At 42.9% G+C, this 72,089-nt stretch overlaps 1 protein-coding gene and 1 non-coding gene across 2 annotated transcripts; both read left to right on the forward strand.

The window, feature by feature from the left end:
* Positions 1-16,118: 16,118 nt before the first annotated feature.
* LOC102936199 lies at positions 16,119-30,362 on the forward strand. The gene is made up of 4 exons (XR_006289467.1): positions 16,119-16,205; positions 21,924-21,988; positions 28,589-28,661; positions 30,075-30,362. It is a non-coding gene; the product is annotated as an uncharacterized LOC102936199 (transcript).
* Positions 16,692-18,622, forward strand: TPBG (trophoblast glycoprotein). The gene has a single exon (XM_043542566.1). It carries the CDS (start codon positions 16,879-16,881, stop codon positions 18,043-18,045), a length of 1,167 nt encoding a protein of 388 aa, XP_043398501.1. The 5' UTR covers positions 16,692-16,878; the 3' UTR covers positions 18,046-18,622.
* Positions 30,363-72,089: the final 41,727 nt, after the last annotated feature.

The following is a 72,089-nucleotide window of genomic DNA, read 5'->3' on the forward strand; positions in this document are numbered from 1 at the left end:
TTTTGAAAGTCAGCCCTTTTGAAATCAAAAACCCTAGTTGCAGATTTATTTTTGTTAATCCTTCCATTCAGTTTGAACTGAATTAGCTCATGATCACTTGAGCCAAGATTATCCCCTACAACCATTTCCTCTATGAGGTCCTCATTACTCACCAAGACCAAATCTAAAATGGCATCCCCTCTAGTCGGTTCAGCAACTACTTGCTGAAGGAATCCATCAGCTATCGCATCTAGGAAAATCTGAGCCCTATTATTATTACTAGCACTCGTCCTCCAGTCTATATCTGGGAAGTTAAAGTCTCCCATGATCACACAGTTTCCATTAGTATTTACTTTATTAAAAACATTAAAAAGGGCTCTATCCATATCCAAATTAGATCCCGGCGGTCTATAGCACACCCCAAGCACTATCCCAGGGGAGGCTCTAATAGTTTTCTTCCCCAATTTAATTTTTGCCCAGACAGACTCAGTCATATCCATTTCATCGCTTCTTATTTCTTTACATTCTATCTCATCATTGATATACAGTGCTACTCCACCACCTTTACCTTTATTTCGGTCTTTCCTAAACAGCACATACCCTTCAATACCTGTAGCCCAGTCATGACTACTATTCTACCAGGTCTCTGTTATACCTATAATATCTGGTTTCACTTCCTGCACCAGTAACTCTAGTTCCTCCATTTTGTTACCTAGGCTCCTTGCATTAGTGTACAAACATCTTAATTTTTGCTGTTTGGCCTCACTCACATTCTGTACCCTATTAGGCACGGTTATTTTACTACCAGTATAACCTATTAGACTTGTATCTACACTGCCCTTCCTCCTACCTACGGCTGTATCCACTCTTACTTCATTTTCTTTCCACTCTATGCTAAATTCTGGCGTGGAGATTACCTGGACATCTCCCAACCATCTCCCCCAAATTCCTAGTTTAAAGCTCTCTTAATCATTTGTGCCAGCCTCCATCCTAGAAGTCTATTTCCTTCCCTACTCAGATGAAGTCCATCCCGAGAGAATTGTCCTCTATCCATGAATGCCTCCCAGTGGCCATACATCCCAAAGCCCTCCTTATAGCACCACTGCCTAAGCCATCTATTGATAGTCATAATCTTGTCACACCTTTGTTGCCCTTCTCTAGGAACAGGCAGAATCCCACTAAAGATCACCTGAGCCTCAATTTCCTTAAGCGTCCTCCCCAGCCTAGCATAGTCTCCCTTAATACTTTCCAGCGAGAATCTAGCCGTATCATCTGTTCCCACATGAAGGATAATTAGGGGATTCTTTCCCGCTCCCTTTAGAATCCTTTTCAACCTCAGGTCTACATCCCGTATCTTAGCACCTGGAAGACAGCACACCCTCCTATTTTCTGGATCAGCTCTGGTTACAGACCTATCTATTCTTCTCAGTAAAGAGTCCCCAATCACATAGACCTGCCTTTTCCTAGTGATGGTGCTATTCTCCAGTCTATCCCCTGTTCCCTCTGGCTGCAAGTTCTTTCCATTCCCATTCTCCCTTGTAATCCTTTTTAACCCATCCTGTATCCTCCTGGGGCTCATATTTGGTGTAATCTCCATTAACTCTTCCCCTTTTCCTATAGGACTAACCGCTCTTCTCTTCTTCCTTGCCCTGTCACCTTCAGTGACTACCTGCTGAGCCCCTTCTTCATTTTCCAACTCTGCAAACCTATTCTTAAGCTCTATTTCTCCTTCACTAGCCCGTCTTTTCCTCTGCCTAGTTCTTTTAGTCACATGCTTCCACTGACCACTTTCCTCACCCAGTCTCCCCTCAGAATTCCCTAGTCCTGCTTCCATCTGCAAGTCTGAGCTTTTCCCTTCAGATACCTCATGTCTTTGCTCCATAATCTGCTCAAACCCCTTCCTAAACTCTACCAGACTTTCCACCTGCATCTCCAAACCTCGGATCTTTTCCTCCATCAGCTCTATCAGACGGCACTTCATGCAGACAAAACTCTTTCCAGGTGCCCCCTCCAGGATCATGTACATACCACAGCTTCCACATCCAGTCATCTTCATTGTGTCATCTGCTACATGGGTCGTTCCCACTGCCACCTCTGTATCTGTCATAGCCTTCCCACCTAAATCCTGTTAATCTGGGAAACACAAACCACACCAAAACACCACCACCCACAGCAAAACCAAACCCCACACAAGCACCACAAGACAAACTCCCCTTACAAACTCCCACTCAAACTCCCCTGTTTACAGCTCTGTTTGCTGGCTCCTGTGCCGCTGCAGCTGCCTATCATTGAAAAGGTTATGATTTACTGAATATGAATGTATCATTTTGGTATCTGAAGTTAGGAATATTGTCTATGCATCTATTACAAATGTGTTTACACCTGGGGAATGGACACTAGACAGAATGCAATCAGTCTAGATGGCTAGCTGGGAAGGACCATTAGGGAAAACAACAGGTCTTAGAAGATGCTAATCTCCCATCAGGGAGCTTTCCTGAGGATGATACAAACAGCCTTCCAGTCATGGCTGCTATAGCCAGACAGAGACATGTGACCAAGTCACCTGATACTGCACTCCATCACGGAATACTAGTGTTTTTCCACTGAAAGGGGTGGGAACTAAAACTGGGAGACAAAGGGCTCCTGCTATCTGCAAAAGCTATTTAAGGCAGGGAGTGACATCATCACGGTTGATTCTTCATTGACTCCCCGCCCAAGAAAGAAGACTGCTGGAAACATCTGAGAAACAAAAGACTGAACTAGGGGAGAAGGGCTGAACCCAGGCTAGAAGATTTTCTAACCTGTGAAAGGAATACCTAGTGTTTTAAGCTGCAAGCAAGTATAGCTTGCCCTCAAGAATCTCTGCAAACTGCCTACAACAACATTTAGGGTAAGAATTTGCTACTTATGTCCAATTTCTTTAGTATATTAAGCTTAAATTGCATTTTGTTTTATTTGCTAGGTAATCTGCTTTGATCTGTTTGCTATCCCTTATAATCACTTAAAATCTATCTTTTGTAGTTAATAAACTTGTTTTTGTTTTGTCTAAAACCAGTGTGTGGAAATCATAACCGGGAGGCAGAAAGCTGTTGCATATATTCCTCCACATTGAGGGAGGGGGTGAATTTCATGAGCTTGCACTGTACAGTTCCTTGTGCAGTGCAAGACAGTATAATTTTGGGTTTATGCTCCAGAGGGGAGTGCGTCTTAGGAACTGGGATGTGCTGTTCCTTCCCATGCAAAGCTGATCTCAGTATCTGTGTGTATAGCTGCAGGTGGGTGTGTTCCTACCTGTATGTGTGCTGGTATAGTGCAATCTGAAGCATGGGGGAAGGCTTGGCAGGCTGAACAGCAATGCAGAGAGAGGGAGCCCAGGCTGGTGGGTCAGGCGGGCTCAGTGGTACCCCAGTTCCAAGTGGCACCCCGGGGGAACCTGTCACACCAATGATCTTCTTAAGCTAACGTTTGTAGCAGGTTCACACCCAAGAGTTTATTCAACAGTACCCAACAATGCAGTACTGCAATGAAAGAACATTCTTCATGCTAAGAAGAATGCTAAGAAACTATTAAAAAAAACCCCTCTTTCATTTGACTTCTTATTAAAGTTTAAGAAATTTAATAAACTTTTAACCTGTTAAACTTCACTGTGGAGTTGGGTAGAACAGTTATTATTCAGAGAGCATTTCATAACTAGAGCTGACTGAACAACTTTTTTTGGAGAAAATTTTCAAATTAAAAAAAAGGTTCTTTCAAAATGTTTCAACTGTTTGTGGGAAAATTTCAAAACAATTCACTTTAGATGTTTTATTTTAACTGACGTTTTTATTTTGAGTTGTTTTTGAAAACTGAAAAATTCTAAATTTTGGTCTTTATTTCTCCTTTCTCTTCCTTTTCCTTCCACCTATGCCCCGACCTCCACAGAGCACAATAGAGTGAATGATATCTAGGGACTTCCCCTCCCCCACTTTTTCCTCTCTCTTTTATTCTACTCTGACTTTTCAAAATCTGTCCCACTTTGAAAAAATTAGAGCGACAAAAGAAAAAATGAAGCTCTATAACTCTGACTTAGTTTACAGTTTCCCATTAAAAATAATGTTTTTTAAATCAAAAGCAATATTTTCCCACAACAAAATTTGATTTAAACCTCTTTTTGGAGGGGGGGGAGGAATTTTTCTGCTGAAACTATTCATAACTTTGAAGTACTGTTAACAAATGTTCTGGCACTCGTCTTTTCCGATTTATATTCATTCAGAATAGTTAGTAAATCAGAACTCTGGTAGTGTATGGAATGGAATCTAAGACATTAAACTAATAACTATAACAGAACGCTTATGAAAAATGCATGCAATACTATAAAAAGACCTATATAGTTAATTAAAACCAGGATTTTTATGTCAGTGGCTGGATAATAATTAGATACTCAAGGATCATTATTGTTTTAATCCTCTGTAGTAATCACATTTTTAAAAGATCAAATCAGGGCAGAAAGAATGAAAATTGAACATTTAGATACTAATTGTATTAGGCAAACAGAGGTAGAATAGCTTCTTCCTTTACACACAATTGCTGAGGACTTGACTTAGTGATTCTTGACGTGGATAGATTAGGAAAAGAGAAACCATTTAAAGGACAAGTGCTCAGAAACTGTATTTCCTGAGCAGTTCCTTCACACATTAATTCCTTCTATGCTCCCTTTAGTTAGTCCCAGATTTTTAAGACTCTCCTGTATTGTAGTTTGCACATTCTATTACTCCCAGAAAATATGTTGAATCTTCCATGACTGAAGTATCCTGGGCACAGTGCAATGCTGGAATTGTATTTAAAATTCCTTATGTGATAAAAGGCAATTACACCTGCCAGTTCAGGGGGAGTCTCAAAGGCACAGATGGCAGGTATGAAAGGAGCTAAGCACCTGTCACAGGGTGAACTCACGGCCAGACTGCCACCTTGTAGACACAGCGTTTCAGAGGTTCTTCTGCTCTAGCACTGCCTGTTGTCTGTCATCTGATGCCACAGCAGTCTGCAGCTTCCGTGGTGTAGCCCTCTGGCCAGCTCACCTTCTGGTTCAGTCTTCTTCCAGGGTAACAGAAAAATCCAAAGTTTAATGGTCCTTATGCCAGGCCTTCAGCCCCTATCAGGGACTAATAAATCTCTACCTCTTTTAATCCAGAGATTTGTATTCCCCTTCTTGCTGGGTGAGGTCTAGGGGAACCCAAGCCTAGCTTCTCCTCTAGGTTCCAGACCAGGAACCCTGTGTTAGGCAGCTAATGACTGTGCCTTACAATCCCTTGGGCACTTCTTGGACGGCTCCCACCTTTTCCCTCTTTGTCCACATCTCTCACAGGGCTGTGGACTCCACTCTCCCACCCTGGAGTTCTCCCTCCGCAGCTTCTTGCCAACAAGCTACTAAGGTACTTTCTCAACACCACTCTCAGCCTCTCTAGCAACAGCCCTTCGCCAACTGAGCTGCAGCTGTTATGCCAGTGCTGTTAATTGGCTGCTTAGGGTATGTCTACACAGCAATAAAAGATCTGCGGCATGGCTGCAGCTGGACCAGGCTCACAGGAGCTCAGGCTCTGGGCTAAAAATTGTATAGATATTTGGGCTTGGGCTGGAGCCCAAGCTCTGGGACCATCCACCCTTGCAGGGTCATCCCAGAGCTTGGGCTCCAGCCCAAGCTCAAATATCTACACTGCAGTTTTTCAACCCCACAGCCCAACTCCCACAAGTCTAAGCCAGTTGACTTGGGGCAGCATCAAGTTTTTTATCCCCTTGTGGACCTATCCTTAGTCTCAGCTGGAGCAGTAATTGGTCCATCTATTAATTCTTTCCTGGCTGTCACAGTGTGCGGTCTATGCACCCCATCAGAACGCCATTTGTGCCTTTGAGAATCTCTCGCTAAACAAATTACATGGCAGAAACACTGTGATATATTATATTTGCTTTCTCACAGGTTTAGTTAATCAACTTTTATTACAGAGAATGGAATATGAATTCTGAAGTACTTTCCTGAATTAGGTAAAGAAGTTTGTTTAAAACTCCACTGCTCGAGTGTGCCCATTAGGCAGTTCCACAGTCTAAGCAAGCTCATTTCTTGGTATCGAGTCTGAATTTTAATTTGCTTCATTTGTTCCCATTACGCCTACTTATTCCTCTCAAATCACGCTAGACAATTCATCTTCCTCCTTAGTGTTTACCCTCTTCCAAGTGTTTATAGACCTTTTGATATCCCCCTTAGTCTTTGTCTGGACAAGCTATACATATTTAAAATTCTTTTATATTGTTCCTCATAAGTCAATCCCACCAGCCCCTAATTATTTTTATTGCTCTTTTCTGAATTATCTTGTCACCTTTGGAGACTTGCTGGTACTGGAGTGCCAGAATGGAATGCGATATTTTAGGTGCAGCCTCCCAGGTACTGCACAGAAGAGGAATTATCACCTCCCTGCTCTGTGACAATATGACTCTTCTTGTGCAGCCCTCTGAAGAATCACACAGGCTTTCCTTCCTCCCCCAGATTATAAAGGTTTAGGTACATTTATGCAATGTACCTAAAGTATGCAATCAGTCCAAAGAAGAGGAGCTGCAGCTCCCAAGAAAAACAGAAAGAACTGATGGAGAGATGAGAGGGGAAGGGAAGAAAAGCAGAAGTGAAGGAGAGGAGGGGTGTTCAGTGAATGAACAGCAGGTATAACATGAAAGTGTAATATGGAGGTTCACAGTGGTTAACAGTGGATCACTGATCATACATGAAAAGGAAGAGAGGCCTTACTCTTCAGTGTCTTACTCCTTGTAAACTTGTGTACTCCTTTATATTTGTGGCTGTAAAACATAATTTTTCTTCTCTTAGGAATGTGCACTATTTTACTTGGTGTTGAAATAAAATTTGCTAGACAGTAATTGAGATTCACTTGTGTACTCCTTGTAAACTTTTACAAGTTTTACATCCACATTGCAAAAGTGTAAATAACTACACAAGGTGCAAGACAGTGGAGAATCATGCCTCATATGTTTTCAATTTCTTCCGATCTGTTCAGTCTTTTGTATGCCACCCTTTTCAAATCATTCAAATCACAAAGTTCACAGTCTAGTCCTCTATGCTTCAGATGTTGAGGCCCTGTATTTCTGCAGAACTTGGTTCTTAGCCAAGTTAGCCATTATGAAACCAGGGCAGAGTCAGCTTCTTCGCATTAAATGAGGTCCAGAGACCTTGGAATTACACTAGAATGAATAGCTGTGCTTTGAGTGGGACTATCGTTTGAAATATGAGGGAACAGGGCCCAAATTCAGTGCTGCACTAAGTTTCTACAGGGAAGGGGAGCCATCTGGGAGCCTGCTGAGACTCCTTGATTCTCACAGTAAAACTCCTCTCTGTAGACGCCTGGATACTGCTTTAAATTATGGCAGCTTTCAACAATCCCAAAGGAACCACACACCAGCTAGTTGGATCATGCTGTGCTCCAATCAGGCATCGTCCCCACTCACTACACTGAATCCAGGACAGGGAATGGCACAGGAGACAGGCATTTCAGCCATGACAGCTGAGAGCTCCCTCATGCCAGGAAAAATCACAGCTGGCCAGATCCAGCTGCTCTCCAACCCTTAGCTACACGTTGTCACAATGTTTAAAAGTAGGTACCTTGATAACAGCTTTCCAGTCTTCAGGAGCTGATTCCATTCCTCAGGTCTATTCACATCATCAGTATCTGCTATTTCACATTTCCTTTCCTTAATAACTCTCTGATTAATACTTCCTATCTGATAACCAGATTCTGCTACCCTTACACAGTGTTTAATCCTTACCCAATGAATCATCCCATTACTTAACCACTGCAGAACAATTGGAGCAGAAAGAGACAAGAGGCAGGGAATCCCATGAAGTTTAGGAGCTCACTATGGCCCGTCTCCCCAGTCTCTGTTTTTGCCTATTCCCCTAGGTTCTGTGCTTGATTCATGCTCTCATTTGCAGCTTTCCCTCCCTGTTGGCTTTTTAAAGTCCACAGGACTACTGCAGATTTTAAAGAGACAAAAATGGGACCAAGATGAAGAATCAAGATATAGAATGTGTGAAATCACGAAAAGGTAGGGAGTATTGGGTGGGAGGGGCAGATGATTTGTGTACAATGGGGCCAGAGAAAACTAATGGAATTTAGGAGCTTTGCAAACATTCGTTAGTGAGGGGTAAGGAAAACCCTGAGGAGTGTAGGATTAATTGGATCAAGGTAATTAGCTTCCAGCTGCCTGTGTAGATGTGCTGTGACTGGAAAAACTTCATTGTCTAAACTGTTCGTTGTTACAAGCATCTGGAAGAGTCTCCTCCTCCTTTGCAGTCACCAAAATAAATCAGTCTAAAAAGCAAGCCTTTATCATACACGACTTTTCCAGTCATGCCCCCAGTGATTCTGGGGTAGTCAAAGCAACTATAGCAGTTTAAAAAAAATCACCCAGTATTATGTATTTGTAGATTTTTGCAGCTGTCTTAATCTCAAACATACTAATGTCCTAAATCTCAGATCTGATCTGCAAACCTACTCCTTGTATTTTTCTGCTATTTACAATTAGTAATCAATAGATTCCATTGGTTTATTTCTATAACAGGTACTCTTCATTGCTTTCCCTGATGGATGCCTGCAAATCGAAGGGAAAAATACTTAATTTTGGTGAAAAAATCTGTTAAATAAACTAAGGAAATAAGATCACAAAATTGGTCTGAAATCAACAAGATGAAATTCAGCAAAGACAAGTGCAAAATACTACACTTAGGGAGGAAAAATCCAATGCACAAATACAAATAACTGGTTGGTGGTAGTACTGCTGAAAAGGATCTAGAGTAGGGGTCTCAAACTCAGTTTACCTTAGGGCCAGTGCCAGTCCTCAAATCCTCCCAGTGGGCCAATAATGTCACTCATGCCGCCCAGAACCCGCCCCCCAAAAACTCTGCCCCCCACCTGCCTAAGGCTCTGGGAGGGAGTTTGGGTGGGGGAGGAGGTCTGGAGTAGGGGATTGGGGTGCAGGCTCTGCAAGGGAGTTTGAGTGCAGAAGGGGTGAGAGGTTGGGCTCTGGGATGGAGTTTGGGTACTGGGTGCAGGCTCTGGGCTGGGGCAGGGGATGCGGATGCAGAAGGAGGGGGTGGGGTTGCACGCTCTAGGAGGGGGGAGGGGTGCAGGCTCTGGGAGGGAGTTTGGGGGTGGAAGGTGGTATGTGGGGAGGGGGTGGAGGTGCAGGCTCTGGGAGGGGGTATGTGGGGAGGGGGTGGGGGTGCAGGCTTAGGGAGTCGGTCAGGGGGTGCGGCGCTTACCTGGGGCTTCAAGGCAGGGCAGGCCGGAGGGCCTCTGTGCGCTGCTGCCCCCAGGCACCGCCCCCACAACTTCCCATTGGCCTCAGGGGTGCTCGGGGCGGGAGCAGCATGCGGAGACACAGCCCCGCCCCGCCCCAGGGAGGGGCCGGCAGATACGTGGACTGAGCAGGCAGACACCGCTCAGCTCTGCTGCATTGTCGGGGCCCCGGGCCACTGTAAATCGCCTTGGGGGGGGGTGGGGGGGGAGCGCCTCGGGGGCAGCAGGTGGGGCCAAGGGAGAGACCCGGCCCCAAAATGGCTGGAGCCCCGTGGGCCACATTGGGAGGTTCGTGGGCCACAGATGGCCCACGGGCCAGGAATTTGAGACCCCTGATCTAGGGGTTATAGTGGGTCACAAACTGTATATAAGCCAACAATGTGATGCAGTTTGCAGGCTAACAATGTGTAAGCAGAGTCAGGATGGGCTCCACCCTGACATCTGGTGGTGAGGTGTGGCAAGTAGTGGAAAAGAACTTCAGGGGCTGATCTCAATTTGCATAGGCACACCCACCCCGCCTAGAATGAGGCCATAACTGCCCAAATGGTCACTTTGGCTGTTGTGGGATCCCCAGTGTCTTTGTTATTGGGGCGGGAAGAGTAAATTGTTATTACCCTGATTATGGGAACTGTGCTTGGAACTGTACTTGGCCTTTTGTTATGATGGAGGGACTCACCATCAACTGAGTAGCACTCGCTAGGCAAGGGACATGGGTTCCAAAACTCTGTGAATTGAGAGAGACTTGAGACAGGTATTAGTACCTGGTGGTGTGGGCCCCTTTGTGAGGGCCTGAAGCACCAATTGCACCTCTGTCTCTCTCCACTGTGGAATGTCAGAGCTAATTTTGGGTCTATTAAGAGTCTTGCTGCAGGCACTGTGCTGCATTCACTTTGGCCTTATGGTGCACCAGCACTAAGGCCCCCACTACTATGAGCTGAAATCACTAAGAGCTGAAATCACTAAGAGCACTGTGTCAAGTAGTGGGGAGCCAGAAGATCTAGAGTGCAGTGGTGCTGTTCGTGAGACAGCGGCGTGTTCGTGAGACGGCGAGCTGAGCAGAGCTGTTCGTGAGACGGCGAGCGGAGCTGAGCAGAGCTGTTCGTGAGACGGCGAGCGGAGCTGAGAGGAGCTGTTCGTGAGACGGCGAGCTGAGCTGAGCGGAGCTGTTCGTGAGACGGCGAGCTGAGCTGAGCGGAGCTGTTCGTGAGACGGCGAGCTGTGCAGAGCGGAGCTGTTCGTGAGACGGCGAGCTGTGCAGAGCGGAGCTGTTCGTGAGACGGCGAGCTGTGCAGAGCGGAGCTGTTCGTGAGACGGCGAGCTGTGCAGAGCGGAGCTGTTCGTGAGACGGCGAGCGGAGCTGAGAGGAGCTGTTCGTGAGACGGCGAGCGGAGCTGAGCGGAGCTGTTCGTGAGACGGCGAGCGGAGCTGAGCGGAGCTGTTCGTGAGACAGCGAGCGGAGCTGAGAGGAGCTGTTCGTGAGACGGCGAGCGGAGCTGAGCGGAGCTGTTCGTGAGACGGCGAGCGGAGCTGAGCGGAGCTGTTCGTGAGACGGCGAGCTGAGCTGAGCGGAGCTGTTCGTGAGACGGCGAGCTGAGCTGAGCGGAGCTGTTCGTGAGACGGCGAGCTGAGCTGAGCGGAGCTGTTCGTGAGACGGCGAGCTGAGCTGAGCGGAGCTGTTCGTGAGACGGCGAGCTGTGCAGAGCGGAGCTGTTCGTGAGACGGCGAGCTGTGCAGAGCGGAGCTGTTCGTGAGACGGCGAGCTGTGCAGAGCGGAGCTGTTCGTGAGACGGCGAGCTGTGCAGAGCGGAGCTGTTCGTGAGACGGCGAGCTGTGCAGAGCGGAGCTGTTCGTGAGACGGCGAGCTGAGCTGAGCGGAGCTGTTCGTGAGACGGCGAGCTGTGCAGAGCGGAGCTGTTCGTGAGACGGCGAGCTGAGCTGAGCGGAGCTGTTCGTGAGACGGCGAGCTGTGCAGAGCGGAGCTGTTCGTGAGACGGCGAGCTGAGCTGAGCGGAGCTGTTCGTGAGACGGCGAGCTGAGCTGAGCGGAGCTGTTCGTGAGACGGCGAGCTGTGCAGAGCGGAGCTGTTCGTGAGACGGCGAGCTGAGCGGAGCTGTTCGTGAGACGGCGAGCTGAGCGGAGCTGTTCGTGAGACGGCGAGCTGAGCAGAGCGGAGCCGGTCGTGGTGGAGTGGAGCCGTTCGTGAGACAGCGGTGTGTTCGTGAGACGGCGAGCTGAGCAGAGCTGTTCGTGAGACAGCGTAGCAGAGCAGAGCCCTGTGGGGCAGTCAGCTTCAGGACACGTAAGGTACCCCTTACCTCTTTCCCCCACACACAGGCATATTTTAGCCAGACTGGGGAGTAACACTCTGTAGATGAACTTTTGAACTCTGGGGCAGGTCACTGGGTGGGGGCTCGAGCCAGTTTTGTATTTACTTTGATGAGAGGGAACCCCTGTGTACTGAACCCGGCCCTTGCTGCTATCAACTTGGCCTGGCAGAAGGGTTACAAATGTTTTAATAGGAGTGTTGCATAAAGACAAAGGAGGTAGTTGTCGTGCCCCACTCAGCACTGGTGAGTCCTCAGCTGGAGGTCTTAAGAAACGTGGACAACCTGCAGAGAATCCAGAGGAGAGCAACAAATATTATAAAATATAACCTATAAGGAAAGGTTAAAAAAAACTGGACATGTTTAGCCTTATGAAATAAAGACTAAGGGGTGACCTGGTAACAAGCTTCAAATATTGGAAGGACTTGTTATATTGTTATAACAATATTTATAATAGACAATATTGTTATAAAGAGGATGGTGATCAGTTGTTCTCCATATCCACAGAAGCTAGGACAAGAAAAAGTTGGCTTAACCTGCAACAAGCAAGATTTTGGCTAGATATTAGGAAAAACTTTATACCTGTAAGGACAGTTAAGTCCTGCAATAGGTTACCAAGGAAGGTTGTGGAATCCCCATAACTAGACTACTTGGCCTCTCGAGATCCCTTCCAGCCACCCTACATTTCTATGTTTCTATAAATGACCTGAAATGCAGGAAATCTCTTCTCGACCACACTGAAGTTCAACTGTCTAATCACATGCTTACTTTTTTGGACAAGGGATGAGGTAGGAAATAAAATGAGGAGCAAGTCCTAATAAACCTTGTATAGTAATCTCATTCACAACATTGTTATTCTAAAACTTGTAATTTGTCAAATTTGCAGGAGTAATAATCACCTATCCTGGGTTAGCTTTGGCCAGTGTCAATCCTGGGGTCATTACTGTGATCTCCATAAAGCCAGTAGATACACAAACATACTGACTTAAAGGACAGAACTTTAGAAAACTTTTTAAATTCTGTAAGTAGTTTTTCTCTCTCCTTGCCACACAAGTTGTCATTCAAGTGGTTGACAGGAAACCGAGTAAATAATTCCCTGCACTCTGCTTTCATTAACACAACATAAATACTTCAAGAGCCAGAAGCTAAATCAACTAGATTATGTATCTTTTAGGACAAAACCCTTCTCCATTCTTTTTTGTTTCTGTATTTTTTACTTTTCAGTTTGTTTTATGTTGCATTACAAATTTTTTTGAAGTGATTTGTGTTTTGGTGGCTGCATTCATAACGCTTCCGTAAGGACAAAAAAATTGCTGGTAATTTGAATCATTTTTACTACCATAAAACTGCCTCTATATTCCCCAGGCACCACCCCAAGCACAGATATTGTTATCTGCCTACATAAAGTGACTGTCTCCCTATTATCACAGTTTGCAATTTGATTGATACTACCTTTTACACAGCAGTCACAGAAGGACAGACCAAGGAAAAAGTACTTCTATCCCATTCTCACTAGCAAATTTAAATATACAATGTATTCTTTTGAGATTTTTAGTTTATAATTATCTTGAGCATGAAGTTACATTACATTAGATCTAAAAGTCACTGATATTTCAATCAAAAGTACTTATGCTCAAATAAATTTGTTAATCTCTCAGGTGCCACAAGTCTTCCTGTTCTTTTTGCGGATACAGACTCAGGGCCGGCTCTAGGTTTTTTACTGCCCCAAGCACCAAAAAAACAAAACAAAAAAAAGCCAGAGTGCTGCTGAAGCAGTGCCCCCGAATCTCAAAAAAAAGGGGGGCCAGAGTGCTGCCCCTGGAAAAGTGCCACCCCAAGCATGTGCTTAGTTTGCTGGTGCCTAGAGCCGGCACTGTACAGACTAACATGGCTGCTACTCTGAAACCTGATATTTCAATCATGTTTGAGCTTCAATTTTGTTCATTTTAATCAAACATAAGTTTATAAATAATCAGCAGAATGTTCCCCAAAGCCACCTGTCCTAGAAATCAGTTGGTATGGGAATAGATATTTTATAACAAAATATCAGCCTAAATTTAAGTGCAAAATCATCATTAACAAAAATGATGAACCCCAATCTCTTTAAGTGTGCCCTAATCACCTGTTCTCTGCAAAGGTGGGCCGGCTCCAGAGCACAGTAGCTATTTCTCGGGTCTTGACAAACACACTCACTTTTTGTCCCCAAGCATTACTGCACTGAAAGTTGTGTAAAAAGAAAAGGAGGACTTGTGGCACCTTAGAGACTAACAAATTTATTAGAACATAAGCTTTCATGAGCTACAGCTCACTTCATCGGATGCATACAGTGGAAAATATAGTGGGGAGATTTTATATACACAGAGAACATGAAACAATGGGTGTTACCATACAGACTGTAACAAGAGTGATCAGGAAAGGTGAGCTATTACCAGCAGGAGGTGGGGGGGGGGGGGACTTTTGTAGTGATAATCAAGGTGGGCCATTTCCAGCAGTTGACAAGAACGGGGGGTGGGGTGGAATAAACAAGGGGAAACAGTTTTACTTTGTGTAATGACCCATCCACTCCCAGTCTCTATTCAAGCCTAAGTTCATTGTATCCAATTTGCAAATTAACTCCAATTCAGCAGTCTCTCGTTTGAGTCTGTTTTTGAAGTTTTTTTGTTGAAGAATTGCCACTTTTAGGTCTGTAATAGAGTGACCAAAGAGATTGAAGTGTTCTCCGACTGGTTTTTGAATGTTATAATTCTTGACGTCTGATTTGTGTCCATTTATTCTTTTACATAGAGACTGTCCAGTTTGGCCAGTGTACATGGCAGAGGGGCATTGCTGGCACATGATGGCATAGCACATTGGTAGATGCGCAGGTGAACGAGCCTGTGATAGTGTGGCTGATGTGATTAGGCCCTATGATGGTGTCCCCTGAATAGCTATGTGGACACAGTTGGCAACGGGCTTTGTTGCAAGGATAGGTTCCTGGGTTACTGTTTTTGTTGTGTGGTTGCTGGTGAGTATTTGCTTCAGGTTGGGGGGCTGTCTGTAGGCAAAGACTGGCCTGTCTCCCAGGATCTGTGAGAGTGATGGTCGTCCTTCAGGATAGGTTGTAGATCCTTGATGATGCATTGGAGAGGTTTTAGTTGGGGGCTGAAGGTGATGGCTAGTGGCGTTCTGTTATTTTCTTTGTTGGGCCTGTCCTGTAGTAGGTAACTTGGCAAATGTGGTTGTATCGTAGAGTTTGGCTGTAGACAATGGATTGTGTGGTGTGGTCTGGGTGAAAGCTGGAGGCATGTAGGTAGGAATAGCGGTCAGTAGGTCAATAGGGTGGTGTTTATCTGACCAACGCTTATTAGCACCGTAGTGCCCAGGAAGTGGATCTCTTGTGCGGACTGGTCCAGGCTGAGGTTGATGGTGGGATGGAATTTGTTGAAATCATGGTGGAATTCCTCAAGGGCTTCTTTTTCATGGGTCCAGATGATGAAGATGTCATCCATGTAGCGCAAGTAGAGTAGGGGCATTAGGGGACGAGAGCTGAGGAAGCATTATTCTAAGTCAACCATAAAAAGCTTGGCATACTGTGGGGTCATCCGGGTACCCATAGCACTGCTGCTGATTTGAAGGTATACATTGTCCCCAAATGTGAAATAGTTACCGGTGAGGTTGTGCTCTGATCAGTTTCACACCTGGAAGGGAAGACTGGCAACTCCTTGGTAACTAGGCTGGCTGCTCTTGTCCCTCTTTGAACACCTTGATGAAGCCTCCAACAATGCCACCTGTTATCCCACCGAGAGACAAGATGAGCGAGGTACTATCTTACATCGGTCCAATAAAAGATAGTACCTCACTCACCCTTGTCTCTCTAATAGCCTGGGACCAACAGGCAACAACCAGATCCCTTAACTGAGTCACATACAACCCTAGTACTAGTCTTTGTTGCAACAGCCCTTCTTTGGTTCTCCAGCCGTCCTCTCACATTGGGGGGGCAGGGAGGATAGTTTATTTTTTCCCTACACTCCGCTGTCAACCAGACCCCGCTGTCAGCCCGCCTCGACCATCTTGAAACCAAAACCTCACTTACACACCCTTCATCGGACTAGAAGCTTTAGTAGGGGGACGTTTGATCGTCAGTAGGAGCGTGAGAGCAGGGCCGGGGAGGTTCGCTTGTCTTCAACATCACTCACGATTCTGTCTGCTGGGGCTGCCCTGCTCCGCCTGCTCTGCAGGGATCCGGTCAGTTCCTCCGTGGCCGGACGGGGGAGCGCCCCACGTGGCTCCGCTCAGCTCCAAGGTGAACGTGGGGAAGCAGCACCAAGCTGGGACCTCCCTCGGGGGCTCCATGGCGCCGGGCTGCCAGGGGATATTCCCGGAACGCGGAGCCGGTGTTCGCAGGGGCATGTCCCAGCCCCTCCCCTCGTCGCGGTTGGTGTGTGACGGCAGCGGGGCTGGGCGAGGCGCTGCGCGGGGGCGGGACCGCGGGGGAAGTGGTGGCCGCCGAGGCGGGGGAGCCCGGCCACTTCCTCGCCCTCGGTTGCTGCGGAGTTTGCACGGGGCTCGCTCGGCGCCCAGCCGGGAGGTGAGGCTGGAGGCGGCGGCGGCGCGGGGTGCCGCGCCTCGGCACAACTTCGCGGGTGGAGTCGGGTCTCTCTTGCGGCGGCTTTGGCCGGGGGGGTATCGCAGCCGCCTCTGGACTGGGGCAGCCCGGAGGAGCCGCGCGATGGGCCGGGCGGGGCGCTGGTTCCGATGGGGATTCTGGTTTACCCCGGCGCGGGGAGCTTCCCTGGGACAGGACGGCGGAGCCGGGGGCCTCCAGCCCGGTGCTGGGGAAGCCGGGCTGTGCCGGGTAAGGAGCGACCCCGGAGGGCTGCCCTGCCCTGCGCGGGGTGGGGGACACGAGTGAGGCTGGGGCGCGGGGGGAGTCTCCTTTTCTTGCCTTCGCGGGGGAGGGGCGCTCCGCAGGTCCGGCGAAGTGCTGCCGCTTTATCCGTCTCTTTACTCCTTGCAGGTCTCGCTGGGGGTGAGGGGACGCCCCTCCCCCCCGCTCCGCGCCGAAGAAGGGGAGCGAGTGGCTATCTGCGAGGGGCCCCGCGGCTGCGGCACCTCGGCCGACGGGAGGGCGCTGCCTTGCTCCCCTCCTGCACCCCCGGGGGCAGCGGAACGGACCCCGAGCGGAGAGTTTCTGTCCAGGCTCCCGCGGCGGGCAGCAGCGTCCGGATCCCGGCGCGGGCGAGCCGGAGAGGGGCGCGGGGATGGCGGGGCGCGCTCGGCGGGGCGCGGCGGCCCCTGCCCCGGGCGCGGAGAGGCGGGCGGCGCTGGGGCTGCTGCTGCAGGTGCTGCTGGGCTGGGGCTCGGCTCAGCAGCCCGGCTCCTGCCCTGCGCCCTGCGAGTGCTCCGAGGCCGCCCGGACGGTGAAGTGCGTGAACAGGAACCTGACGGCGGTGCCCCGGGACCTGCCGCCCTACGCGCGGCTCCTCTTCCTCACGGGCAACCGGCTCGCCAGCCTCCCGCCCGGCGCCTTCCTTTCGTCCCCCCTGCCGCAGCTCAGCCTCCTCAACCTGAGCGGCAGCCACCTGCAGCAGGTGGAGGCCGGCGCCTTCGCCAGCCTGCCCAGCCTAAGGCAGCTGGACCTGAGCGGCAACGCCCTGGCCAAGCTGAGTCCCGAGGCCTTCGGCAACGCCAGCAGCCCCCTGGAGGAGCTGAACCTCAGCAACTCCCTCCACAGCCAGAGCGTGGTGCCCGCCCTGGCCGAGCTGCTGGCCTCGGGGGTGCTGGGCAACTTGAGCCGCCTGGAGCTGGCAGACAACAGGCTGATCTCCCTGCCTGCGGGCATGTTCTCCTGCCTGCCCAGCCTGCAGCACCTGGACCTGCGGAACAACTCCCTGATGAGCTTGCAGGCCGCGGCCTTCCTCAGCCTGGCCCAGCTCCAGAGCCTTGACCTCAGCCACAACTCCCTGAAGTGCCTGAGGAACGCCACCATCTCCCAGCTCCACAGCCTGCCCGCGCTCCGCCGGATCAGCCTGGGCCACAACACCTGGGTCTGCGACTGCTGCCTCGAGCACTTGGTGAGCTGGCTCAGGGAGAGCGACCAGGTGGAAGGGAAAGAGGCCTTGAAGTGCTCTTATCCTGACAAGATGCGGGACAAACCCCTGGTGAAGACCAACAGCTCAGACCTGGACTGTTCTGTGCCTGTAGACATCCAGTCCCAATTGCAAACGTCCTATGTCTTCTTAGGGATAGTGCTGGCTCTCATTGGAGCCATTTTTCTCCTGGTTTTGTATTTGAACCGAAAAGGAATCAAAAAGTGGATGTACAATATCAGAGATGCATGTAGGGATCATATGGAGGGATATCACTACAGATACGAGATGAACGCAGACCCCAGGTTAACAAACCTCAGCTCTAGTTCTGATGTATGAAGATACATTATGGAAGCAGGGCAAGGCACAGTAGCTATGCACGGCTGCTACTGAAACCTGTCATTATGCATGAAATGTAGACTTAAGCTTTACCCCCATGCTCACTTCCCCTCTTCCAGAGAAACAACAGATTTATTTGTGCCATGTGGGGAATATGCCTCTATGTAATGTAAAGATAATGACTATTTTCTGTTACCCTGAAACATTGAGCAATTTTGCATGGTGTTGGGCTGTACATAAGAAACATGCTGCTATTCCCTCCCCTCCCCGCACCTGTTTTTCTTTGGAACTTGCTCTCAATAGTTATTTGAAACATTTTTCAAGATCTAAAATGAAAAAGGATCCTCTTTGATGTTCCCAAACCGCAAGAGCATATAAAATTTACCAATAGAGATATGATCCAACAAAAGCTGCCTCAAGTTTTTTGGGAAAGAAGCTTTATTCATTAATTACAGTTTTGTTCTTAGGTATCCTGAGAAGAAATACCTGCAGATTTAAAAAGCTCCTAACAACTCTGTGCAAAGAAGCAACTAAAATAGTGAGCATGCACAAATACTTTGTAGTTTTACATGTTAGGGAAAACTTACAACCTCAATAAACCTCTTACTCTTTTGTAAAGTTCTTTTTGATGGCAGTTTAAGTGAAAATAGGATGCTTTTTTAATATAAACTGCATATAAACTCAGTTTGAACTGTTAAATAATTCAATAAATGTTCTTACAAAGAATTACTGTTGTGCTGAAATTTGTTGTTTAATGATAAAACTCTAAAATAAATGCATGGAAGTAGTTGTACTATATTAATGCATGGGAAACATTCTGTTTTTATAGAACAGGGTCGAGTTTAGAGTCTGGTTATAAGTATTCACATGGCAACTTGTGAAACACCATATAAGAATATATAGATTCCACAGGGAAAACCAATTTCCTTTAGTAAAAAAACTTCGCAAACAAAAGAACAGAGGCTAATGCTAGGTTCTCCCTTATCACTAAAATACTGCAAGATTATAAACAAATTACATGAAAGTGTACACCTCAATTAAAAATCAAATGTGATGATGTATGCTTAAAGCTTCAGAAAAATCACATCTAAACTATTGCTTTTAATTGCAAAGTAGATTTTCCATAGTAAATTAAATGTTGACAAATGCTGAAGGCAGAGTTTGGCACATGAAACTTAATGTTTATTATTTGAAACTTGCAATCCTTGGGCAATACTGCAGTAATCTACACTGTGCATCATGTTTTGAGATCTGACCTAATTTTACAGCTTCTTAAAACTACTAACAGGTGATCTTTAATAATAATTCTATACATGTTTGTGCTTGACATTTGCCTATGAGTGACACTTTGATTAATATTTATGCAAAATATGTAAGGAAGGACTTTATCATATTGCCTATTTAATTTTGATGGCACATATCAAAAGGGTAACAACAGATAACCTAAGGAGATTTCTTTTGTAAACAGATTCTAAATGAAAGGGGACAGAGTCACTTTGAACTTTTAAGACTTAATTTAATATTTCTGCTTTTTGGCTGAGCATGTCAATTATTTTATCCGACATTCTTAAACAATACTTAGCATAGCATGTAATATAAAGTTGGTCTGGTATATAGAGTATTTTTGCTTTTAATGAAAATTTTAGTAGCTATATGCCTTTCATAAGCATTTTTATGTACATAAAGAAGCTCTTAAACTGAGATATTGTGTAAAAATATATAAACTTAGTTTGACAGTTTTCACAGTTTAAATGCAATAGATTTTTATCCCTGCAGCTTGTGGTATTCTCAGAGTAACTAATTTGTTTTAAGACTAACTTCTATAGCTTGAAATCAGCAATATTCATGAACGCTGATATTTGTTTTAAATGTACAGTATACACAATTTTGAGAATAAGGCAAAGGGAAGAACACACAATTTTGATAAATGTATTTTAAAACTAATGACCTATGATAGCTTCTCCTACTCTAATGATGAAGGATCACAGCCAACTAGATTCAGTTTACAGATTAAAAAACCAAAAACTCCAATGCCTTTCCAAAAGTCAGTTACAAGTATTATAATAGTGTGATTAGTGTCTGAATAACTTACTGTGCAACTACCAAAAAATTCCTTAAAACTCATGGTTACTTAGTAAATGCAAAATAGTTACGTGACAAGCTATATTGTACTGGTTATTTGAGAGAGTGTCCTCTTCCATATGTTTGTATAGTGCCTAGAACAATGGGGCCTCAATATCATTGGCCTGTAGGTACTACAGCTATATATAATGTTTAATAATAATTTGAAATATATACCAGCCAAGCAGTTTCCTGGAGGCGTGTACCGTAAAATATCAGTCTATCATACATGGCTTATTAAGGATAGCTAATTGACTATCTTAGTCACATAATCTGTAACTAAAAAATTCAGCAAGTCAGTGTTTGAGTAGTGGAAAAGTGTCTCAATTGTACCAACATATATTAGACTCAATGATTATCAGTATTTTTGTATGATAAAGTCACTGTAGTAGAATTGTTGAGAGAATTGGTGACGCCTGCTTTAAAAAAGTTCTTTCATTTACTTTCAAGTAGATTTATTAGTGTATGACCATTAGACTGACACTGTTGTGTTGTTTTGATACACACCTAAAATGTTTGACCAATAATAAATGCTTTGGTATTTTTGTAGAGACTATAAAATGCATTTGATCTTTAAAATCTTTTTTTATAAAATTCGTGGTTGGCGCTTGTCTTCCTTTCCTATAAGAAATAGTTATAGTACATAGAAGACAAGAATAAGAGTTATAAAAGTGCTTCTGAATTTTTAAACGTGTACGTTGCAAATGCTTTGGGATTGCAGGGTTTTCTAAAGCTTACTCTTTCCCACTGCTTATCCTACTTTGACTCCTTAAATTTCACCTAATTACTACTTCCAAAGCAGTTTAATTGGTGGGAGGGCTATTTTATTCCTTCAGACTTTAATAAAAAGTACACAGTATTAAATGTTTTCAACTTTTTTTTTTATATAAGCAACAGCTGAAAGTTCCAAATGGGCTGGTTGTCACTGAGGTTTCATAGGAAAGAGCATATGGCCTAAAGCAGGGGGTAAGCTTCAACAAGGATGAGTAGCCAAGAATCAAAAAGGCTAAATAGTATTCGATTAAAGGGTCTATCGCTGTCCTAAAAGTAATCTAATTATAACAAGTTTAATCTTCTTTAAGAGGGGGAAGCAAAGTGAAGCTGGGAGTTAGAAGAATTTTAGTATGCTTCTCATAAATAAGAAGTGTAGTTTGGATAAGTTGTCATTGTCCATTCAGGGATAGAAAATTCCCCCAATCTTCCTAGGCCCAGTCAGCTGTTAGGTAGCTAAACATTTCATATGTTCAGCAAAACAGCGCATGACTGCTAGATTAGAAACTCCAAAAGTAATCAGAATTTTTAAACACCTGTTTTTAAATCTTTTCTTGTTGAGTAGTTTAACTTTTAAGCACGGCTAATAATGCCCTCCTAACAGATAGGTGAAGCCATCAGTCCAAACCAATATACGGTACTGGCGAAAGCTGCCATTGAAGTTCTACATACACATGGTAGTAACATTCTCAGTGCAACAAAACTTCGAGCTAAAGCTCTAATTTTATAACTAACAGGTGTTTTCAATGAGGATTCATTATAGATCCATACTGTGAGTAAGTACACGGTTTCTCTTTTCTCATTCCCCAGAAATCCATTTGTAGGTGTATATATAACGAAAGGTTCCACAAACAGAAAATCAGTCTGAGTACAACTGCATTTTGAAACTCACCGTTGTCATTTGCTCATAAGTTTTGATACTAAAAGGGCCCTGGTCAAAATTGACAGGACGAAAACTTGACACACACTTTTTTTTATCTCTGCAGCAGCTGAGTGTTCATGAGCAACCGTATAATAACTCTGAACATGTGATGAAGGAAAATAACATTTGGTAAGAAAACATTTAAAATTCCAAGCTTCCAAATTAATTTTGTATACTGTGATGGAGGAGGGGGAAGGTTAAAAAGATAAATTTTTAAAAGAGACCTTGATGATATCAGTTTTAAATTTGTCAGCAATGATAATCCCAACACAGCTGATAGATACAATTATTGATCGCTGTCAGATAGTGTTCTTACACTGTCGGAGACCCATGGGCTTTCTTATTGTGGACTGTCTTTATGGGTCTACACGCGTCTTATTTCTAACTATCTACGGCAGCGAGGTTTTTATGTAAAGCAAGTAGAGCTAGGTTCTTATAACATTCTTAATTCAGGTGTTTCACCTGTGACTTTTTGGTGTGGCAAAATGAAATATAGATGTATATAGCAGCAAAGGTATGTGATACTTTACAAACAGATTTACATGTTTTCTGCCCAAATGGGCTTTCAGTGCTCTTTTAAGTGCAAGTTCTTTTAAATTAGCAAATCAACAAACTTGCAATCTTTAAGATTGCTGAAAATTATGTTCTAGGCCTACTACAGTTCCTATTAAATCAGTGGAGACTCCCTTTGAATTCAGTTAAATTTGGACATTGATATAAATCAGAATAATAAAAATGGGGAACGATTAAGATAAAGGTTATTTTAATAGATGTATTTATATTATAACTCTTTAAAAATAGTAATTATTTACATTTTTTCCCAAAGCATTCATTGGACAGCATTTTCCTCTTTTGCAGAGCTCAGTTTTATGGCATGTTTGTGAAATGTGTCTCGAGTTTGAGTTCTCTAAAATTATGCATGAGAAAACATCTAACATCTGAACAAACTAGTCATGATATTTTAATAGTGTGGTGAAAGATTTAGAAAGTTAGTCTGATTATTCTAGAAGTCTTGTGCATGGAAGAGACTTGTAAAATTTTTAGATTCAGGGCATGTGCAAATTGAAGCTATGTTTTATAATTAAGAATGATTGTTGAACAAAGACATGTTGGTTTTGCTGTAAGATTGCTTATAAATGTTGTGTGCTCTCTCTAGATTTATCTACTTTAAATTTTATAGGCAATGCTGGATTGTGGTTTTAAATAAAAAATTTAATTTTTCTTTATAGTAGAGATTATGGATGTGGTACCAATTTTCATTAACTAGTACTGATAAGCCATTTATGTGCAAACTGCATGACTTTTTTTTTAAGCAAGTAAATTTGACAAGTGATTTAAGGGATTGTGGCCTAATTATTCTTGTGGTTTTGAATGTAATGTAATAGCTTTCTGCTTTAAGATTAATATGTGCAGTAGTTTCCAAGTTACATATTGATTTTTAACACTATTAATGCTGGATTTTCAGGTTTTTAATGGTTAGATAAAAAATCTGTATTTTACGGTCTGCAAATATATATATTTACATATAATGAAATATAAAGAAATTATGGTGACAGTGTCAATTCTCTTACTATGGGGAAATTATTAAAGAAATTCCCAAGAGTTCTGCCTACACAGAGGTTGCAGGCTCAATCACTTAAAACAACAACCAAAAAACACCTTTTCCCTTGGGAATAAATCTCATTTTAAAAATCCCTATTTTCTGGGAACATTTTAGATTGTGACAAAGTGGAAATAAAAGTGAAGGTTTATGTTTCATCTTCTGAGACACTGATATTGCAGAGGATTGAGGTCATTACAGTACTGTTGTGTTCTTTGTTAAAATACATTGGCACAAGAATAAACCGGAATGCATGGTCAGTCTTAGAGCTAACTTCCTTTCTTTGTTTTGTTGCATTCTTAGTGTTAACTCAGCACAAAAAGATGCTTAAATGTAAACATATTAGGGTTGTCTACATATTGGAGTTTTACAGTCTAAAAACATTCAAACACTTGTGTATGTTGAACTTTATGTACTAGAGAAGTCCCATTGAAGCCAATAGGTTTGTTCATGAGTTAAATATAGAGAGATACTTTTGCTTTTAAGCATCTAAACAAAAATGCATTGTTGACACCATTAAAAGTAAAATATTAACTGTCAAAAGAGTTTGTGGGATCCATTATATTGGTTAATCAACGGAGAGAGAGTTATTTACCCCTGGGGATATTCTGTGCCACTGCGCATTTGCAGAATTTATGTCCCCGGCCGATTTCTTTATTTCCCTGCAGAAAAATGACTTTCTGATGGGAAAGCAAAGGGAAGCCACAAGAGCGGTCATGAGACCCTCCCCAGCAGTATGTTTCGGGTGCCCAGGGCAGCTGACAGAGGTAAATCACTGTGCGGTAGGGAGTGGGACTGGGGAAGATCTGGCTGGTGGCTCCTACTCTGCACTGGGTTCAGCTGCTAGTCCCGGTTGGGCTGGGGAGACAGGACTTCCTCTTCCCATGCATGGCATCTGGGGCCATGTCAGACCCACCCCAAATTTCTCCCCCTGGCTGTAGGAAGCTCTACAAACTCTCCCCCCTTCCCCCGTGCTTCCTGCACCCATTGCTCCTCAGGTGGAGGGATCTCTGTGCAGGGAGCTGCTTCCCATGCATCCAGACTCCCTCATACCCAGACCCTCCTACCAAGCCTCACCACTCCAACCAGCTGCACCTGGATCCCCACCCCACTGAGGCCCACTCCCCCAGCATCTAGACCCACCCACCGAGCCTCCCACACCACCTTTCTGAGTTCTGTTCCCCTCCCCACCCAGAACCTCCCCCGCTGAGCCCCAAGTACCTTCACATGGACCCCCCCTGCAAAGTCCCATTACCGTTGCATCCAGAACCCTCCAACAAGCCCCTGTACATCCAGATCCTCGCCTGCTCCTGGATCTTCCACTGAGCTGCCTGCACCCAAACTGCCCCATACAGAACCCTCTCAACCCGCACTCAGCCCCTCCACGCTTGGATCCTGTCTTGCTGAGCCTGTCTGTCCACACCTGGTCCACCTGGCACAGAGGAGCAGGGCCCTGGGGTGTTTCTAGGGCAGGCCTGGTCCTTGTGGTGTGTCAGGGTTGGGTGCAGCCTCACTGCTGAGTCCGTGTCCCAGGGGGAGCTGCACAGTGATCTCCCACTTCTGTGCAGCCAGTGGCCTGTGCTCATCAATGCCACGCTGGAGCCTCCACATTTATCTGACAAATAAAATTTGCAGAATTTTAAAATATAGTGCACAACATTTTAATTCTTTGGTAAAGAATGCCCTCAGGAATAGTTGAAGTGACAGCCTGTCTCTTCTGCTTAACCAGTATGTGACCTTGGGCATATCACTTATGGCCTAGACTTTTTATGAGTGCGGAACACTTATAACAGGGTGAATTGGCTTTAAATCACCAAGTGGAAAACCTCCATTTAAATCAGAGATTTTTAATCAACTTTTTCATTTGTACTTGAGCTATTTTCTAAAGAAAGATGCATTCTCCTAGGTTGCTATAACCATTAAATCATGTTGATTTACAATTAAATAGAGCCTTTACATGAGATGTGGTACATCTTTTTGCTACACTATAACTATATTTATTTAAGCAATTATATAGCTTAATAGTTTCACATTCTTATTAGCTGTACATTTTTAGTAGGTTAGAAAATAGTGAATGATGTTGCTTATTTACTAGAAAAAAGCATCTTTTTTCATGATTTGTGTTAAGCTGCATTAGGATGGTAACTGAAATTTAAACACTAACATATACAATTTAAACAGATCAAACTTAAATGTTTAGATATATAAACGTCTCATCAAAACATGGTTTACATTCACAGTTAAATGATTTATTAAAACAGGGGAATTAACTATAGTGAATTAAATTATTCTTTCAGGTCAGCCTGGGAAAGTTTTCAAATATGGTTAAGTGAAAGTGACTGGCACTTAAGGTCCTACTCCCCTAAATCCTGATGAAGATGACACACTCTCTTAAATTACTTAGGCTGACCTATTGTGCCATATTTGGAAAGCTTGACCTCAAAACTTAGCTGTTTTTCCCCAGATTCTTTCTTTATGTAGAAAGCAGCCTTTAAATTACATTTTTGATAAATGCTCTTGGATTCAGCATATTTATTTTTATTTGAATTTTTAAAGGTATAATTTAGGCCTAAATACATTGGGTATTAAATTCAAAGATTTTCTTTCAAAGGATTTATATTTTAATTTTTTTTTTAAAAAAATCCAATTAAAAAAAATTGGAATTTAAACCCTTACATTCCACCTTCTCCCCCCCCGCCCCCATCACTCTCAGTGGAAGCTGCTGGTGCTTAAATAACCAATGTTTTAAAAAATGACTAATGATTCTGGGTGCTCAGCTTGACACCTTTAAGGGGCCTGACTTTTGAAAAGTGCTGAAAATCAGGCCTCTGGAAATTGTCTTAAGTTGGGCATCCAAAACTTGAGCAATTCTAATCATAAATTTTGGCCAACATCTCTGAAGATCAAGTTCATTGTACCTCTGTGCCTCTATGTGAGAGAGCTGGTGAACAGTAGGTACCTCACAGAGATACTGAAAGTTTTAGTTTGTGTAGTGCTTTGAGATTCTTAGTTCTCTCTACTCCCTTTCTTGTTCCCTCTGCTCACTTAATACAGCCTGCCTTTGTCCATTCCCAGAATCTTGCTACTTCCATCAAGAGTCTTCTCTGTAACTTCTGGCATATGCAACAGCCTCCTACATCTCTTGCCTCACTCACTCACCATCTATATTTTAAATATTTTCTCCCTCTCCTTTCTCTCCATCTTTACGCTATTAAGCGATAAAGGATACAGCTTGTATGAAAGCAGCCGCGTACAAAATAAAATTAGTTGCTTTTTAAGCAAATGAATTCACAAGCAAATGACTTCAGACTTCAGTGGGGATTTTCTATGCAGCATTTCTCTTTCCTGCGTGCACTTTATATTCTCAGTTTCCCAGGATACCATAAAAACTTCTTAGGTAGGACAGAGGGACTCTGATCCAAAGCTCTGATAGTGTAAGAGAGTGTATTTTGGTCTGAAAGAGCAATCTGGGAAACATAGGTTTCCTTCCCCCAGCAGAGCTGGTACCCAGAATTCTCACTATGACTGCAGAAGCGGTATTCAAATTTACCTAAAGATCAGACTTGGTTAAATGCCTCAATTAAATGAATCAAGTGTGAAGAAGTACTGTGTCTCAAGTGAACAAGGAAGAGAGTCAAACAGAGCATGTGGAGAGTGGGAGTTTTAATATAGGACTACTAGGAAATCACACTGGTTCTCCAAAGTCAATCTAATCTTTGTACTATTAAGGAGAGCAGGAATTTGTCTATTGATAAATGGAACACTACGTAAAGATTACAGTGTCTGTAGTATGTATAATTTATTACCTACTGAGAAAAGGAAAGATGGGATTTTGCAAACTAGAGCCCAGAGGAAAACATAACTACTGAAAAACACACCTGGCAAAGACGACCAGTAAGGTACCAGAACACATGTAGAAAGCATTGGGATAAAAAGGGATTGCTATTGAATGATATTGAAATACTTTTTTATTTAACTGCAAGGAGTGAAGAGGTCTGGTTTTTGTAATTTTTTGCACTTTGCTTTTAAGTAAAATGGCTACTTAATAGTTTGTGGTTGTCACTTCTAGAGTGTGTTTTGATTTTTTCATTTCCCTAACTCCTTCCACATCTACAGAACCAATACACTTGAACTATCTGCAGAGCACTTGTACTCATCTGGGGGCATGTCCAATTATTTTATTATTATTTCGTTAGTGTTACTTTTGTGTGAGTGCATTCATATTTGTATACTTCAAGAAAATAACTTTAGAGGATAAAGTTTAATGTTAACTGTGAGGTAAACTAGCTTACATAAGCCTGATTTCATAACGTATCTGTAAATATAACTGTTACATCACTGCTCTAAATTAGAATTTAGAAGGAACATGTGTCTTTCAGGAAGCTTGAATGTAAATTCTGCAGGGTTTCTAGTTTAGTCCAGCAAATGACAGAAATTTACTGCAAACATAGGCTCTGCATAATAGTTATGCAGACTAGGCCTTTTCCACAAAGTGGTACAAGATACTTTTACAGCATAGGTTTCCAGGGAGACAGTCACAATCCAGTAGGGGTTACTGTTGTCCTGAATAAAGCTCTTCAGAGCTTTGTAGTTTGTCATTTTTATGATCACAAATACCTGTATATCTAACACAACAGAATTTGATGAATGAGATGAAGTAGCATGAACTGACTTGACCTTTTAAAAAAAAAAACAACAAACATGTAGGAGACCAGTTAGACTAGATGATATCAGTACCTCTAACGAGCCAGAATCGTTAACTTCAAATACAAACCCAGGTCTTATCTGAGTAAGAATCATTTCAAAGACTTATACGAAATGTCCTAAAATTTAGCACTTAATATTCCCTTAGTATATTTGTGTAGCAGCCTCTACGCTGCAGCATAACTAGGGCAAAATAGGTACCTTATGTATTTTGTAGAAGTGCCTAGAGGCTGATCTCTTCAATGGTTTCTGAGAAATAAAAGTGGAAGTGAACAAAAGGATGGAGTAGTGTAACTTCAGTTAAACAATAAAATCTAGTGTACTTCCTACAGAAAATCACAGTAGTAACTAGAGACATTCGTGGTGAGATTTTTAAAAAATTGTGACCATGCAAATATATTCCCTCAGTTTCCTTATAATTGTAGATCCCACAATAGACTGAGACAACTCTGCTTACAGAGCAGTCACCCTTACAGAGCAAAAGTGAAGAGCAAGAAGGTAAATGTCTTTAATATAATTTTATAACAGGTCAGTAAGGTAAGAAATGGAATAGGACTGAAGGTCTCTAGGCAGTTTCAGTTCTTTCTGCCATCACTGTAAAATAAAATGGAAAGGTTGAAGGTTTACACACTGGACTAGGGTGCAGTTTCTTATAGAAATTTCTGTTTACTGACGTTCATTCTCCTCTGCTTCATTTTGCTTGAACTGCAGCTAATGCTCTATCAGAGATTTAATGTAATTTACCAGAACATACAAATACCACAGTACTGTACCCATTCCATTCCATACAGATTCTTATACCATGCTTATCCTGTATAGGAATGCACATGAACTGTTCATGTGTGGAAGTACAGTGAATCCCTTTGGAAAGTTTACTATCACTGCTATAAAAACTATTACACAAGATAAAAATGGATGAATATTGCATCAGTCTGGAATTCATGTTATGCAATAGTAGTTAATCTCTATTGTGTTACTGAGGGTTTGAAAGGGTGGGTGGGTACATAGCTAGAAAAAGAAGGGTGCTCAGTCAAAAAAGAGCACTTCACGGATGTATCAGGGGAAAGTTCCAAGAATGCTGCTTGGACTACCACTGAACTGCCAAGGTATGCATGTAAGCATCCTCCATAAACTAACTTACACCTGCCACACCAATAGTACAAACAAAGCTCCTCCCACAACCTCCAGGATACGTCTGCACTGTGATAAAAGACCTGGGGCTGGCTTGGGTCAGCTGACTTGGGCTCAAAGGGCTATCAAATTGCAGTGCAAAGGCTTGGGCTGGAGCCTGGGCTCAGAGACCTCCACAAGGGGGGAGAGTCTATGAGCCTGGGCTCATATCTACACTGCAATTTTTAGCCCCACTGCCCAAGCTAGCTGATCCTGGCTCTGAGACGTCGTGGTGTGGGTTTTTTATTCCAGTGTAGATATACCCTAAAAGACCTGCAGCATAGCCACAACTGGCCTGGGTCAGCTGACTCAGGCTCCAGGGCTATAAAATTACAGTGTAGCCGTTTGGGCTGAAGCCTGGGCTCTGAGTCCCCAGGAATGGGAGGAGGCTTTCAGAGCCCAAGTCCCGACCTGGTCCCAAATCTCTACACTGCAATTTTTAGCCCCACAGTTGGAGCCCAAGTTAGCTGACTTGGGCTCTGGGACTCTGTGCCAGGGATTATTTTACTGGAGTGTAGACATCTCCACAGTGCTGAGAGAGTCTGCTCTCCAACAAAGCATTTTCAGTGTTGAAGTACTGTTTGAATTAGTATTTATACCCTACACCTCCATGATAAATTTAGCCCACTCTGGGGATGTGCTGCTTTTGTTTTTGTGCTGTGTTTTCCATTAGTATCCATGATGGGCCACATACTGCATTTTCTGTACACACAGAACTCTTTATTTTTGAATCCATCACAGTTAGCCTGCATGTCATCCCAGCAGGAGTGGAGGTCCTCTCTCACCCTGCAGAAAAGGCTGCCCTTACCTGGCATAAGGACATAGCGGCGATAATGGGTCAGTCCAAAGGTCCATCTAGCCCAGTATCCTGTCTTCTGACAGTGGCCAATGCCAGATGCCCCAGAGGGAATGAACAGAACAGGTAATCATCAAGTGACCCACCCCCGTCACCCATTCCCAGTTTCTGGCAAACAGAGGCTAGGGATGCCAACCCTGCCCTTCCTGGTTAGTAGCCAGTGATGGACCTATCCTCCATGAACTTGTCTAGTTCTTTTTTGAACGCTGTTATAGTGTTGGCCTTCCAACAAGGAGTTTCAGAGGTTGACTGCATGCCACTTGAAAAAATACTTTCATTTGTTTGCTTTAAACCTGCTGCCTATTAATTTCATTTAGTGACCCCTAGTTCTTCTGTTATGAGAAGGAGTAAATAACACTTCATCTGCTTTCTCCAGACCAGTCATGATTTTATACACCTCAATCACCTCCCGCCTCCCCTGTTGTCTCTTTTCCGAGCTGAAAAGTCCCAGACTCCTTAATCGCTCCTTATATGGAAGCTGTTCCATATCCCCAATCATTCTTATTACCTCTCTGTGAACTCTCCCCAATTCCAAATATCTTTTTTGAGATGGGACAACCACTTCTGTACGCAGTATTTGAGATGTGGGCGTACCATGGATTTATATTAAGGTAATAAGATATTTTCTGTTTTATTATCTATCCCTTTCTTAATGATTCCCAACAGATCCCTATGGAGGGATATGTGCCCAGAAGTTCTTTGCTGTTGCCCTGACTCTGTCCCCATCCCACCTCTTTGATAGTATGGTTTTAGTACAGCTGGACTGACAGGGTCTTCTCCTGACTGTAGCCCCCAGAAGAGGGCTCAATGGGGAAGATGACACAGCCCCAAGATATATTGAATTTTTCTTAGGTAAGCTATTGAGGGCCAGAGAGCAAATGAGTTGCACCTTTCTTCCCCTCAGACTCGCAGAACATGGAAGCTGGATACTTGGCATATTTGAACCCCTTTTCCATATAGTAGCATCCTTTCACACTGTGCAGATTTTAGGATGATGATCTGAGCCTTTCGTTGCACTTTTAGAGCATGAAGGATGCGGGTTTGGGTTTCAGATGTGTAGGTAACCTACATTAACCACATTTGCTGCCTTCTAGATGAGAGGCTAATAACCCTTTGTTCTTTATAAGCTCATTTCACAGTAGGGTTGCCAACTGTCTAATTGCACAAACCCAAACACCTGTGCTCCACCCCCTGCTCCATGCCTTCCCCGAGGCCATGCCCCAGCTCCACCCCTGCTTGTTCTATCCCCCTCCCTCTGTCGCTTGCTCTACTCCACCTTCACTCACTTTCACTTAGCTGGGGCAGGGGGGTGAGGTGTGGGATCTGGGTTGGGGGGGGTGGCCGAGGGGTTCAGAGTGTGGGAAGGGGCTCCGAGCTGAGCTTGTGGCAGGGGGGTTGGGTGCAGGAGGGTCTGCAGGATGCAGGCTCTGGGAGGGAGTTTGTGGGAGGGGGCTTAGGGCTGGGGCAGGGGGTTGGGGTACGGGCTCCGGCTGGGAGACACTTACCTCAGATGGCTCCCGGAAACAACCAGCATGTCTGGCTCCTAGGCTCAGAGGCAGCCAGGCAGCTCTATGCGCTGCCCCTGCCTGCAGGCGCTGCCCCTGCCTGCAGGCACTGCCCCCACAACTCCCACTGGCTGCGGTTCCTGTCCAATTGGAGCCCGTGGAGCCAGTGCTTGGGACAGGCAGTGCGCAGAGACCCCCTGAGCCTAGGAGCCAGAGGGATGTGCCAGTCGCTTCCAGGAGCTGCATGGAGCCAGGATGCTCAGAGCACCTGCCTTAGCCCCGCTGCATTGCCAACTGGACTTTTAGTGACCTATTAAAATCTCCTGGATTGGTTTCAGCAGCCACTATGAGATCGATCCTGGGAGACTTCAGCCAATCTGGGAGGTTGGCAACCCTATTTCACAGTGTAAATGCACAGCACAAAAACATCCATATATTAGGAGAGAAGACAGAGAAATTCATTTGAATCCTTTTTACAGATTTTATTTCCTCATTGCTAGACTCTATTGTATTTAGAAATTAGGTGCTTGAGATTTCTCTCACCCAGACTTTTAAGAGAAATGTTTAAGAGCCAGATTTTTTTCCCTTTATTAAAAATTACTCACTTTTTAGTATGTCCAATTTTAGATAAAAAAATGAGGCAATTATTTTAGTGTTTAACATTACTGCAATTAATACTTATCATGCTGAACTAATTTTATAGCAGGAAGGATACCCCAGGACAACTGGGAAATTTTTGGCATCTAGCAAGCTTTGCAGGTCACTTTAAAATTCATAACTTGTAAGACAATGAGATGGAGGCCACTCCTGGGTTGATAGTTTTAACCAAAACACTCCTGTCTCCACTTTCTTTTTATTAAAAAGAAAAGGAGTACTTGTGGCACCTTAGAGACTAACAAATTTGTTGTTTAGTCTCTAAGGTGCCACAAGTACTCCTTTTCTTTTTGTGAATACAGACTAACACGGCTGCTACTCTGAAACCTCTTTTTATTGTATTTCCAGCAATGAGATGCTGCCAATATTTTGACAAAGGAATGCCGCAAAAAACATTTCCTCCCGTAGCCTGTCACAAAACCTGTGTAGCTGTGTGTATGCTTTCAGAGTATAGGAATGAGGGACAGGGGAAGATAGTCATGCATTTTCTCACTGAAACAAAGACAATCATAACCAAGAAGGGAGAGAATTCAACCCTGCAATAATATAGTAAGTACACATGCTAGAAATACTTGTACTTTGTGCAATACCATCAATACACTTTGGTTGTTTGGGTACAGCATTCAACTTATTTAATTTGAAAATGGGGAGGGCTAAAACCATGGCCCTGATTCTGCTATGTAGCTGAACAGCACAACACATGCACCCCTCCTGAGGGTGTAAAGGTGGCTTTCCATCACCATTATGCTGGTCCTTGTTTGGCTGTGTGTTGGGCTAGTACCCTGCCATAAGCTAGAGAAGCCTGAAGGCTCCTCTAAATTAAGTCAGCTGCCCATGGCCCTAAGGAGCCACGATGATACTGTGGGAGAATCTCCCCAGTGTTGCAGAAGCAGCGTAATAGTCCCTTTACCATGCTCCTCCCCTGCATTCCACTGTTTCTGTGACACTGGAAGGCTCCCCACTTGCTCTGGCCTTGTGGCTAGTGTGTGGTGGAAAGTAGGCCCACTGCAGGCAAAATTTGGAGGCCTATGGTATCCTTAGAGAATTGTGAAAGTACTTGACACTTGTGGGAATTAGGGCATTCCAGCAATGAAAACATGAGAATCAGATGTATTTTCTGAGTCCAGGAATAAATATTCTAGGCAGGGATGGATTTAAAATTGTTCAGAGGGAGCTCTACCAGAAGCAGGGAAATTGCCCCTTTCAACATGATGGTTTAATTTTAACAAGGGGCTGCTGGTATCCCCCTTCAGCACAAAGGTTTTTTTTGGTTGTGGGTTTTTTTTGTTTTTGTTTTTGTTTTTTTTTACACGACAGAGTAGTACAGTGCCAGACTGACACTGAAGGGGAGAAAAATGGTAGTGCACTTCACTAAAGCTCAGATTTCATCCCCAGGATCATCCTGGCTAGCGAATACTAATGCAAAACATTTGTCGACAGAATCACATTCATGAAATATCGACAACAGGATCTTAGATCCAGGTTATGGAAATAACGTTTAAGCAGGAGGAAGATGTTCTAGACGTATTGTACAATGATGTTTTCAGAAGCTTGGTCTTCTCTTACTTAGATTGTAAACTCTTAGGGCAAAGACCAGCTTTGTTCTGTGTTTGTACTGCACCTAGCACAATATAGAGTTCTGGTCTAAGACGAGGCTCCTAAGCCCTATTGCAATATAAATAATAGTAATGGTGCTCTGAAACTTTATAGTTTTGAACATAAAGAAAACATGAATAATAAAATTGTTCCTGGAAGAAGCTGTTGTGTTCAATGAGACTATTCTGCACGAGCGCTTAACATTAGAAAAACTGCACATTCTGGGTCTGAAGTGTGAAGAGTTATAATACAGCTTTTTTTTTTTTAAAAAAAAAGTGCAAATGTACTGAAAGAACCTCTGAACATTTAAAAATAACTACTAAGCACTAAATGCTACACATAAAAAAAAAAAACCACTTGATTCAAGACCCAAAACTATTTAAAATAAAATCTGACTTTTTAATATTTCATGTTTCAACGTGGGGTTCACCTACCAAAGAATGAGAAGAGCATATTTGGATACAGACTGGCTAACCTAGCAAGGAGGGCTTTAAAACTAGGTTCAAGGGGTGCAGGTGACAAAAGCCAACAGGTAAGTCAAAAACATGGAGACCTGGGAGAAAGGTCAGAATCTGGCGGGAGTATGGGCTGTCATAGCAGGGATAAGGGAGAGACAAGAGAATCGGGGAGGGGGGGAGGAATCAAAGATACATCAGTATCTTAGATGTCTGTATACTAATGCGAGAAGTATGGGGAATTAAGTAAGCAGGAAGAACTTGAAATGCTAAAAAATAAACACAACCATGACAGTTGGCATCACAGAGACTTGGTGGGATAATACACATGACTGGAATATTGGCCCATTACTCAATGTGGGGGAGGGAGACAAACAGAAAATGTGGAAATGGCAGAATATATGACTTTTGTTTCAGTTTTCATCGAAAAGGTTAATAGTGATTGGCCAGCTAACAATGAATTCCAGTGAAAAATGAGGTAGGATCAGAGGCTAAAATAGGAAAACAAGTCAAAAATTACTGAGACAAGTTAGATGTGTTCAAGTCACCAGGGCCTGATGAAATACATCCTAGAATACTCAAGTAGCTGACTCGGAGATATTTGAGCCATTAGTGATTATCTTTGAAAACTCATGGAAGACGTGAGATTCCAGAGGACTGGAAAAGGGCAAATATAGTGCCCATCTATAAAAGGGGAAATAAGGACAACCCAGGGAATTACAGACCAGTCCTCTTAACTTCAGTACCCTGACAGATAATAGAGCAAACAATCAATTTGCGAACACCTAGTAGATAATAAGGTGATAAGTAACAGTCAGCATGGATTTGTCAAGAACAAATCATGTCAAACTAACCTAATAGCTTTCTTTGGCAGGGTAACAAGCCTTTTGGATGGGGGTGGTTGGCGGGGGGAAGTGGTAGATGTGGTACATCTTGACATTGGTACGTCTTTTGATACTGTCTCGCATGAATGCTTAGACAAATGAGGGAAATAAAACCTAGATGGAGCTACTGTAAGGTGGGTGCAGAACTAGTTGGGAAACCATTCCCAGAAAGTAATCATGAGTGGTTCACAATGAAGCTGGAAGGGCATATTGAGTGGGGTCCTGCAGGGATCAGTTTTGGGTCTGGTTCTGTTCAAATCTTCATCAGTGTTTCAGATTGGCATAGAGAGTACACTTACAAAGTTTGTGGATTGATACCAAGCTGGGAGGGATTGTAAGTGCTTTGAAGGATAGGATTAAAATTCAAAATGATCTGGACAAACTGGAGAAATGGTCTCAAGTGAATAGGATGAAATTCAATAAGGACAAATGCAAAGTACTCCTTTTAGGAAGGAACAATCAGTTGCACACATACAAATGGGAAATGACTGCCTAGGAAGGAAAGGGATCTGGGGGGTCACAGTGGACCACAAGCTAAATGAGTCAACAGTGCAACTCTTTTGCAATAAATAAATTAGATAAAGCAAACATCATTCTGGGATGTATTAGCAGGAGTATTGTAAGCAAGACACAAGAAGTAATTCTTCCGCTCTACTCAAGCCTCAACTGGAGTATTGTGTCCAGTTCTGGGCGCCACATTTCAGGAAAGATGTGGACAAATTGGAGAAAGTCCAGAGAAGAGCAACAAAAATAATTAAAGGTCTAGAAAACATGACTAAAGCTATGATTTAGGCACAGGTATTTTTAATGGACAGGTCACGGGCAATAAACAAAAATTCACAGCCAGTGACCTGTCCAACACTTATACTAAAAATATCTGTGATTAAGTTTTGGGGGGCTGCTGCCGGGGGGTGTCCGTGGGGGCCGCTATCTGGGGCCATGGACCGCAGCTGGTTCAGCCAGCCAGGAACTGCTGCGGCTGCCCCCAGGGTCTCTCCAGCAGCTGCTCTTGTGGCAGTCCTGGGGACACCTGAGCAACTGGCTCCAGAGCCAGCTGCTTGGGTGGCCCTGGGGTCAGCCACACTGGCCCCTGCAGATGTCACAGAAAGTCATGGAAGCTGAGACTTCTGTGACAGACACAGAGCCCTAACATGACCTATGAGAGAAGACTGAAAAGATTGGGTTTGTTTAGTCTGGAGAAGAGAAGACAGAGGGGACATGCTAACAGTTTTCAAGTACATAAAAGGTTGTTACAAGGAGGAGGGAGAAAAATTGTTCTCCTTATTTGCTGAGGATAGGACAAGAAGCTATAGGCTTAAAATTTCAGCAAGGGAAGTTTAGGTTGGACATTAGGAAAAACATCCTAACTGTCAGGGTGATTAAATACTGCAATAAATTGCCTAGGGAGTTTGTGGAATCTCCATCATTGGAATTTTTAAGAGCAGGTTAGACAATCACCTGTCAGGGATGATCTAGATAATATTTAGTTCTGCCATGAGTGCAGGGGACTGGACTAGATGACCTGGAAGGGACCTAGAGAGTTCTATCATTCTATGAGTCTCTCCTCAAATAAAAATTCTTCCAAGGCAGGAAATAAGGATGAACCCTCCTTTAAACTCCCGTAAAGACTTCAGGGCTTAATCTTGTACATACAGTTGTAATGGGAATGGGCGTTGTTGTGCAGGCACCTCTAAGGGCAGAACTGGGTCCTCGATGAGTAGATATGATGGTTAAAACAGGTGATATCTGAATAAATGTACATATTCCAGAGAGACAAAAAATAGGGGCTGTTCCTTAACTCAAAACAAAAATCACAATACAGTTTCTTTAAAAGTAATTGTAGCCAAATCCTGATATGTAACCACAGTAATGTGAATAGACGATGGGATTCCTAGTTCTTTCATAAAGGATTATTAGTTTTTTTCCATTTCACATCCACATCTAAAGGAATCATGTAAAAATGCATATTCTTCTGTAGAGTAGAGTTTACCTTTTTCAAGAAGAAAGCGTACCACCTGGCATAATTAAATAGCCATGCCACTTTTATTTGTGGGGGAGGAGGAAGGCTCAGGAAGAAGGGATGATTCACCTACTTTATAGTCTGTTCCATAAGAGAGAAATTCATGAAAATAAGGGAACTTTGACTCAGAAAGGTTTGTTTTTATTACAAATGAGTTACTATGTGTTGTCATTAGTCATTTCACTGGGAAGGTGCTTTTAAAAATCAGAATATACATGTGTAATACTTTAACTGATGTCAATTAGACATTTATATTATATTATTTACATATTACAACACTTAGAGGCCCCAGTCTCCTGTACTACTGCTAACCATCATTAAAAATCCAGTCATACAGGAATTCCTGGCTCATCAAATCTATCATGTAAATGGGATTCACAAACTCACTTTTATTTTCTTGATATACTTAGAAAAGAATGGAACAAATACAGGACATCATGGCTCAGAGGGCAAGGGAGAGGTTTCTACACTGTCTTGCCTACTGGTCTAGGAGGAGAAAGAGGCAATGATCAAATATGGACGAATTCACCTATCCCCAGTTTCTCCTTTCTCTGCAGCTGGATGAGTGAGAACGTCAGAATGAAGTTTAGCTGGACCTCCCTAGTGTTTGGCTGTTATATAAAGTTGAATGCATTTACAATGAAACTATTCTTGCAGTGAAGTCAAATTTTATTTTAATGCCATGCAGTGTGCAAATTACAATTCAAGATATTGTTAACCTCGGCTTATGAAGTTGTTCTCTGAAAAACTCCTCCCTGGGACAAGTCTTTGGCCCCCATTCCACTCCCTCTATAGGCACATCAATTTCTGCTCTACATTGCAGGGGATTGTGGGGAACAGGCTGCAGAAAGCCAAGACACCTCTATACCCTTCCTACACAGAGCTATATGTATGTTCCAGGGTTTGGGACACATTCAGTGAGTGCACAAGAATTCATAGATTTCAAGGCCAGAAGGAATCAGTATGCTAATCTACAATGACCTCCTGTATCTAACAAGCCAAAGAATTTCACCCGAGAAGTATGTAATCCATTAGCCAAATCCACACCCGTGGAAGTCGGGGATGGGGCGGGCGGGGGGGGGGGAAGTGGGAGAGGCTGAAGTGTAATAGTGGTCAGTGTCTCTCTGGTGGCATTCCGTAGCCTACAGAGAAGTTTGACCCTTCTGGAGAACCCTTCTGCAAAGCCTGATTATTGCACTTAAATCTTTGTGCAGGAGGAGGAGGATTTGGGCCTATGAAAGGGTTCCACTCAACCACCAAATTGTATAGCTGTTATAGTGTAGATTTTGATGGCATCGCTCAGTGAAGGACTTTGACAACATCCTCATAGCCCATGGATGCCTTACAGGTATGTGAACTAACATACCCAAATTACTGCTGCACATGAACAACTTTCACTTTTATCTCTTGGAATCTTATTAAAAAGAAAAAAAAAGACCTGGTTGAGCTGCCAAAGTAATTGACAACAAGTACTCCATCTCTTGCATGCCATGTGTGGAGAAACCTCATTCTATGAGTGTGAGCAGATGTGCTAGTGAGAGATGCCACCTCTCAGCTGGATATCTGCTTCATGTGCTACTCTTATTATGCTAGTATGTTATATGCATTTCAAGGTCTCTCTTTCTATGACAATTAAATTAACATTGTAGAAGTTGCTCATTTCACATAATGCAATGTGTGTTTTTCCTACAGCTATGTAAATATGCCTCTAAGTACAGCTCAGATGCTAGCATATAATTCTTACTGGGTTTTTTATTAGATTCATTCTCAAAGAACATTTGCAAAGTAAACGCTTAAGGCTGGGGTTTTATTTGTATAGATATGCAGCAATAGTTAGTCACTGATATTTTTTGCACAGTATCAAACCTAATAAAATGAGTTAATGCAGTTATGGAACCACAATACAGAGCTGCATAATATTTTTTCCTACTGCATAAGTAGGATTGAAAAAATCTTAGCCTTCATTTAAAAAAGAATTTACCTCTTATGGTTAGGGGGATAAGCTTCAAATTTAGACAGAGGCAGTGAAGTGTGCTTGAGTCAGACAGTCTAACAGTAGCTCTATGAGAAGCATATATTAACTCTGAAGCTTAATGATGTATAGAAAAACCATCAACATTAACTATTTACTATTGATTATTTGAGCAGTGCCATCAAAATAATTTGCTCATCCATCATTGTTGGAAGGCATGCTAGATATTGAGGTGAGATAAGAGGCCCTGCCCTCACCAATTTAAAGTCACCTCTGTCCCCAGTGCATAAAACCAAAGCTGCATTCTGGGAGGTCAACAACAACAACGTCCTCTCATGACTCACTGGTTGCTAAAAGCCCCCCACGTCTATCAAAACCCCTCTCTCCCCCTCCTGCCCCCAACAGCTTCTACAACGTAAGTGTTTTCTCAATACAAAAATTACAGCATACAAAACATACAGGGTGGTATAACTCAGGGGAGTAGACTCTAGTTGGAAGGGTTGAGCAGGGGGCTTCTGAGCACAGTGCCAAGTTTCTCCTGGGTCCCTGCTGCACATGCCACATAGGATATATGATATTGCCTCCTGTGAAGGGCACTTGGGTGCAGCACCATCTGGAACTCATCAATACATGTCTTAAGATTTTCCAGAGAGAGTGTTGCTAGACAGACACATGAGGTGAGCCCTCTGCCTTGAGGGCACTGCTTCCACGGCAGGCATCATTCTAAGACTCAGAACTCAAACATGCTGACCCTGAATTCCAATTTTGCCTGATAAAGGACTGGCCCAATATGATAATCTTTGTTGCAACCTGCTGCATACAGTTAAAGAGCTTTAATTTCCTTTCTTGCAGATCTCTGTAGAAACACTAGAGGTGCAAAGTATTAAACACAAGAGGTGGGGGGAGAGGTGTATTTTATGAGGTTAGTTCACTTATACATGTAGATTTTGTAAACAAAAAGACCATTTCGGCTTTAATCATTAGATATGAGATGCTTTGTAAAAAATTATCCATATTTATCAGAAAAGTTAGGAATTACAAGAAAATATTGGTGCTAGAAAGTTCAGCAGATCTGAAGTATAATACCCTCTTGGGCACACATGTTCTCAGTATCATATAAAGCGGTCTTCATTAACATGCTACTTCATGGATAGCATAAAGGACATTCAGCTGATGCAGACAGTATGAGGAAGCAGGTAGCTAACTTACAACACTGAAAGTTATGCACTGAAAACTTGGCCTCCTGGGGAAAAACATAATACCCTGAGATCCGATATAAAACATTTATAACCTCTTTTTAAAAGGCTCCAGGGAGGAAGTTTCAGCTTCTACATTTGTTGCATAATGCTTCACTGTAAGAAACATATCATATAAACTCAAGAAAGGAAAGATCACAGAAGGTTAGCAGTAATTCCATCTTGCTTCAGTTAAGGTACTTGTGTGGTAACATAATTTACAAGCTAAAGCATTTTATACATTTCAAATACATAAAACCAATAGTTTCTCACTCAATCAGGAAAAATTATATTTCTTATCAAAAATGCTTGGGCTATCCTATGCAATTTTTCTCAGTCTCTGCATTAGATCCCCTATACTGCCCAATATAACTGTAGGCTATGCCTAGTAATATATAAACTTACAAGTAACACTGCCTAAAAATTGATTCTTAATATCTTTATAGCCATAAAAAGGAGTCTGGTTACATTCTCCCTTATAGTATTTCTCAAAACAACCTCAACGTTCACAGCCATGTTACATTTTCCACACACTGCAGAAAATGCCCCACTTCTCACTGACATTTATCACACTCTGGGAATCTTCTCTATTCAATTTTTGTTGAGTATATTTAGTCTAATGTACCCAAATTATGCAAAAGTAAATGAAATTTAGTACCTATAGCAATTATTTTCATCTGACGGCAACTTTCACTCCAGTGTCCTGATGAGAGAGGGTCTAAAGTCTCATTCCAATTGATGCGGAGGTTAATCATAAAAATAAAAGTGTATCTAAAAATTCTAACCAAGAAATCACATTCCAATTCATTTGCAGAGATGAAGCATTTAAACTGATTTGATTAACCAAGGCCATTTGTCTTGTGTGCTAAAAAACAAATTTCTCAGTAATAAGTGGAATATGAGTGGGCAGGGCCGGCTCCAGGCACCAGCTTTCCAAGCAGGTGCTTGGGGCGGCATTCAGAATGGGGCGTCAGTCTGTGTCCCGGGGCGGCAATTCACCAGCAGCTCTGCCGCTCTTCCTCCCGCCGCGGTGGCTTTTGGGCAGCAGCTCCGCCGTTCTTCTGAGCGCGGCAGCAGCTCTGCTGATGTTGTGGCAGCAGCAATTTGGCGGCGGCTGCTTGGGGCAGCAAAATTGGTAGAGCCGCCCCTGTGAGTGGGAAGTATCAATTGTGCAAATGAACTAAATCTATGAATTTAAAAACAGAACAGCTATTCAGTTGTTTTGTTACCAACCAGCAATCCCCAGACTACCTCTGGTGTTTCCTCAGTGTGCCCAATGAACTAGTGTTCATTATGCTCAAACACATTTGTGACATTGCAAAGGGGAAAGAGGTCACAACAAGGAGAAGTTCCAACTGCCAGAACTCTTACCAGAAATCATTTTTAATGAGCATGTTCACTCCTTTCAGAGCAATCTTCACAATTTCCCTTTGCTCTGAGCTAGAACACCTGGGATTTGTCAGTGAGGCTGTGTGTTGAGAACAGACCAAAAATAGTTCCGCAAAGGATCCCATGATGAATTGCTAGCTTTTATGAGTCACCTTTGAAATGTGAACTAGTGTACTTGGTGATTTGGCTTGCATCATTAGGATGAGAAAGTTCAGTGAACTTAACCACAAACATTTGAATAATTTGAGTGTATACAAGAGAAGGGATTTCTCCTGATCTAAAATATGGCCAAACCTAAATGAAAATAAAATTTTGAATGCAGAAATCTGAAGAATCTTATGAAATGCAACTATCCTTTACCTATCTGCCCCTCCACATGCATGCTTTTAACAAAGCAACAGCACAGAAATACAACATATTGCTCCAGAAGAAAACTAATACAGATGAAGCTGAGAATGGATTATCTTTACAAGCACAAGCTGTATGACACTGTTAGCATTTAAATTTTCAGTAAAAAGTCAGAATCTTCTCAGTTAGGGTTCCAATACAAGGTTTAATTCTACATTGCATACGCAGGCTGAAAATCCTTCTCTCAATTCCCAAAGCAGCTTTCATTCTGGGCCCCTTCAGACATAACCCGGAAATTCACCACTCTAAATTTGGGGCAGAGATCCCAGCAGATCTAGACAACATAAAGATGAAAATGTCTAATCACAGCGTAGCATACCACTGCTACTATGTGTAAGACAGTATCGGTATTAGTGCAATAGTGGAAGACTTCCTGAAAAAAAATGCTAGTGTAGACTAAGGCCCCAATCCTGCAATAAGCTAAACTTGGGTCGGCCCCTATACACATGCAGGGAGCGAGGTCTTGAAATGCAAGCCTGCAGATGGCCATTTTCTTGTATGTTCAGGAAAAAAAAATAGAACTCAGCATCCCTGGTAGGTAACCTTTTGACCAGGGCAAGACACTGGAGTTCTGTGGTCCTAGGCTCGGGGGCTGAGGGGAAACTGGTTGAAGCCTCTATTGTTGGTTCGTGAGTGGCTGGCAAAAGCATTCATGTAGCTCAGCTGGGTGTGTCCCTGCCTGTGAATGTTTGTGTAAGTGCAAGACCTGGGGGTCTCTGCAGCTTGTCACAGCATCCAGTGTGAGAGGGAGCCCAGATTGGTCAGACAGAGGTCTCAGCAGTATTCCCATTCCAGGTTGCACCCCAAGAACACCCATTACAAGCCCCACATCGGAATATCCCATAGTCCAGCAAGTAGGGCACTCATCTGAGCTGAGACAGAAAGTGGGGGGACTGAACTGGAGTCTCCTACATCCTGGGGTGAGTGCCGTATCCATTCAGCTCAAAGTTGCACAGGAGGCTGCTGCTGCCGCCATCATTTTGCGTGGAGTTAGGCAGGCACCGAAGCCATTTTTGCCAACAGTGGCTTAGGTGCCTAAGCTGCCTGATGCCAGGTGAGGGGTTCTCAGCTGCAGATCGCAAGCAAAGATAGGAGTCTCCTTGCATCCCAGACTTAGGACCAGGCTCTGTGAAGGGGTAGGGCTTAGGACAAACCCCTCTTATCAGAATCAATGGCCGAGATGGCTCTGCGCCTAGCATGCCGGCTTTTGGGGATCTCATTCTTAGGTGCCTATATCTTCACATTCACTGGATAGATAGCCTAGCTGTGTAATGCAGGCTTTGTGGATCACATTGTTGTTCCTAAGAACCTGAAAGGTAGACATTAAAATGCCTACGTCCCTTTGTGGATCCAGTCCACAGAGCCTGGAATAGCTGCCTTCTTTTACTTCTACTATAAACTGAACTAAAATACAATAATGATAAAAAGTAATCCAATGAATACAACTGAACATTCCCTGTATTAAAGCAGGGGAAGAAAGACACCATGGTTGGTACTGATATAGAAGAAAAGGGGAAGAAATATCAGATATGGACATCCAAATCAGTGCCCATAGGTCAGGACAACACTGGTCACTTATTCTGAGGCTGGGTTGCAGGTTAGTGTTGTTTCTACACAGATAAAGAGATGGGGATGTGAGGGGAAAACCCCCCCTCACACACACAGAATGAGAAACTCTAAGCCCTAATAGAAATATGCGTGGCTGTCAGGCAATATTCCTCATATTACTCCCTCTCTTGCCAGCATGTAATTGCCTGTAACAGCAGAACACAAAAATGCACCAGAAGAGGTCATTGAGAAGGAGCTGTTGGTTGTCTGATGAATGTTAACATGCCAGCCCAATTATGTTATTCTGAGAATCCATGAGTTCAGGAAGAGAGGTATGATTGTATATGCTGCCCATCAACAGGTGAAAAAAAAAAAAAAAAAAAGAGGCGGCATTTTCCATTCTATTTGCAATTGAACTTTTTGAAATGGATGTGCCTGCTTGGTTTATCCTTTCTATTCTGTCTGGAAAATGCACAAATAGTGGAAATTATGGGATAAATTAGTTCCCCTTTGACTCTACCTGATGAGACTATTGCTATGGGCTTCCTAGCATGGAAATATATTCTAGACACCCTGATGAAAGCTAAAGTCTAATATCCTAAAGTGAAAATCATTCAGGACAAAGTGATGATTGGGATTCAAATTTATGGAGTCTTCTCATCTCTAGAGCACCTGGCTACTTGAGATTGGTTTTAGACAAGCTCCTAAGGAGTCTTGGTTTCCATTGTGTGTGGCTGAGAAAGGAATGAAGAGTTCCTGCCTTTTATTCAGGGGTGCAGGGGAGTGACAGGGGTGAGTAGAGAAGGAAGCATAACAAAATAGTAGGAATATAACATTGTCATTATGTCTGTGGCTCCCAAACTTAGACCAGATGCATCCTCTTTCCTCAGAAGTGTCTTATGAGAGGCATCCTTGGAAAAAGTGATGGTCTTCCAACTTAACCAGTCCCTAAAAGATGGAGATGGAATTTATCGGTTCTCTGAAGTACCACAAACTTCTTCTTTAAGGCTGCTAGTGGAGGAGGAGGAGGAAACTTGGAGGGGGAATAAGGTCTTTGTCAATGCTGATGGGCCATGAAGGTCTAAGCTCAGAGGCTGCCTTTGTGTCTGCTGAGGCAGAAAAACCAAGTGAACAGGAGGCTCACTATTTGTGACATGTGTGACGGAGTGCCTGAGATGGGCCACACTGAGAATGCCACACTCAGGGAAGACTGCAAGAAATAGGGCAGGCAATCCCCAAAAAACCGGTGGTTTATTTTATTAGAGTCAAACCAGTATCAGAAGAGCTTCTATAGTACCACACTGGTTAAGAAGCCAGAGACAGTCCACTTTAGGCCTTCCAGCCCTTGGTTCTTATCTAGGCAAACACGTCTAATATAATGAGAGGTTACTGAAAACTCAGTTCGCCATATGTTAAGTTCTACTAATCCAAAAACTCAGACATGTACCCAAATATCATGCTGTCAGGAATACAATCCTTAGTGAACTAACTACAGGTTTATTAATAAAAGAGTTGAATGTTTAAAAGATTATATACAGTAGATTATACTGGAATTAGCCACTATCAGAAGACAGGATAGTGGGCTAGATGGACCTTTGGGCTGACTCAGTATGGCTGTTATTACAAATGCTTGCAAGGTCCTTATATCAGATTTGTAGCAGTGATAGAGGAGTCTGCTGGCTTCCAAAAGTCTCGCTGGAATCATCCCAAAAGGGAATCCAAATTCTGTTTAGATGTAGAGTTTGTTAGAGAGTCTTTCCTTACATTTTCCAGGATATTCCAAACTACTTGGAAGATCTTAGTCCCATGGCTTAAACTTTCCCTGTTTAAAGTTCAGCAGACAAGAGGTGCAGGATCAGGCCCAAGATTTCACTTTTACAGCTGAAGCAGGCTGTCAACTGTTTTGAGCGCTGCATGTGATTGAGAATTCTTCTTCCTTGAGCACACACTGACCCACCACTTTGAAGTTAACATTCAGTTTCCTATGCATACACTGGTAATCTGGCTCTGTGGATGAGGGGAAAGCAGTGGATGTGTTGTTCCTTGACTTTAGCAAACCTTTTGACACGGTCTCCCACAGTAGCTTGCCGGCAAGTTAAAGTAGTATGGGCTGGATGAATGACTATAAGGTGGATAGAAAGTTGGCTAGATTGTCGGGCTCAATCAATGGCTCCATGTCTAGTTGGTAGCCAGTATCAAGTGGAGTGCCCCAAAGGTTGGTCCTGGGTCCGGTTTTGTTCAATATCTTCATTAATTATCTGGAGGATGGTGTGGATTACACACTCAGCAAGTTTGCAGATGACACTAAACTGGGAGGAGAGGTAGATACGCTGGAGGTAGGGATAGGAAACAGAGGGCCCTAGACAAATTAGAGGATTGGGCCAAAAGAAATCTGATAAGGTTCAACAAGGACAAGTGCAGAGTCCTGCACTTAGGACGGAAGAATCCCATGCACCGCTACAGACTAGGGACTGAATGGCTAGGCAGCAGTTCTGCAGAAAAGGACCTAGGGGTTACAGTGGACGAGAAGCTGCATATGAGTCAACAGTGTGCCCTTGTTGCCAAGAAGGCCAATGGCATTTTAGGATGTATAAGTAGGGGCACTGCCAGCAGATCGAGGGACGTGATCGTTCCCCTCTATTTGACACTGGTGAGGCCTCATCTGGAGTATTGTGTCCAGTTTTGGGCCCCACGCTACAAGAAGGATGTGGAAAAATTGGAAAATGTCCAGTGGCAGGCAACAAAAATGATTAGGGGACTGGAACACATGACTTATGAGGAGAGGCTGACGGAACTGGGATTGTTTAGTCTGCGGAAGAGAAGAATGAGGGGGGATTTGATAGTGGCTTTCAACTACCTGAAAGAGGGTTCCAAAGAGGATGGCTCTAGACTGTTCTCAGTGGTAGCAGATGATAGAACAAGGAGTAATGGTCTCAAGTTGCAGTGGGGGAGGTTTAAGTTGGATATTAGGAAAAACTTTCACTAGAAGGGTGGTGAAACACTGGAATGCGTTACCTGGGGGTGCGGGGGGTGGAATCTCCTTCCTTAGAAGTTTAAGGTCAGGCTTGACAAAGCCCTGGCTGGGATGATTTAGTTGGGGATTGGTCCTGCTTTGAGCAGGGGGTTGGACTAGATGACCTCCTGAGGTCCCTTCCAACCCTGATATTCTATGAATCTGATGAAGTGGTGTGTAGCCCACGAAAGCTTATGCTCAAATAAATTTGTTAGTCTTGAAGGTGCCACAAGTTTTTTGCCAATACAGACTAACATGGCTACCACTCTGAAACTGGTAATCTAGTTACACTCATTTACATAAGTCAACAGCTGGTCATTCATTATAACAGGGATAGATAAGCTGAAAACAATGGAGGAATAGTATTAGTTTCCTGCAGTGTCTCATGTCTTTGGTCTTAAGGTTAACTGAAGAGAGAGTCACATACATAATGTAAGGCAATTAAGACATAACAAGGATTTAGCATCTAAGAGATAATTTGGTTACACAGGTACACAAATAGGACACAGGTACACAAACAAACATTTAGCATTTACCCTTGATTTCCATTACTGCAAATTAATGTGTAGCTCCTCCCGCCCCCCCCCCCCCCCCCCCCCCCCCCCCCCCGTTCACAGACTCTGTCTGAGGTTGTTCAAAATAGGGGAAGCCAGTCTTGCAACTTTGGGAAACTGGGCGTGAGGCTCCTTTGTGTGAGTGTGCGTTCACCTCAGACAAGCCACCAGGAACAAGGCTTTATTCTGTAAAGAACACAGAACAGGATTACAGTCCAGCAGCTTCCTCTCGGCTTGCCTGCTAGGTGCTCGCAGCTCAGTCAGTGTGGAAATCTCTGCTGTTGGGGGATGAAGGGGGGGACAGAGGGTACATCCTGGCAGGAACCAGGAAGTTCTCCCAACATGCTACAGTTTATAGTCCACAACTTGTAGTTCCCAGGGCTGCTGTTGAAGCACACTGGCCCTTGGGCTACAAATGGGTTAGTGATTGCTGGTCTAGGGCATCTCTGATATTCACATACAAGTGAATTGTCCTGATACAATTGTAATGGCTCTTGTTAAGTTGTTATGGGTCATACCCAGGTTAGCTGGTTTGCCAGTGTCACAACATGATCTCCAGAAGTGGAAGAATGATAATTTTCAGCTATATGAAAGATCTGCAAACCAAAGGCTCAAGCCATGGACTTGCTTTCTAAGAGGCTCAGTTCTGCTATGTAGGTACCACCCTGAAGTTTAAGGCTGTATGGAGCTATTCAACTCCTGAGAAAGAGCTGGGAGGAATTTTGCCTTCCTGGAAATGACATCCCTTCAGGAGATGCAGCATACTCTGCGGAATTCTGTATATGCTCTGTAGGCCCATGGAGAGCCAAGGTGCCGCTTTCAGCCTGCCCCTTTTGGGGTGAGGTGTGTTCCTGGTGTGCACAGAGGAGGTGTTGGGCACTGCACTGTGACAGGCTCTAGCAGGAGGTGAGGAAGCTCCTTGCACTCCCATCCTACTCTCTCTCTCTCCACATCTCCTTAAGGTCTTGTCACAAGCTGGAGTTTTTCCTAGAATTTTAGCCATCCTTACAGTAGAGTTAAGCCCTCAAACAAAGGAAATCCCAACACTTATTTTGGCTCCTTATAAGAAGGAGGACACAGTTAACCAAGGTGGCCTATGAAGAATCACAGGAGATACAACAGAATGAGTGGCCTTATTGCGCTTGTCATAAGCAGCTTTTAAGGCATAATTGGCCAAACCATGGTCCTCCGGAATAAATGGCCTCAGCTTATTCCTTTTACTTCCTGGAAGATTGTCCACAAAAATGAAGCCTTTTGCTCCATAAAGTTTTATAATGGTCCATTACCTAGTCTCGTGTCGATCCACATGATAGATCTTCTGGATCATTCAGAGCAAATTCACAGGAGTCTTTATTCAGAGAGGTAGCCTAGATGATTTTCTGGCCCTTAGATTTCTCTGAGGCAGCTGAGACTATTCAATAGCCCAGGTAGAGTACAAAATAAATTAAAACCCTGGTTAGGAACCAAATGGATTGAATCAAGTTTCTTAGCCACCAATGAGTTTATAACAGGGTGCAACCACAGCTCTCTAGCAAGCTCCTATTAACAGTAAGGGACACCTTACCCTTTACACTCAGTTCTAGACGATCACCAAGTTAGCAAGTCTCTTACTGAGCTGAATACTAGAGCAAGGAAAGCCCAGGAACACTCATGGGTGCAGGAGGACGAGGTGCCTGGAGAGTGAGAAAGGGTAGCAAATTCCAACGGCTGTTCTCCATCCACCTCTGAAGCCAAAAAGGTTATTTCTCAGAACTGATGATTCAGGACTGTACTTAAGGGAGAGATCTAGACAACTTCAGGCTCTCTAGTGCACTCTAGCTTTGAACAGTGAACAGGATGACCACCTCCTTACGCTCTTATCTATAATGTGTAAGGGAAAATGCTGTGTGATCATGGGAGACTTCAATTTGAGTGACATATGGTGGAGGTCTAATGCCGCCAGTACTAAAACATCCTTGGAATGTCTAAACATTCTAGATGACAAATTTCCTAATTTAAAAAGTGTTTCAGCCAACACAGGGGAATTCTTTATTAGACCTTGTCCTAACAGATAAGGATGAACTGATCACAGAACTAAAAGTTAATGGTAGGTAAAGTGATCATGACTTGATCACATTTATAATATGTTGCAGAATAAAGTCCAGACCAGTCACAGATATACACACTGGAAATGGCCACAGTATTGCAGCAGCAGTCGCATCAATGTCAAATAAAGAAGTAAAAGAACCTCTCTACTCCTACCTGAGATTCTTCTGTTTATGCATCCAAGGGGTGAATTAGCTTTTTTGGCCACAACATCTCATGGTGAGCCAGGGGTGAAAGTGAGCCGGTAGGGGCTGGTACGGTGTACCAGTAAGAACCCGCACTGGCCCATGCCCAGACCACATTAAAGCGTTGCTGCGGCAGCGCTTTAATGTCCCTGCCCCTTTTGCCTCCCTGTCGGTGGCCCTGCTGGTGGGGTCCGTACCGGCCGGGCTGCCAACGGGGGGAGGGGAGGGGCGAGGGGCAGTGAAGTTAAAGCGCTGCCGTGGCAAAGGACCGTCCTTTAACTTCACTGCCCCTTCCCCCTGTGGGCAGCCCTGTTGGTAGGGTCCATCCTGCCAGGGCTGCTGACAGGGGAGGCAAAAGGGGCAGGGACATTAAAACGCTGCCGCAGCAGCGCTTTAAGGATGGTCCTTTGCCACCACGGTGCTTTAATGTTGCTGCGCCCTCCCCCCCCGCCCCCCGTCAGTGGGGCCGCGGCAAAGGACCCTGCAGCGCTTTAATGTTCCTGCCCCTTTTGGCCTCCCCCGGCCGCCGATGCGGGGGGCAAAGGGAGCAGCTGCCCTGGGGCTGGCGACTTAAAAGGCAGCAGCGGCAGCAGCTGTGTCCAGAGCCCCAGGCCCTTTAAAATCAACATGGGAGCCCTGGGCGGTGTGGGCCAGCTGGACTGGAAGGGCTGGCTGGGGGATGATGACCCCCCCCAGCCCTGCCCCTTCCAGCCGAGGCCCCGCCCCTTCTGGGGGCCAGAGCCACCCCACCCTGGACCAGTAAGTGGCCTCAGTTACTTTCACCCCTGCTGTGAGCTCACATTCAGTGGATAACCTGGGAAGCAGTGACCCTGAAAAAGACTTGAGTCATGGTGGATAGAATCCCCCTTCCTGTAAGTATGGCCTACACTTTGTTCCTAGACAGAGACATTTACATTTAGCCATATTAGAATGAATAGTGCTTGCTTGTGCCCAGTCTACCAAGCAATCCAAGTCACTGAGTCAGTGACCTGTCCTTTTCATTATTTACCAATCCCCCAATTTTGGGTCATCTGCAAACTGTATCTGTGGTGCATGGGTGGCTGGTGACCTGGCCGTTGGTGAGGCTAGCCCCCAGCCCTGCCCAAGGCACTGCCCCACCCCATCTGCCCCCCTTCTACCTCCCCTCCGCTTCAGGAGCCTGTAGCCCCCCCACCACGAGCTCCAGCGCCAGGTGGCGAGGCCCAAGCCTTGGTGTGCTGGCTGGCAGCACTCCTGGCCCTGGGACACCAGACGGCGTGACCCCAGCACCAGCCATCCTGACTCCCCGCAGGAGGTGAGGCAGCCAGCCCCGGTGCTCCCAGCAACACAACCCCAGCTGCCTGCGGAATGAAAAATGCTAGCAACAAAAATTCAGAAGTTACTAACAACTCATTCTCAACAACAACATTTAAAGGACTATCATACTGTCAGTCCATCACTAGTCATTTCAAAGAGAAGCCCATCTGCTCTAAGGTATTATTAAAAGGCCTGGAGAATTTAAGCATTTATCCTGCAAACTTTCACACACTTGGCAATGGGAGTTAATTAAGCCAGTGCATATCTGTTTGCAGAATTAGGTCTTAGTGTCTTGACGGAAGTCAGCTCAATTAATTTTATCCCCTTTTTGGATCATTGGCTTTCTGATTTCAGGGATGGAGTGAGAGTTCAGTTATAGAAAGTCTACTGTTTTCTTTCTTAATGCATCTTTAAGAGATTGCCAGATTGCCATATTAATTGCCTTTCAATCACTAGCCATATTATACCCTATTTTAAAAAAAATAAAAGGTTGATGTACTATTTAAACGGCTAGGAATTCCTTTAAATTTCCAACACCTATAACAATTTAGTTTAAATGATACATGCATATCTAAAAGATGGGATTTTTACTAACCATTTTCTGACTCAAAAAAATCTGAAGAGGGATTGAAAGCCATAATGCTGTCACAGAGTTGCATTTTAGTTAGAAAACAATTAATGTTTCTGTATTCTGCACACTTCTAAAGGGATAACAGATTTTTGGGGGGCGGGGGAGGAAAAGAGAAATGCAAAATTTTAGCATATTGAAAAGTAATACATTATGTATCACTATCAACTCCTAGAAATAATACTCCTAAATGCAGGGAATAAAAGACTAAGTACTAAATCTCTGTGTATGCTAGTTACTGTAGGTTCCACTACCTCATGTAACAAATAAAAATAAAGGAGTTATCTGCCCCTTCTTATGATCTGTCATATCAAACTGCACTCTAGTTGAGAAGTGTGAATTAGTCACATCTCATATACTTTGTCTTTGAACAAACAGAATAATTGAGCCGAGTTATGCTGCAAGAATGGCCTGGTTTCTGACTATACTTAGTCAATGATTCCTTTAAGGTGGTTATCTTTGCCCTTCTACCCATCTCCCTTTCAGCAGATCCACGCAAACCTGAAATCGCACTATTGCCAGTGTAACTGAGAGGACCTATCCGTGAAGAGCACCTGAAAAAAAGTTCTATTCCTAAGAGAGCTGTTACACATTTCCTAGTCAGCTGTTATTTCATGTGATCACCTGCTGTGGTCTATAGAGCCATTTAGCAGCCTCAGTGAAAATACAGCTTTATCTCTGTTTTGCAGCCATGGGTTTCATTTTCAGTCCCTGAAGGACAAATAGTTCATATAATTCTAACCACCGGCACAACCACCAAGCTTGTCACACACTTACTGCCTCATCAATATAAAGTTCTGGAGAAGAGCCATAGAAAATTCTTGTAAATGAAAAATGAAACACTCTTCTGAGGAAAACGGAAAAATAATCTATCATATCCTCTGTCACTGTGTTGTACACAGTGGAAATCATGCCCACATGTCCACTTTACCATGATAAATTTCACTGGCAAAAGAAGCCAGAGCACCTGCAGCTGAGGAGGAAAATAGACTGGGGTTTCCTTTCCTAGTTATAAACTGTTTGGCTGTATCAATGTGCACATTTAACTCTAGAAAATGAATAAAATAATAAAACATGACAGTGAAAAAATTGTTTCTAGAATGAAGAATTTATTTTCTTCTTTTGCTGTGGACATAGTTGTAAATACAGATAAAATCCAGTGTCTTGCACATAAGCACACTTGCTTCTGAGCAAACTATAACCAAAATTCAATATGCACTGCAAAGACAAATAAAAGAATAGCCCACCTGACAAGAGAAAGAGAAGCAAAAAATTTTGGAGGAAGAGGACTTGTGTGGATGAAGACATTGTGGGAGCCCAAGCAGCTTCCGTTGTGCTTCAGCATCAGAAGAAAAAAAAACTTTCAGTACAAATATGAAACACTGGGCAAAATTCACCCCAGTGCAACCCCTGTGCTAACTCCCTTGACTTCATCATAGTGACACCCAGGGTGAGTTTGACCCAATTTAAAATGTTACACATTCGCATTTTAAAAAGGCAGAAAATAAACTGACCTACCTCTCTGCCATTGGTTCCTCACGCTGTGGCCCAGCTAAGCCAGGTATTCAAGAACATGCCTAACTTCACTCATCTGCATAAAGTCAGGCATATTCTTGAGGACTTTGCTGAATTTGTGTCACAATTTTCTGTGAGGTGGCCATGGTGCTAGCAGAAGACTGAGAAATGCTGTTTAGAATTACACACTATTTTCAAAGTTCATAACTTAGATCACATGTTGAGAGTTTGTTTGTAGTGTTGAGAAGTTATCACTTTACTGTGCTGAGCAAAATCAGTAGTCTGCCTGAAATATCTGGACTGCGACAGCTACAGAAAATGAACAGGAAGCTGCATGAAGCAGATGTACAGTAGCTATAGAAACCACAGCTGATACAAAACAAATAAGCATGGGCCATTACCTACAATTTGTTTCATGTTCCTTTAACTGCGTCATAACATCTGTTCTAGGACGCCTTGTAAACAGAGCTGTGAAAATATGTTGAACACAAATACTGCTGAATGAAGAATAAAGCCGTTTCAGATTAAACGATGCTAAAGGAATATTGAAATGTACTAATGAGGGATGACACTGATCCCAAAGCAAAAAGCAAGAGAAAATTAGTTATAATAACCTGCCTACTTAGTGGTACACATTATCATCCCTTGCTCCAGTGTGATGCAAGATAGGGTTGAAACAGCCTTAACTAAAAACAGGTTAACTAAAAAGCAAAATATTAAGAGATTTGTATGATTTTAGCTTCTTGGCAGTGTATAATGTCTTCCTCAAACATGGTTCTTCCCTCAAAAATCTTTTCCCCACTTAAAAATTAGTTTGGGAATAGGAAGGGGGAAGTAGTGCTTGGATTTCAGCCTCTTTGAATCTCTTTATCCCTCTTCACCTCTGGCACACCACAAGGGCCTCCAATAAAACATCTGGCATATTTCAGTTAGGAAAACAAGGCAGGCCTTAGAAATAGAGATGTTAGAGATAACTAAGTATGTCTATCATAAAACAGGAGTAAGAGGCCTACAGAAAACATTCATTTGCAGTTCACCTTTAAGGAATCTCTGATGTAATGGCTGAAGCAATGGACAGAGACCCAAGAGAACACTATGGTGTGCAATGTTTTATTGTAAGTCATCGTGCTGAGGGTCAGAGTGTTTGAAAGGTAGGTAAGTGCATGGAGAGAGAGAAAAAAAATCTGAATATGATGTAAGGAGCCCCATCGAAGGATGCAAAGCTTTGTATGTGGATAGGGTGAGGCCCTTCTCCAGAATCAGATGGGTGGGAAGAAGAATGTATGGCATTCAGGGACTATGCCAACATTTGGGTAAAGGATGTTGTAATCTAGTAGCAGAATAAGCGTGTTTCACCTGTAGCAGGTGTAGTTAATGGCACATTTTGCTTGCCTTGTACCATTAACTGCAATCAGATCATTCTCAAACATCTGTGTCCCTCCAGTTTATATAAGGATTTCTTTTTGAGGGAAGTGGGCAAGAAGAAAGTTAACTAGCAGCAGAACTGCAGTAAGTTCACATTAAATCCTAGAGTCTAAGGCCAGGTCTAAACTTACATCAGTATAACTGTCACTCAAGGGGGTGAAGAAGCCGAGTGATGCAGTTATATGGACCTAACCCCTAGTGTAGACAGCGCTATGCCAACCGGAGGGCTTCTCCCATCAACACAATCCGCTCCACTATGCTGATGGAGTGTAGTAGTGTCTTTACTGAAGAACTGCAGCATTTTAAATATAGACCTGCCCTTAGTGCATGAGCTAACAAATCAGACACAATTATGGATGGAGTAACAAATATTTTAACACAATGTATCAGCCTTCTCCACTGTACTGTCTCTTGAGCTTCCCCTGTTAAGCTTCCTCTACAAACCAAACCCCTAGAACAAGAGCATGTGAAATATTTATGTAGAACACCAATGTTAAATTTCAAAATATGACAATTAATCTAGCAGGGCCATCTAGTCAATGATTACAATACATTTTCATTGCATGGTCTAAGACTTTTCTATAGAAATAGAAAGTTAAAGGTCTGATTGTTTGTATTACACTAGTATTCAAAAGTCCAATTGTGCTAGGTACTGTACATGCACATAGAAAGACCACCCATGTCCTGGAGAGATTAGAATTTAAATAGACAAGACAAAAGGGTGAGGGAGAAGGGAAGGGAGAAGGGAAGTGTTATCCCCATTTTACAGATGGAAAACTGAGACACAGAGGGATTTAAGGCCCCAATCCTGCAGAGACTTTCATGGATGTGTAACTTGACACACTTAGTAGTCCTGTTGAAGCTAGTTCGAGAGACAGTGGCTTCCATGGGACTACCCACAACTTGTAAAGTTAAGCACATGCCTAAGTCTTTGCAGGATTGGGGCCTAAATGATTTGCCCAATTATGACATTACCCAGGGTACTATCTGGACTGCTGAATAGCTGTGTCTCCTCAGTTCTCCAACCTGGGATGCCTTTTACACTTCTGTACTGGTGAACAGCTACTCCTGGCTAGTTAACACACAGCCTCCAGCATGTAACTTGTGCCCAGCTGCACATACTAGTTTGCCACCCATGAATTACACTTAACACCAGCAGATTCCTTGTCCCTTAGAAGTGTGCATCTTGTACTGCTCAGTACATGATTGAACAATACAAGTTCTTATAAAGTCCATCATTTCATCCATGAAAAATGATATGCACCAGCCTTGTTATCCCAAATGGCACCTCCACACACGCACTTTAATCCAAACACACTGGTAAGATAAACTTGTTTTACTATTTTAACTACAGAAAAGATTTTAAGTGGCTACAAGTAATGAGGCATAATAGTCAGGACTGGTTACAAAATAAAAAGATAGGCATTTAAGCCGCATTTTAACTTAACAAGCTAAAGTGAACTTAAAAGCAAAACATCTTTCTCACTGTAAGATTACAGCTGTCTGTACTGGCTGAAAAGCCTCGCAGACAGGAAAAGGCTTCCCCCCAGTTCAAAGATGTTTCCTTTGTCTTTCAAGCATTTTAGCTGCTGTGACTAGAGATGTGGGAGAGAGGTAATTTGTGTGTATGGGGGGGATTACACAGATCCTCCACCCCCAGTGTCTTTGCCAATATGTCAAGTTTTCATGCACACCCTTCTTCCTGCCAAAGAATGCCCATTTAATTAGGTGATTGTCCAATTGATTATGCTGATGCCTGGTTGAGGGTGCCAGTGTGTCTTTGTCTGGTTTGGGCCTGCCTTTCTAACACTGGAACATGTTACAACAATGTTATACAGTAGAAACGTATAACTTTACATGCAATGATGATACACACATTTTACCAGGACAATAATGTTCAGCAGATTATGAGTTTTCAAGTGATACCTCACAGGGCATACTTTGTACAAAATTTATCATAGTCTTATAAAAGTGGTGACCATAATAGCATAAACTGTCACACCAATGTCTACGGCATAGCCAGGGACTGAACCCAGATTTCCTGAATCAGATCAGAGGTATATTGGGAAACAAGTTGGAGTCAGGCATGATATTCTGACATAAATAAACTAGTAAGATGTGCACAAGATGCTAATAGAAAAAGTGATCACCTCTTGAGGGCTGGTTTAGAATTTGGCTTGGATCACCAGTGTGATAGTTCTGTCCCTAGTGAGGACCCATAGATACCCACCTAGAATTCAACACAAAGATACACAATTAGTACCGGGACAGCAAGAGTATTGCAAGGCAGAAGGAAGGCGCAAAAGCATTTCACTGCTTGCTTTGAAGTTAACTGAATAATCTCTCTCAAATAATTTAATGCATTTAATGATTTTTTTAAATGCATTATTCATTTTTCCATTTACACAGCTTATGGTCAGCAAATTTCACAAACATGTTTAGATAAAATACTTGTAGTATAGTTTCTTTCATTATTCATTGAGCTGTAGGTTGCACTCATTTTCATAAACACTACAGTTCATCAAGAAAAGGTTTCTGAGAAGTGAGAAATGGCTATAATAGATGCAGAGAGGAAATAAGAAAAACTACATCTCTCATTTTACCATTTGAAGGATATGAATCCAAAAGGGAACAGCATGAGTTTGCCAGTAGTATATTTAAAACTCATCTTTGGGTGAAACTTCTTATCTGCCTTCCTAGAAGAGAAGTGTGTTGTACCAACTTCTTGTCTTCCATCTTTCGTACTGATAACTCATGATATTTGGTGTTTTTCTTAAAGTCTGAGATACTGAATCAATAGATTAAAAGCTGCGATTCTCAGGCAGTGTCATTTAAAAAACGTTTCTAGCCCTCGCGGTTGCAGAGAAAAAGCTTGAAAGCATGAAGCACGAGAACCCTAAAGGCTCAGAAACAAAAAGTGTACTATTTAAAACAATTGCGATTTTTAAACCATTTTCATTATATGTGGGGCCTCACTTATTTTTGAATACTTTTGACAATACTACATTTTTTTATACCTAAACTGCGAGCTCCTTGGGGTGGACATTCTCTTTTCATGAGATGTTTGCACAGTGAGGTTAGGGCTGCTAAATGCTATACAGGCACAGCTAATTATGCAGGAGTTCAAACACGCTAGAAGCCTGGCTCTAACACTTTATGCACCTCTGCACTCCGAATGCTGCAGTGTACCGTAAGCTTTCTACAGAAGCACAACATTATACAGCCCATATCTGACAGGGGCAAGCCAAATAAAAGCTAATAGGATTCATAACCTAAATGGGAGGCAATTGTGCTGTACAACAAGGTATAATGGCATAAAAAACCACTTAAAACTCCTTGGTCTGACACAGTAAGTTATGTATAGCTTTCAGCCGGAACAGGACATGTTGAACTGTGGGCTTTCTATTCAATTTAGAATTAGTTTGCAATGATTTTGAGAGAGCTGCTGCAGTATCTGTTCATTTGTGGTCAGTGGTTGGATAAGGTCACTTTTCCATTTTTAAAAGCCACATAGAGTGGGATTAGAATACAGTATGGCTACAACCAAAAATTTAATGATGTGCTTCAGTGAGTGCACATATATTAACACTGACATGCTAAAAGCACATAATATTAGTCAGCATCAAAGTTAGAGATAAATAAGCTAAATAAATGGTATAGATAAAATTGATGGGAGGAGGAGAATGAAAAAGTAATTGTTTGCCCCATGTTTTGATTCTATAAAATGGAGGTGTTATTTTCATTATTTATTGTCTCCAGTTACCCCAACAGACACTGGGTCATTGATTTACTAGGAATTTAACAAGCAGATTCTGAGTTTAAAGGAGAAACTGCTGAGCTTGAATTAATATGCAAACTAGATACCATTAACTTGGGTTTGAATAGAGATGGGGAGTGGCTGAGTCATTACACATGCTGAATCTATTTCCCTAAAGTTAAGTATCCTCACACCTTCTTGAGAACTGTCTAAAATGGGCCATCTTGATCACTACAAAAAAGTTTCTCTTCTGCTGATAATAGCACATCTTAACTGATTAGCCTCTCACAGTTTGTATGGCAACTTCCAACTTATCTGTATATATTATATATACACACGTACAGATATTTCTTCTTACTATCTGTTCCATTCTATGCATCTGATGAAATGATCTGTAGCCCATGAAAGCTTATGCTCTAATAAATTTGTTAGTCTCTAAGAAGAAAAGGAGTACTTGTGGCACCTTAGAGACTAACCAATTTATTTGAGCATGAGCTTTCGCGAGCTACAGCTCACTTCATCGGATGCATACTGTGGAAATTGCAGAATATCATTATTATATACACAGACACCATGAAACAATGCCTCCTCCCACCCCACTCTCCTGCTGGTAATAGCTTATCTAAAGTGATCATCGAGATGGGCCATTTCCAGCACAAATCCAGGTTCTCTCACCCCCCGCCCCCCCACAGACAAACTCACTCTCTAAGGTGCCACAAGTCCTCCTGTTCTTTTTGCGGATACAGACTAACACGGCTCCTACTCTGAAACCTGAGTTTAAACTGAAACTCAGAGCCCACTCTCCAGATTTCCCCAAGGATAGACTGTCAGCTATTGTTCAATACAATATATTTCAAATTACAAGTGTTGCATTATTGCTAAAATGTCTCAGCTGCCTGAAGCCCATCTTATCGGTGTTGAATAGACATACCCGTCACACTTTTGTAGGTGGAAAAAAGTTAGAGATGGAGGAAAATCTTAAGAAACACTGAGGAAAGTGGTCAGACTGCATCTTAAAATAAGGCAAGAGAAAAAAGCTGGCGATTTGGCTAGCCTACCCTCCACAGAAATATACAGAACAAGAACACTGTTTAACAACAATTACATAACTGATGGCAGGGAGGTCCCATGGGAATGATTCTCTTGTGTATATCCATATCCACACTACACTTTAATTTTTCCTAGGAGAGCTGCAAGTGTGGCAGATTAGGCCCTTCAAAAAGAAGGCTCAATTTGCTGTTGTGCAAGACTCTTGGGAGGCAGAATTGACAGTTCTAACAATCCTTTCTTACCATTTTTCTTTGGATACCTACAATAGAAGAAAATGTGAGCTGAGTAACATTCTGTGTTTCTTTGAAGTCATTGCATGTGTGTTGAGGGATGGGGTTCAGCAGATGTCTAGTTCTGCAGTTTGCTCCTCACTTTATGCAATAATCCTTTGCCATCAGAATCATTTGCTAACAAAAATAACTTTTCCCCCCTCAAATATAGGATCAGGTCTTAAGGGGGAGAAAGGAGGTGAAAGGAGCAGATGAACTATGAAAAAGCCAAGGCCTTTCATGATTTATATCTATGGAAGGGATCTATTCAGGCAAACATTTGCCTTTTTTCTTCCAAAACATTTGTCTTGGAGAACCATCACTGAGTGTCTTTGCTATATTCTCAATAGTAATTATCACCATCATGATACATACATCACATCATTTGTCAATAATGTTGTGACTTGCTAGCTAGTTCCTGACTATGTGAATGTCGTAGAAATAAAAGGGTTAATGCACAAACAGGGCTAAACTTTGGTTACAAAATATTGCTTGACTACTATATATTTCCCAGAGAATGGTTCTTTTCACTGTAATTCCTTCCCCCGCCCCAAGGTGCCATGTCAAACAAAAAACTATAAGGTTCATTATGTAAAAATGAATTATTTAGAACCAAACAGTTCTGTGTGCCAATTATTTTTTGGAATAAATAGGAAACTGGGAACTGTGCATGTTTAGACTTCATTGATAATTACTTCCTACCAATCCTAAACTAGGCCATGTTTAAATCAGTTATCTAGAGGTGGTAGATTCCATATCCCATATAATAATCCTTATCCCCTAAACCTCCCAGTCCCTGGAGGTTCTCAGCTGAAATTTTCAGAACTAGGCTTTCATAATGTTTCTCATTAACTACAGTTTATCTTTATGCAAAACCATTATTAAAAGCTTTACACAAAGCTGGTCTACTGCAGAGGATTTTTACAATGTAAAGTTTTTGTAAACCTCGAAGGCTTGAAAGACTGACTTTATTTCTGAAGTTCATATTTTTAATTTGAGCAGATTAAATATGTAATTAGTAACTCCATCTCTAATCTTTTAGAGATATATTGCTTTAGAGTTTAATTAAGTTAGTATACAAGGAGGATCATATAGATTCCTGCTGCCTCTGGCAGAACTTCTATTTTACTGACAAAGAGTCTGATCCTGAAATCAATACTCAGGTATCTTGCCCAGTCCCACTGAAGCCATGAATGTGTGTGGATGCCCACAAGGAGTACAATGAAAAGTCTATTTCACACCACTGTATATATAAGGGACAGACAAACTTACTGACCCTCTGAGCTGCATATGACAATCTCTGGGGCTTGGGGCTTCAGCCCTGCTCCTGCTGGAGCCCCGAGCCCCAGCAGGTACACCCAGCAGAGCTGAAGCCACGAGACCCCCTTCTCCACTGTGCAGAAGCCCTACCCCACCTACTGCAAGGCAGAGGTCCTGAGCTCCACCCTCACAAGTCTGGTAGGTGGAGAATGGAGGTTGGGGGGCCTGGAGAACTCCACGAGCCACACTGTAAGTGTAAAAAAGCTGCTGGGGGCTTGCGAGCCACAGTTTGGACACCCCTGGTATACATGGACAAAGATTCCAAGCTTTCTGAAAAGTCTTATTTCTCAGTCTATAAATGAGTTCATTGGTGATAGACTAAAGCTTCCAGAGTCCATTCACAAACACTAGAAAAGCTCCCAATGGTATATTGCTGAGTGATATATACTATTGCTCAAGGGGAAATAGAAAGTGATTCTACTTCTGATCAGATATTTTTGGAGGGACTCAAGAGAACCATCCTGGAATCCAGTAGAGAATTTCATCCTATTTGCTATTTTTTGCATATTTTCCCAAAAGATTTGTAGTTTAGACAAAATTAAATGAGAGAGTTAAGTGTTCTGTAGCACAGCTTCAATAAGAGTTTATTTTCTTAGAATCCAATAATAATTAGGAATCAAGAAATATTGTAACATTTAAAGTACATTTGCTATTGTAACATGCCATACCCAGTGATGTCATTGGCAGGGGGGATTGAACCCAGAACCTCTCATTCTAAAAACCATGAGCTCAGCTAAAGGAAATATAGCTGAGTCAAAGCTCTGGTCTAGCTCTCTAGGCTGAGAGGGCCACACAGTATGTATGTGTTAAATTTTGTATTTATTCAGTGCTAGATTATGTTTCCCATACATGATTCATAGTTCCAATCCTCCCCACCCCCAACAGTGAAGCCCACTGACACATTTGTAAGACAATGAATTAAAAAAACACTAGTATTTTGGAGAAAAAACTGTGGGCAAGATCCCCAGCTGAGGAATCTGGCACTGAACCTTTAGTTGCTGGAAGGATTTAAAATAATTTGAATCAAGAAGATCAATTATGAGCATATTCACCAAAAAGTAATTAATATACCATAAAAAGTGGATTAAAGTTAAATGTTTGGCTCACAAGCAGTTTTCTGGAGCATTCTGGGGTCTGACTCAATGTCAATTACTTTTTTCAAATCAATATTTGTGACAAAGAAACTGTTACACTCTGGTGCAATCCAAAAAAAAAAAAAAACAAACATACATGCAATAACCATGAACCAGTTAGCATATTCTGGTCAGACTGTTGCTGACCTGAACATGCTAACAGCAGATACATTGCAGCAGCCCCTAAGTAGTTGCAAACACCCAATACTACGCACACACGCAGCCTTAAGCAGGACAGGAAAACTGAGTTCAGGGAGCAGAAAACAAAACTAGCATAAGAATTGGGAGCAGGAAGGCAATACACAGTCACAGAAACCCATTGGACCTGAGATAAGGACTCAGAGCCAGAATAATGAGGAATGAGAAAAAAGTTCCCCCAAGGCTCAGGTTTGAACACACTATCACCACCTCTGGGTATGTTTTTGTAGATTTTAAGGGACCATTAGATCTAGTCTGACCTCCTGTCTAAAACAGGCCATTGAATTTCACCCTATACTGAGCCCAACAAACTTGGGTTTGACTGAAGCAGGTCTTCCAGAAAAGGCATCTGGTCTTGAGTTGAAGGCATCAAGAGATGAAGAATCCATCACTTCCCTTCGTAGGTCATTCCAATGGTTTAGTCACCCTCACTGTTAAAAATTTGTGCCTAACTTCTAATTTGAATTTGTCTGGCTTCAGCCACTGGTTCTTTTGATACCGTTCTCTGCTACATGAAAGAGCCCTCAAGTACCTTGTATTTTCTCCTGAGGAGGGTACTTATACACTGACAGGTTTCAGAGTAGCAGCCGTGTTAGTCTGTATCTGTAAAAAGAAGAGTACTTGTGGCACCTTAGAGACTAAAATTTATTAGAGCATAAGCTTTCGTGAGCTACAGCTCACTTCATCGGATGCATACAGTGGAATGCATCCGATGAAGTGAGCTGTAGTTCACGAAAGCTTATGCTCTAATAAATTTGTTAATCTCTAAGGTGCCACAAGTCCTCCTTTTTTTTTTTTTACTTATACACGGTAACCAAGTTACCTCTCACTCTGTTTTGATAAGCTAAATAGATTCAGCTCTTCAAATCTGGTTGTTAGTCATTTTCTCCACTCCACAAAACATTTGGCTCTTTTCTGCTGTCTCCTTTTTTCAATGTCCTTTTTAAAATGTGGACCCTAGAACTGTACACAGTATGCCAGTGCTGGTGTCCCCAAAGCCATGCACAGAGCTGAACACCCTCTCCTTACCACAGCTCCTGTTTACCCCAGGATCCTGTTAGCCCCTTTCCCCACAGCATTGCACTGAGAGCTCACATTCATTATGACCCCTACATTCTTTCCAGAGTTCCTGATTTCCGGGATGCAGTCTTCTATTTTGTAGGTATGGCCGATATTCGTAGGTATATCAACACCTTTGAAAACCAATCTGCATCTTTAGGCACTTAAATACTTTTCAAAATACCTTTTTCCTAAATATATGACCTTGCCTTTAGCTGTATTAAAACACATTTTCTTTGAATAGGCCCAAAACACTGAGCAATCCAGCTTGCTCTGTCCTCATTATTTGCCACTCCACGAATCTTTGTGTCGTCTGCAGATTTTATATTTCTAAGCCATTGATAAAAATATTGAATAGCATCAGGCCTAGTACCAATTCCTGTGGAACCCCACAAAAAGAACCTCATTAGATAACTGCGTATTGGAAAGGTTCTGGGTGAATTCAGATTGGTCAATTTGGTGTCAAAGTCTGTAGCTGCAGTCTGTGTGACATAAGCTGTCATGCAGTAAGAGGGAAGGTCCTCTCATGGATTGGTAACTGGTTAAAAGATAGGAAACAAAGGGTAGGAATAAATGATCTGTTTCCAGAATGGAGAGAGGTAAATAGTGGTGTCCCCCAGGGGTCTGTTCTGGGACCCATTCTATTTAACATATGCATAAATGATCTGGAGAAAGGGGTAAACAGTGAGGTGGCAAAATTTGCAGATGATACAAAAATACTGCAGATAGTTAAGTCCCAGGCAAACTGCAAAGAGCTACAGAAGGATCTCCCAAAACTGGGAGACTGGGCAACAAAATGGCAGATGAAATTCAATGTTGATAAATGCAAAGTAATGCACATTGGAAAACAATCCCAACTATACATATAAAATGATGGGGTCTTAATTAGGTGTTACCACTCAAGAAAGATCTTGGGGTCATTGCGGATAGTTCTCTGAAAACTAATCCACTCAATGTGCAATGGCAGTCAGAAAAGAAAACAAAATGTTGGGAATCATTAAGAAAGGGATAGATAATAAAACAGAAAATACCATATTGCCACTATATAGATACATTGTACACCCACATCTTGAATACTACATGCAGATGTGGCGCCCCATCTCAAAAAAAGATATATTGGAGTTGGAAAAGGTTTAGAAAAGGGCAACCAAAATAATTAGGCCTAAGGAACAGTTTCCGTATGAGGAGAGATTAATAAGACTGGGACTTTTCAGCTTGGAAAAGAGATGACTAAGTGGGGGGGAATATGATTGAGGTCTATAAAATCATGAGTGGTGTGGAGAAAGTAAATAAGGAAGTGTTATTTACTCCTTCTCATAACACAAGAACTAGGGGGTCACCAAATGAAATTAAAAGGCAGCAGGTTTAAAACAAACGAACCAAACAGAAGGAAGTATTTCTTCACACAACGCACAGTCAACCCGTGGAACTCATTGTCAGAGACTGTTGTGAAGGCCAAGACTATAACAGGGTTCACAAAAGAACTAGATAAATTCATGGAGGATAGGTTCCTCAATAGCTATTAGCCCAGATGGGCAGGGATGGTGTCCCTAACCTCTGTTGCCAGAAACTGGGAAATGGGTGACAGGGGATGGATCACTTGATGACAGGGGGAGGGATAGCTCAGTGGTTTGAGCATTGCCCTGCTAAACCCAGGGTTGTGAGCTCAATCCTTGAGGGGGCTATTTAGGGATCTGGGGCAAAAATTGGGGATTGGTCCTGCTTTGAGCAGAGGGTTGGACTAGATGACCTCCTGAGGTCCCTTCCATCCCTGATATTCTATGATTACCTGTTCTGTTCATTCCCTCTGAGGCACCTGGCATTGGCCATTGTTGGAAGACAGGCTACTGGGCTAGATGGACCTTTGGTCTGACCCAGTATGGCCGTTCTTGTGTGTGCAATTTCGAAAGCTTATTCACTTACAAGTTTCACAAACCATATAGACTTGTATAAACCATATAGAATCCATGCCCTGGATTCTGGTCAGTGTACTACCATTGTTTCTCACCCCTCTGTGAGCAACTCTTTTTTCATAGATTCACAGATCCATAAGATCTAATGTTTATTTCAATTTCAAGGGGTTGAATAGAACTTGACTGAGCTGCACTTACCTCTTTGAAGATCTTCTAAGCCCTGGCTTAGTGTGCATCAGCAGGGTGCATGGACCAATTCACACACAATACATTAGCATACTTTAGAAGTCACACCCCCCAGAGCACATTACCCACCACATAGACAATCTCCCCTTGCTTGATACCCAGAGTAACAACCTAACACTCCTTTTCTGGCTTTATGGGCTAATGTTTTCAAATGGGAAAGCATAGCCCATAAAGCCAGAAAGCATAGCCTCAAGCCACAAGCATAGCCTCTGTGGATGTATTTGTTGGTAAAATTGGAGAACAATCAACTACAGGAACAATTAGTAAAAACTACATGTTTAACTGCAAGTCAGGAAATTAGACATCTAAAATCTATCTTTTCCCCTCCGCAGTTGCTTGTGAGTGTAATGGGTTGAAACCAGTAAAAAAAAAGTCACAGGGCAGGGCTACATCTCAGCTTCCAAGCATACACTCCCTGCCCAATCTCCTTTAAGAAGGTTTATTGTGCAAACATAAAAAGAAAAGGAGTACTTGGGGCACCTTAGAGACTAACCAATTTATTTGAGCCTAAGCTTTCGTGAGCTACAGCTCACTTCATCGGATGCAAACATAAGTGAATAAAACAAACAGTCCCTTAGCTCACCCTTTGTCCTAGGGTTTCACAGCCTCCCCTCCAAGGGATCACTGATGATCCTGCTTCTTGCAGCTTCCCAGTCCCAGCCAGTTCTGCTCCCCTTCTGCAATATCAGCCGCAGGCTACCGTGCCAGACAAAGGTCCCTTGCTCCAGGGCCCCATCACAGGAATTAGCCCCACTCCTCTGTGGCTCTTCTTCCCAGGCACAGCCTGCCCCAATCACTCCTCCCCTTCCTCCTCTCCAATAGGTCTTTATAGCCCCCTTGCTCTTTTAATTAGCTCAACTGGACCAACCTGGTGCACTGGGCCTGGTCTACTCACAGGGACTAGCTATCCTCTGGCAATATCCCATTGTCTCTCCCATTTAAATGCATTCACTGTTTCTTACATTTTATATATATAGTAATTTAGGACTCAGTTGAGATCCAGAAACCTGGACATCAACATGTGGTAAAGATTAGCCCTAGTGTATTGAGTTGCTATACTAACTTTTTAACTGACCTAGATTTAATAGTGGTCAAGGAAATCCCTAAGGCGACACTCCTTATTAAGTCAAGTAGATATCCATGCCCAAGGTGACTTGGTTCTTTTCACGTATGGCAAGTGAAGAATAATAAAAAGGCTACAAAAGTCAAGCCAGAAAAAACACATTCTACAATATTCAAAAACATCAAAATCTTGTGCAATATAGCATTTATGCATGTCAAAAAGGTAACTATATCTCCTCATCCATCCAATTCTGTTCCAGCTAGTCACAAAGCTTTATCTTCATTGATCTATAACGTGTATGATACAAAATTAAATTTATATTATACACACATAGTAAAAACAGTCATGGATGGTAAAGGGTCCCAGTGCAGAACTCTTACTCATGTTGGTGAGCACTGATACAAACAATCCCATTAACATCAATGGGACTAAGCGGTCCCAAGTGTAATTAAGGATTCTATAGTGGGGCGCAGAGTGGTCAGAAAAACAAAGGCCCCCAATCCTGCAAACATGCTTACATTTGTACTTCGCTTTACACATGGGACTACTACTTATGTGTATGAAGGTAAGCACATGTGAGGCTGTAGGAATGGGACCTAACTACAGTAATGATGTCATGGAAGAGGTTCATTTCATTCAGGCCTCAGGTAAGGTCATATTGTGAAGTAGTATTTTTTTTTAAAGTGCCTGCTAGCACTGCTTTAGTAAAGGGTCTTGCAATCTTTCCAGTATGAAGCAATTTAAACTAGGGCTGTCAAGCGATTAAAAAAAGTAATCGCGATTAATCGCGTTGTTAAACGATAATGGAATACCATTTATTTAAATATTTTGGTTGTTTTCTACATTTTCAAATATACTGATTTCAATTACAACACAGAATACAAAGTGTACAGTGCTCACTTTATATTTATTTTTGATTACAAATATTTGTACTGTAAAAAACAAAAGAAATAGTATTTTTCAATTCACCTCATACAAGTACTTTAGTGCAATCTCTCTATCATGAACATTGAACTTACAAATGTAGAATTATGTATAAAAAATAACTGCATTGAAAAATAAAACAATGTAAAACTTTAAAGCCTACAAGGCCACTCAGTCTTACTTCAGCCAATCGCCCAGACAACCAATTTCCAGGAGATAATGCTGCCCGCTTCTTGTTTACAATGTAACCTGAAAGTGAGAACAGATGTTCACATAGCACTTTCGTAGCTGGCATTGCAAGGTATTTACATGCCACATGCGCTAAAGATTCATTTGTCCCTTCATCTTAAACCACCATTCCAAAGGACATGTGTGAATGCTGATGATGGGTTCTGCTCGATAACGATCCAAAGCAGCGTGGACCGATGCATGTTCATTTTCATCTTCTGAGTCAGATGCCACCAGCAGGAGGTTGATTTTCTTTTTTCGTGGTTCGGGTTTTATAGTTTCTGCACCTAAGTGTAGCTGTTTTAAGACTTCTGAAAGCATGCTCCACACCTTGTCCCTCTCAGATTTTGGAAGGCACTTCCGATTCTTAAACCTTGGATTGAGTGCTGTAGCTATTTTTAGAATCTCACATTGGTATCTTCTTTGCATTTTGTCAAATCTGCTATGAAAGCGTTCTTAAAACAAACATATGCTGGGTCATCATCCGAGACTGCTATAACATGAAAAATAGGGCAGAATGCGGGTAAAACAGAACCAAAGACATACAGTTCTCCCCCAACGAGTTCAGTCACAAATTTCATTAACACATTATTTTTAATGAGCATCATCAGCATGGAAGCATATCCTCTGGAATGGTGGCCATAGTATGAAGGGGCATACGAATGTTTAGCATATCTGACATGTAAATACCTTGCAATGCTGGCTACAAAAGAGCCATGTGAACGCCTGTTTTCACTTTCAGGTGACATTGTAAATAAGAGGCAGGCAGCAGCATCTCCTGTAAATGTAAACAAACTTGTTTGTCCTAGCGATTGGCTGAACAAGAAGTAGGACTGAGTGGACTTGTAGGCTCTAAAGTTTTACATTGTTTTGTTTTTGAGAGCAGTTATGTAACAAAAAAAATCTGCATTTGTAAGTTACAGTTTCAGGATAAAGAGATTGCACTACAGTATTTGTATGAGGTGAATTGAAAAATACTATTTCTTTTATCATTTTTACAGTGCAAATATTTGTAATAAAAATAATATAAAGTGAGCACGGAACACTTTGTATTCTGTGTTGTAATAGAAATCAATGTATTTGAAAATGTAGAAAAACATCAAAAAAATTTAATACATTTCAATTGGTATTCTATAAACAGTACAATTAATTGGGATAATTTTTTTAATCATGATTAATTTTTTTGAGTTAATTGCGTGAGTTAACTGCGATTAACTGACAGCCCTAATTTAAATGTGATAAAACTGGGGTGCAAAGCCTAGGAGTTGATACAGTGTACACAGTATTGAAGTTAGAAGTTCTGATGGATTTTTTTGTTTTAATTAGTGCAGTGAGTAAATAGGAATGTTACTAATTTTGAATTTCTTTTTGTGCTGCTCCAGCTAAAAATAGCTTTGTTTTTATAAACGGAAAATAGCCATATTTCATCGGTTTCCAGATGAACTGTAAACCTAGTCCCTAACAACTTGAGTGAGCTGTAGCTCACAAAAGCTTATGCTCAAATAAATTTGTTAGTCTCTAAGGTGCCACAAGTACTCCTGTTCTTTTTGCGAATACTGACTAACATGGCTGCTACCCTGAAACTTGCTATTATTTTTGTATTTTATAATTATCCCGGACACTTTTGTTGAAATGAACACTGTCACATAGATGTATATAGTTTTAAACTCTGCTATTCTTTAAATACCCTTTTAAGAGCTTTGAAGTAACATCTCCCACTCCCTACTGGTGTTATCTTTTGCCATCTGACAAACATTAACAATGATTCCTTTTGAAAGAGGCGCCAACAGTAGCAACAATTGATGCTGCCATTTCCTCCTGCGTCTAGAGGAACTGCCTTCTCTTTCCCCCTTGCCAACCTACGTCTTTCACCCCTTCACAGCATCTTCACACCACTGAAAGTGATTTTGCCAAGGTTATAAGCTAGGTTAAACGTGCTGGTCTCAGTTATTATTCTTGATATCTGCTGCCTTTGACATAGTTAATCATTCTTCTCCATTCCCTCAACACTAATCTCCTGTGATTCTGTGCTGTCCTGCTTCTCCTACCCGCTGACCTTTCATCCAGTGTCTCTCGTGGTGGCTCCCCATTTTCTCGCTCTCCCCATATCAGCTTTTCAGTCCCAGCCAGCTCTGAGCCTGAAAAGCTGATATGGGGAGAGAGAGAAAATGCCCCTTAGAGTTCTGTACACGCTCTCTCTATACTCTCTCTATGGGACCTTATCTACTGTACTGCCAAGGTTTCAACCACTGCCTCAGTGTCAATGATTCCCAAATCTACCTCCCTATCATCAGCTGTTTCTGACTGTCTCTCAGGTGTCTCCTCTTGCTGACATCCCAAAACCCTTTTTCTTTTGATCCAGGCTTGAACAATTTACCAGACGCCTGCTTGCCAGATAACTAAATCTGCCATCCTAAATGGCTATAGAAGATGAGGGTCCCACCGAGTAGGTCAAAAGGCAACACTCTGGTGAGAAGCATAGCCTCCTGATAGCCCCAGCTCCTGGGGAGGGGGAACTTGCTGAAATTTTGATTGTGGTGCTGTCCCTGGGCCCTGTCTCATGGCAGTGGCACTGAAGAATTTGTACAGTGGGGGTGTTGAAAGTCATTGAACCAAATTGTAAACCCCATGTATGAAGGAGACCACTTCAAGCCAGGGGGTGCAGCAGCCCCCGCCAACCCTGCTCCCCCCCAGCATCCCTAGTTCCAGCACCCCTACCTTATGGATTCCTCTTTCATAAGAAATCCATTAATTCCATACTGCTGTACCTCACATCCCAACTCTTTCAGCCTCTCATCTTTTTACCCTCCAGACCAATATCTCAATCCATCAGGTTTCCCACACTCAGGTACCTCACTGAGGCTCCTCCAGGTGGCCCCCCTAAATGGCCACTGTTCCTCACAACAGCAGCTGTGGCAAGCATGTTGACCTGTGGCTTCTGCTAGCTGCCGTGAGGGCAGGCTCATCATCCTATGGGCTCTGCTTATGCGGTGGCTGGCCAGGGAATAAGGATTCCCCACTGGTGATGGGTAGGTGATTAGCTAGGAAATAGGTCCCCATTGGTTCTCGACATGGGCAGGCTCCCCTGACTGCTTGAGGCTTTCCCAGCTGGTGTGGGGGCCTGGGTATGGCACTGATAGAGTTTTGCAGACGGCAGGAGAAAGGAAGGGAAGTTTTGCAGAGGGCAGGAGAAAGTATTTTACCCATAAGGAGGTGGAGAAGAGGGGCTCCACAGGGTGGTTGGTGAGATCTGTCCCAGCTGATGGGTAGGGGAATTCTCTAGTTTTTGGCATTACTGTAACATAGCTTCTCTGTACTACCTTTCACAATAAAGCACCAAAATCTGTTTTACAGAATACAGCTATTAGTCCAATGAGGCTTTATTTAAGCATTTACCCTATCTTCTTCCATTAACAGAAAAGGGTGCATTGCATACTAAGCACTACAAGCAAGCAAAGAAGAAAGTGAGAGAAACCTTAATACTCTCCCAAAGAGCTGTCAAATCAAAATAGGGCCCGATCCTGAGGGGTGCTGAGCACACCCTCAACGCCCATTGACCTCTCAAGACCAGGCCCTTGGACTCTTGTCAGATTGATGAAGGTTTTAATCAAGATGCTCTATAGACTGGAGAGCAATTGCATATAAAAAGCCTCTCTCAATTAACTCCATCTGGTCAGTAAACAAATGGATCCCCAGTGCCTGTGAGCATTTAAAAAGTTCTTGTAGGAAGTAGAGCCCCATGAGTTCGGTATAAAGTTTCCCCTTGTCAGTTTTCAAACAATCTGCAACTGGGAAATGGGTTGTATTAAGTTAATATATTAGGCTAACTATAATACAGTGTCTAGCCTTTATGTTGGGGGGAGGGAGGGGGCTTACCTCCGTTTCCTACCACTAGCTTAGCTTAGCTTAGCTCTCTAGTTAAACTAAAAAACTCCACTTTTTCAGCAAAACTCCAGATAAACAATGGTTTCCACAAATTGTTTGGTGTCCTGGGGAGGCACCAGAAACTGGACAGAGAGCAATCTTCCCCCTAATGTAGCGGAGCTGCCCTCTGCCTCTCAGAAGTGCCAGCCATGGGCCCCACAGCAGGAAACTAATGCTTGCACCACATTCCAAGACCATTATGCTCCTTTGACCACAGACTCTGCCTTCCTTCAGCTAGCCCGTTAACTTCCCTCCAGGGAATTGCTACATGTGGCCTTCTAGACTAACAACCTCCCTCCTCAGGTAATTCAACCCTTCCAGCTCTAGCCTTTCCAGGGCTCTGTATCAGAGGCCGGAGAACGTCCCCCTCCCTAGGGTTCCTTACTCTTCTGCCCACCTGCCTCTTAGGCCTCCTGTCAGGCCCTTCTACAGGCTTCCTCCAAGCCTTT

Source organism: Chelonia mydas, chromosome 3 (genome assembly GCF_015237465.2).
Source record: "Chelonia mydas isolate rCheMyd1 chromosome 3, rCheMyd1.pri.v2, whole genome shotgun sequence".
In the NCBI taxonomy this organism is placed as follows: domain Eukaryota; kingdom Metazoa; phylum Chordata; order Testudines; family Cheloniidae; genus Chelonia; species Chelonia mydas.

Excerpts from the sequence above, each read along its gene's own strand:
- TPBG (XM_043542566.1), top strand. The coding sequence starts at position 16,879 with ATGGCGGGGCGCGCTCGGCGGGGCGCGGCGGCCCCTGCCCCGGGCGCG.